Raw genomic sequence first — 60,948 nt, forward strand, 5'->3', positions numbered from 1 at the left:
TGCTCTACCTGTGAGTGCACCCTATTCTCTGGTTGGTTGGTAGCAGCGGGAGGTGACAGCCCCGTCTATCCTTTGTAGTCCACTTTGAATTGAGCAGGTTCTTAAATTGTAGGTCCGTAGTCACGTCAGTAGAGTTATCTATTATGGGTGCTCTACCATCTAAGTGGTGTCCCGAAGTACACAAGAGTAGAGTTAGTCTTAGCTATAGTCGGGTATATATATACTTTGATCCTGTAATAAGAATATCATCAGAATCTACCTCACCTGTTGTTCTCCCGAGTTGACTAGTTTACATTATCTTTATAGATCTATCCCCTGAGTGTCATTATGCTTAATTCCTATCTATATATTTACCCTCTATTTAAGCTATGCTGGTATGTTGATAGATATTCCTCTATTAGTCAATAAGTCTTACTCCATTATTTTCCTGTGGTAAAATATAAATAACGATACCTGAAATACTCCCAGTAAAATGCTACAATGGTATTCTGTGCGCTTGCGGAATCCTTCATATTTTTTTTGTGTTAATAAATACCAACAAGCATTTTTGGCAGCGTTGCTGTGGAAACAATTGGCGTAAAGATTTAGATCATTAGCATACAGCTAGCTTTAGTAGGATTACCCCTGTTCTGTTAAATTGTGGAATAAAACAAGACAGTAGACGCCGTTTCGACCTTCCAGCAAGCTTCCACAAGAAAAGAAGAAACATTGAAGAACCCCAGGGTGCCTGAACATTCAAGATCCATCAACATTGGAACTGTACCATCTCATAGGTTTGCATATATATATAACCATGTGTAGATTGGAGAAAAGGTCGACATCACAAGAATTCAAATCACATGTCAAGTGACGAATACAGACGCTGCACTAGTCACAAATTCCATCATGTGAGTCATGGTAAGTATGATAAAAAGATGAGATAGTCTTGCTCATGGACTTTAAACTTTATGAGTAGTTATCTTTTAATTTTTGCATACCACTGCATGTTTACTTTAAATAATTCATGCATCCACTCCATTTAGTTTGAATTCTCTCATATCAAATTCACAGCATATTTAGTTACCTGTATATATCCACTTGCATCCTTTGTCTTAAAAAAAGAAATCACTCACCATGATCATGCTCTTTCATCTCTATTTGAATAAATCTCTATAATGCTTTCATGTTATGTTTGTCTGCGATAGTATGCTTTAGTTTGGGAGTGCTGATCTCACTTGCAAAGTGTTTTTAAATTAAGCATGGTGCTTAGGTTAAAATGCCTTCCTTAATCAAAATTAGACATGGAGTCTAGTTTGGTTATTCAGCTAAAAGTTGCTTGTGTAGACACTGGATAGTTTGCTGGACTAACCCCTATAGATTACTCTCAAACTCAATTTGGGAAAGTCCTGAGATAAATTCACATCAAAGATGAATCAAGGCATGCGATGAACTCCAACAACTCTACGCAAAAGAAGACACAACTCATTCTTCATGGAAGGAAGAACTATGAGTATCAAGGTTTATTCACTTATCTTTTGGTGCAAGTTATCTTTGCCTTGAACCATGCTAGAATGCAGCAAACACATAAAATTTGCTAATAAACAAAATCTATGCTAAAGTAATCCTAAAACCATCCTTTCATTAGCATAGAGGAAAATTACAAAAGTTATGGACAACAACCCCATGTTTCAAATTCATTGTATTCCCTCTGGGTATGTGTCCATTCACATTTTGCAGGAAAGAAGCAATGCCTGTTCATGGTTTGGTATGAACCTACAAATCCAAAAATCACCACTACAGTTGTGGAAGTGGATAGACAAATCAACAGGTTGTGAGCAATGCTGAAGACATCTTAGCATTAAACCTTCCCAAGACTCAAGCTAAGATGCTGATGAGAAGTAGGATACAACCCACCTCGTATTAGTCAGAATATGCCTACTTTCATCACCTTCGAAAAGACCAACTCGCACATCGATAGCAAGGACTAGGATGACAAGAGCCACTACATCCTGGCGTACATTCTCGTGCCAACAGACGTTAGTAATCAATGGAGGTCTATCAATAGTGTCTCATGAAATCATGGGCACAAGATGACATCCCTAAGCCACTGGAGATGGAGTTTTCATGCAAATACCAATGAGATTCCTTCTTTGACCATCAAAGACGGCTGGCGTATCGTTAACAAACAAAGAAGACCAACTCTCCGCCATGCCATTAGATAATCAAGGAGGAACTTGAGTTGCATCTCCAATAAACCCCAATTCATCAACCAAGAATCAACAAAAATCAAGAAAGGTTAATGGAAGAAGAGCATGCAATTGTCCGTATCCTCATCTCCAGGATCGAGGCTTAATACAAGGAAAGGTCTTGCTTAACGGACTATGAGCTCTCGTCAACAGGTAAATTGGATAAGCCTCCTTCAGGTATGTTTGTCACTAACCATTTCAATAAAAAGAAGGAAAACACAATATCCAACCAAGCATTATGCAACATAAAATCACATTCACAGGAGAATTCTATCATCCAAACTTGATTCTGCATTTTGTAAAATTCAAGTATGGGGGATGGAATTCTTCAAAACATCTCATGTCATGTTGCTAGTTTTTCTTAGTCATCCCTACCTTTATGATGAGCTCAACTTGCTAAATCACTAACAAGTAAAAATTTAAATAATCATGCTCCTTTGGGTCACCATATATAATCTTGTTTCTACTTGAATGAATCTCTTTAGTCTTTTAAGCTTCCTTGTTCTGTTACAAGTATGCTTCGGAATATTATTTAGACATGATTATTGAATCAAAACATACTTGTATAGAATTTGGTTGTATATATGGACTAACCCTTGTAGGAAAGTATGCAAATTTTGGTGAGAATGGTAGGAGATCATTCGTAGAAATAGATCAAGGTTTGAGGTATTCTTCAAAACAATTTTACACATCTTTGCCTTAACCTTGTTGAAAATTTGAAGTAGTGGTGAAGAATCAAGGTACATTATTTAAAACATGGGATAAAGATTCTATGCTAATTAAAATATTAAAACTAACTCTGTTATAGCATAGAGGATGACCTTCAGCTCTATGACAACACTATCCTTGCTTTGAAACATTTGTATATTCCTTCGGGTATGTGTTGTCTACTAATCTTTTGCAGAGAAGAAATAATAAAAGGAGCAGAAGGTCCAAACAAAGTGCCGAGATCCACAAAAGAAAGGACAAAAGGATAGCATGACAAAAGAATGAGAAAGGAGTGTGACATAGGAGACAAGATGCTCATGAACAGCTCAAGCAAGGAAAGCTTCATGCATGAAGAAAAGACCACCACAGTCATCTACCTTCGTCACATGGTGTCATCACGCTCCAATGATGAGGTAACATCTTAATGTAAGTGGTCATTATTTAAAAAGCTTTCCTTCGACCTTGCTATTCATACAAATAAAGAAACAAACATGTTTGAGTTATAATTTTGCTTGATCTAACCTGATTAACTCAACATATTTTGTTCCTTAAGTTTGTTCATAGTACCACTTTCTTGATCTTATAGTCTTAACCAAATGAGCTAAAATTTTGCATATCTTATCTTTGGAAGATGATAGTCATAATCATGTAAAGTTTGATACATTTTGTAAAGATAGATAGTCCTTCCATAGGTTAAGTAACTCCACTCTTTTTGGCAAATGTATTCAAATGCCACATTAATACTCATCCTTCTGATCTTATCACCCATGTTATAAGAATGAATGCACATAAGATCAACCGTAACATGATTCGATGTGCCTAAGGTTAGAGAAGAATAAATAAGTTTTGGTTTTGTTGGTGTTTTTCCACCAACAGAGCCCATGCACTAATCTCTACCCTGTCTTTATGAGCAGAACACACTTTGAGCAAGTGTGGGGGAGTCGATCCCCCAAATTCTACAAGTGAAAGTTCTGAACCGACAATAACGATGCACACAAGATGTCACCAATTTCTACTACTGATGGTTGATTTTGAAATGTTGAATAAGGAGGAGGAACAAGTCAAGAAAGGATGAACCTATCAAGCCTAGATCAAACTCAAAACTAGAGCGGGTTTGGCCAAATAAGGAGGCACCACCAGTGGAAGCGCCACTACTGGAGGCACCACCTCAAGAATCCTCATCTTCAAGAACGAGCTGAGGGTATCATATGACTCTTAGGAGGCCTTCCACCGCTTTGACAATAGACTCGCAACCATTGAATAGACAAATGATGCCATACAAGATATGTTACACAATCATACACAATGGCATGTAAGCATGGGACATGAGATGGCCAGCCTCCAGCAACAGCAACAATAGCAAAATCAAAATTGGAAGGCTCTATTCCAGCACCTCCACATCTAGCCACCTCGTTGAGCAACCACGACAATAACCAGCTTGGGGGAGAAGGCATGCCCCGTGTATCTAGATAAGTATCTCTTTTCCTTTTATTATTCTTAGTTTGCTTTATATATATATTAGAAAAAATGATGAACTAAAAAAGAAATAAAAAGTTATCTTTGTAGAAATATATATAGTTATAATGTGTGATCTAAAAAATGAAAACAAAATAAAAAGAGTGTGTCTAGTTTGCTTTAATTTCTTTTAAGAGCTAAATAATTAATAAGGGACTCTAAAAATAATCTTTTAAATGGAAATAATGAATAGTTGCTCTATTGTAATTTGTTTCAAGTACCTTGTTTTCAGCCTTGAATTCTCCCAAGTTTTGGATAAAACTGTTTTGATATAAGGATTTACTCTGAACTTGAAACTCATGGGTAGCATATGCTTGATTTAAGTCTAGGTAATTGATGGATATGATATGAGAATGTTTGAGTTGTTGTTTCTCTTGTTACAAGTGATACTAAAGTTCTGGAGATTTATCTTTTGAAAAACATAAAAATGCTACATGATGAGTTCATGTATGATAAAGCTTGAATTTCTACCAGAGCCATACATGTTATTTAGGCTAGGAAAACTTCTACATATATGTTGCTTGCTTTTGCAGTGAGTTTTGTCAAGCTTTGTTGATCCTTATGAGAGGTTTGTCATGCTCTTAAAATCAAGATCACGTACACACCACCCAAATATGCACTACTCCTACTCAGGGGGTAGGCACAAAAACATGCCATCCATCTAGATCTACTTAAAAATGTTCTACTCCTACACTGGGGGTGAACACAAAAACATGCTTGTTAGGTTTTCCATCCACCAAATAAATGCTCCAAGTTCTTGTTGATATCTCTCTCAAAGTTTTGTTGCAGAAAAGAGGCATGAGGCTATGCAAAAGTTATCCATAAAAAAAGAGAAAAAATGGACAAGTGTTCGAGATATCTAAAACAATGGGTACTTAGATGCCCGCCTAAAAAAAGAGATGAATAAGATAGCCCCTGTTCTCTTGCAAAATTGTTTCCAAGTTTCAAAAGAGAGATAAGTTTTCAAGGTGCAAAGTAGAATTAGGTTAGCCACCATATACATCCACACACATGTATATCTTGATTTGATTGTATGACTCAACTCTCTTTGGATCCATTGTTTGACTTTACAATATATGCATTGCAAGTATGCTCTAGCTTTCTCCCTACCTATGAACTCCACATAAGCTTTAGTGGTAGGAAGATAAAAGACATAACATCTTTATTATCTTGGTGAGGATCCACAAATACCACATATATTGAGAGACTTGAGAGTGTCATACAATGGAATCTCTAAGTTTTATTTTAAAAATTAATAAAAACTCCAGAACAATGGTAGAACAAAAACTTGAGACATAGTGCTTGACACGATCATTCTATCTTTCAATTGCTCAAGACCCAAGTAAAGGCTAAGAATCCCCATGGTTGAAGGTAATATGGGTAAGTTTAAAAGTCAGATTAGTTTATTCTAATTAGGAGGAGAATTTTTGATTGAACACCTGTGTATTTTTGAGACGTGAAAACATTGTAGCAACTCCTAATCCATTACTGAGTTTGGCTTTACTCAGGGACTAGCACAGGTTAAGTGTGGGGGAGCTTGTTGACAGTCGTTAACACCAATTATAAACCATCAACATATCCTGCATATGTACTTAATTCCATCACCAAACATAGGTATTGGGGTTTAAACTAATGAAATACACGAGCTTTGGTAAATATTTGTATGCAGGAGGATTTATCTAGAAAATAGCTCCTGGGACCACTGTCATACACTCCAAACAAGCAAACCTACGACAACAAGTTATTCAACCCGTGAAAACTACAAAAGATTGCTCTAGAAGGTTCCAGAAGACACCACGCCGAAGCTTGGGCCAAACGGCCACGAAAGTGGGCCGGTCGGCCCTGCCCATAGGCCGGCCAGCCTACCACGAAGCTCTCATTCAGATCAAGACACACCAGGAGGATTAGATCTAGAGCTCTCTAATGTAGTAGATTAGTAGCTTGGGAGTGAGGGCCGAGTTGGGCTCATACTCAAGTTCTAGATCTAGTCTTGGAGGCTCGACAAAGCCTTGTATCTTTACTTCTACATCTTTTTAAGACTTATTATCAATTTATTATATTCTTATCTACATGGCTATGTTTACTTTGAATATATATCTTGCCTAGTTAAATGTTATCAATACTTTTGTGTGCGGGTTCATAGAGCGCTTAGCTTGCTAGTTTATCGGTAAGGCTAAGTAGCCGAGTCTCATGTAAGCATGGTGCTTATACGATGCTATGCCTATGAGTGCATCCTATTCTCTGGTTGGGTGGTAGCAGTGGAAGGTGACAACCCCGTCTATCCTTTGTAGTCCACTCTGAATTGAGCAGGTTCTTAAATTTTAGGACCGTAGTCACGTCAGTAGAGTTATCTATTATGGGTGCTCTACCGTCTAAGCGGCATCCTAAAGTGCACAAGAGTAGAGTTAGTCTTAGCTATAGTCGGGTATATATATACTTTGATCCTATAATAAGAATATCATCAGAATCTACCTCACCTATTGTTCTCTCGAGTTGACTAGTTTACATTATCTTTATAGATCTATCCCCTGAGTGTCATTATGCTTAATTCCTATCTATATATTTACCCTCTACTTAAGCTATGCTGGTATGTTTATAGATATTCCTCTATTACTCAATAAGTCTTACTCCATTGTTTCCCTATAGAAAATATAAATAATGATACCTGGAATACTCTTGGTAAAATGCTACAATGGTATTCTGTGCGCTTGTAGAATCCTTCATATTCTTTTTGCGTTAATAATACCAACAAGGAGGATGACGACGATGTTGATACCAACGACGAGGATGAGGATGAGGATAGTGATCTCGACGATGAGTAGAGGAGTAAATAAAGTTTGATTTGATTTATCTCACGTTGCATTTTATGTATCTTCCTTATGTTGGGAGTACGGATGGAGTACATGTTGTTACTCTTTTCTTATGTTGTTACTCTTCCTTATGTATGTTCCTAGCATTTTATGTCAAACGCGTTCAAATGTATAGAGGTTTTGATTTGTGAAGTCTGATTTGCATGTCTGTGTTTACTTTTGTTGAACTTTGTATTATGGTGGGTTAAACTCTGTTGAGCATGGTGTAGATCAGGTCCTTTGGTCAATTGGTAGCCAGTTTCTAGCCCCTGTTGGTTGGTTTTGCCTATAGGTTTCTTTCTAGTACTCTTTCTGATTTGTAGTATGGTAAACATGCATAATGGAATTCATCCAATCAAGTCTCGCGTCGATGTAATGCCTAACGGAGGAGCCACATAGCTATTCAAATTTTACAGCACATGCAAGAAAGTCCGAGCAACATAAATCTGACCGAGCCGAACACATCTCATGTTATATTGTACATGGAAACCTATTTCATATGAATACATTCGTTGAACCCTAAAGGAAACAAATAAAATTGAAACTAGTTACATGTCTGGCCCATTCAAATTTGCACAACTTGGACTATCGGGCGAGCAAATGGTTTATAAGAAACATGTAAACATCATTTCATCGAATATACTAGAGAGACATGGTCAGGGGAAAAGTTGTGATCGTTTGTTGTAGAGTACACATCCATGGTATGGTAACTAGTTGCCATCTGTAAGCATGATTTTGGTTAGTGTTAATCGATGGAAGGGCAAAGCCACTCATGACTACTACTACTACTGATACAAATGTTGTGACCGAGTGCACTCTGTATGCAATAGTTTTCCTCATAGCTCTGTACTGTATAGTGTCCGATGAGATCAAATGTGCTGCTTTCGGACTTTCTTGCAAGTACAGTAAAATATGAGAATGAAGCGAATGCGGCAAGAAAGCTGTACACAAGAAGTGAATCGAGAAAAAGAGCTTTTGACCATCATAACACGCTTGAGACTTGAATGTCTGGTACGGTTGTGATAGGTCTTTTCTATACTTATTTCACTCCAATCCAAGCAGTCACAACAGTCGAGGGTAGACTAATTGCTACGACACTCTACTATCCTACGAGATCAAATACGCAGTGGCTAGACTTTCTCGTGTTCGCAGTAAAAGTCAACAGCTTTGGCTCCTCCGTTCTATATTAGATCGATGTGAGACTTGTTCAGATGAACTCCTCACTGCATGGTTCTTTCAAGTTCAACAAATTTTATCAAAGATACGAGTTGGCTTTAACAAAGATCAAAGGCACTCATGAATGTTTAGCAAATTAAGTTTCAGATCATAGACAACCAGAAAGAAATCTACAGTGAAAAGAAACCAGCTACAAAATGGCCAAATGACCTAAGCTACACCATGCTCAACAGAGTTTAACCCACTTAATACAAAGTGCAGCAAAAGTTCACACAGACATGCATGCTAGGGCGTCCCACAGATCAAACCTAGTCATGACTACTAGTACTACTGGTACGTCCCATAGATCAAGGGTCGAGGCAGGCATGTAGGATGTCATCCATGTCCACCTTCACTATGACAGTGTTGGCGGTCGGCTTGAAACTCTCGACCAGATCAATGATGTCATCGTCCTTTGATTCTGACAGAAAACCCTGCTCCACGACCCAGACGTTAACCGCTGCGCCAATCTAAAGCTGAAAAGTAGCCAGCGCAGCGACAGCCCCCTGACGAATGGCTCTGGTCACCATGGCTTGAAGGTAGGCTAGCAGGGCTCAGAATGGCTCCTCTATGGCAAACATATTATCCACTGCTCGCATGGGGAAGCCCAAGTTAATGGCAGTTTGCACGCACAGGACGAGGGTCTCGACCCGCGTCCTCAGATCTACAAGAAGGTTCATCATGTTTTGGCCCTGCTCTATGTGGATCTCCTAGTCAACTCACACCTTGGAGACCTTAGTCATGGAAAAATGAAGTACGTCGTGCATGGCTTTCACCTCAGCGCGCAACATCTTAGCATTCAGCCTAGTCGATGACAAATCTGCTTGGGCCTCACAGTAATCCTTCAATAATTGATGGTACTCTATGTTGTCTAAGGATTCACGCTCTTCTGACGACTCTCCGGCACCACCAGGGGAAAGCCTCACGACTGGGGATGGTGCTGCCATGGAGGAAGCGTTGCACAATGCAAGCCAAGTTCAAGCCCATATAGGATAAGGGGGAGAGCGATCTGATTGAGAAGGCAATCGACTTTTACCGAACTGATCGGCGTAGCATGGCATGAAATCGTGGATGGCTGCCTCCATCGGGGGATGCCTCGCGGGGCCGCTTTCTGAGCGACACCGCGAACAAAGAACCAGGCTCTAGGGCCAACGAGGCTCAGGACGCCGTCACGCCCACGTGCTCCTGTTGAGATAGTAGGCAAATTCCAAATACTAGTTAAATTAAACAGCATGAATACAAATAGTAGTGTGAGCATTGCTCGCATATTGTTGGTATTTATTAACATGTCACTTGTTTTAAGTAGTCACCCTATATTGTTTACATTCCTTAGCATCTTTTACTAAGTTGTCATCCCTAGTGTTGGTGCCAGAAATCCCAAGTAGTTCTTTATTAATTCATGTGACTAGGAAGAATATATCTAAATGAAAGGAATATACAAGCACACAGATAATTATACCATTGTAGCACTTTACCCGAGAGTATTCTAGGTATCGTTATTTATATTTTTACCACAGGGAAGGTCTAGCACGGGCATGTATTGATAACTTATACTATTGATGGTGAAGTAAACCATAACCAATATTCTACTCACAACAGGGGTAAGTCATAAGATAAATTATGTATATGATAAGTATAGATTAATGATAAATCACTTAGAGTACTCCTTTCTATGGCATTAGCATGGTTAAGTAGAATATTAGAGGAATAATTCCTAAGTCATTCTTAATTACAAGTCAAAGCATACATTGATTAGTGCAATTACATCTAGTAGCCATGGCCAAGGTCATCTTTATATCTACACATAAGGGATATTACTAAGGAAGATTAAGAACAGAGCTTGTTTTTCCTTCATAACCGGACCCTACTTGCACCTATATTAGAGGAGTGGATTACAAAGGACTCAACGGGAGTGTCACATCCGCGATCTACCACATGACCCAGAATATAGGGTGTATCCGTAGGTAAACAACGTATAAGCACCACGCTTACACAATGTCGACCACTCACCCCATGTACATCAGAGCAAGTGCTATACAAACTTATTCATAAACATAATGATAAACTAGCTATACTAAGCATATAATCAAAGTAGACGATGAACATTATAACTAAGAACATGAATATTGTGAATACCAATGTTGTCATAACAATTGTAGCTAGCATATAAAAATAGAGTTACAAAAGTGAGGGGGTATAAAGATTATATCGAACCACGCTCTTGACAAGATCGGGAATCCAAGCGAAGCCTGCTTGCCTCCCTCTAGACCTAGCCTAACTAGCTATGCCCTAGAATATGATGGAGCTCTGAGGATGATTAGGGTTTCTGTCTTTTCAAATGACTTATGCAATCTGCCTAAGGAAGGGGGTAGGGGCTGGTATATATAGGCCAGAGCATCAATCCTGAGCCCTCGGATTAAACCGACTTGAATAAACGGCGTAGATGCAATCTAGGAGGTGATAGAGAACCAACATAGCAATGAGGGGCTGACAGGTGGGTCCCAGGGGCCGGCTGGCCTGCCCCACCTGGAGGCGTCTCACCCTCCGCTTCGGTGTGGAGTCCTCTCAAGTCTTCTGAAACCTTCTGGTGTCTGTTTCGCTGTGGATAAGCACGATTAAATCTGACATGTAGGTCCACCTTATCGGTTTTCTGGATAAACCCTGTAGAAAATATAGATTCACCAAAACTTATGGAATTTGTTAGTTTAAACCCCTAAACCTTCGTTGGTGATTATATTTATGCCCTTATGCATGTTATATTGAAGGTTTATAATGGTTGTTAACTACCATCAACAAACTCCCCCAAGCTTAACCTTTGCTAGTCCCTTAGCAAAGCTAAACTCAGTAAATGGATTAGGAGTTGCTTTGATGCTTTCACTCCTCAAAAGTACACTTGCGTTCAAACGAGGTCCCCATCGATAGATGACCTTGTTGGCTCCGCCATGGTTCTGGCAGGAGACATCGATGGTGCAGTAGGGTGGAAGGCAAAAGCTTTGGGGATGGAATCAGGAGCTTTAGAGAGAGAAGGCAGTAGGTGTATATCCTTCCCTCTCGGCCCTTGTCTCTACTGCTATAGTTTGGGGGCCATCGACCACCACACCCAAGATGTTTGCATGGGTGGGCAGTGGGGCTTCTCCCCGTCATGTCAATGCGATGTGCCAAAAGCGACATCCCCTGCTATAATAGGCTGCTGACGCCACCCATGCGCGCGCACCTACGTAGGAATGCAGGAGCATGTCGGCCGGGTAGTCAAGATTTCAGATGGCCGGACCTTGCATGATCCTGTGAAGTATAAAAATTTGAATAAAAATAATCTTTGATGCATGGTTCTTGCAAGTTCAACAAATCTTATCGAATACACGAAAATAAGATGAGTTGGGTTCAACACAAATCAAAGCCACTCATGACTACTACTACAACTGATACAAATTGACCGAGTGCACTCCGTAGGCAATAGTTTTACTCATAGATCTATACTGTATTGTGTCCGATGAGATGAAATGTGCCGCATCAGACTTTCTTATGAGCATAGTAAAATATTAGAGAGAAGCGAATGTGGTAGGAAACCTAGACACAAGAAGTGAATCGTGAAAAGAGCTTCTGACACGCTTAAGACTTGAATGCCTAGTGCAGTTGTGATAGGTCTTTTATGTACCTATTTGATTCCAATCCATGCAGTCATAGCAGTTGAGGGGTAGACTAAAGAGTGAAGAGTGAAATATGTTCAGCTCGGTCAGATTTGGTCTATTGGCTCGGTCAAATTTGGTCTATCGGCGGTAAAGTCACTGTGAGTTAATTCCCAACTACTTGCATCACCATTTCTTGTACTTCTCCATCTTCGGCTGGCCTATTTAACTTAGGTCTGGATGCACCTGTTGGGCTCAATCCACACACTCTTGAATCCACACACTCATGAGGCAATCATCTTTATTCATCGCCTAGAGGTGCTTTGCCTTCCTCCTTGCATCTCTCATGGCCTGGAGCCCATGAGAGGTTCAAGATGGAGATAAAGCACGCCACAAGGATGCTAGTGTTTGGATAAGGCCTTCAAGATTGGGTGCTTTAGATTCCATAATCTTGTTGCATTTGAGCATCGAGATGCAGATCTACATCCCTCAATCCTTAGAGGTAGCAAGATTATGGAATATAAAGCACCTCACTGAGATGTTGGTGCAAGTTTTGCGAGGTGCTCCTTCTCCATCCTTTGCGAGGTGCTACCGTTGAATAGGAGCTTGACCTTGATGATTGCAGATCTTCTTGCAGATCTTGTGTTAACAAAAGATCTGTTATCTTCTGGTTCTCTCCTATTCTAGGACTCCATACTCGATTGGGGGTGCTTCAAGTTTGCTAGGTGTTCGTTCTTCAAGATTGGGTGCATAGAGCATCTCCAAGAGTACCCAATATTTTTTCCCAAAAACATGAAGTTTTACAACTCCTAATAAAGTATTAGAAGGAATAAAGAAGGCAATCTCCAAGAGTTTCTAATAATTAGCCAATTAGTTGTGTTATTAGTCCATACCTATTTGTAAGGTAGACGTAGCATCCTACCAGAGTTCATCAATAGACCTTACTACCTTCCCTATGTTCCCTTGTTCTTGGAAAATTAGCAAAGGAGTAAACAAAGTCCATTTGATGTATGTCATGTTGCATGGTGCACTAAAGTCTGGCCCATGTTGTTTCTCCATGACCGAATAATCCTACGCAACCCAGATTTAAAAATTGGGTCCAAACTTAAAATTGTAAACGACACAGTAACATGCATCACAGGAAAACAAGGAAAAATGAGACTTGCTCGTATGAACTCTGCAGAAGCGAAAAGCAACCAACAGGGGCTAGACCATGCTCAACAGAGTTTGACCCACCTAATACTTAAGTGCAGCAAAAGTTCACACAGACATGCAAATAAGAGTTCACATATTTGCACAAGCATCCCACAGATCAAACCTAGTCATGACTACTAGTACTACTGATACATCTCACAGATCAACGGTCGAGGTAGGCATGTAGGAGCTGCTCAACATTCAGCTTCGCTATGATGCCGTTGGCGGCTGGCCAGAGGCTCTCGATGAGATCATCGATCTCATTGTCATCTGATCCTGGCGGAAAACCCTGCTCCACCACATAGACGTTCACCACCTCACCAAACTGAAGCTAGGCAGTGGTAAGCGCCATGGTAGCCACTTGACGAACGGCTTCGAACACCACAACTGCCTTGTCTTCTTGCGCCTGGGTGGCTTCCTGTAGGGCCACGACAAGTGCGGTGTGTGAGGCCACCAAGTCACTGTGCAGCATGTCGACATGCAGCCTGGACGCACACAATGCTGCTCAGACCTTGTGGTAATGCTTAAATAACTTATGATATTTTTCGTCGCCTAAAGATTCGCCCACTTTAGAACCAGAGGGCTATGCGGGGACAAATGAGCTCGGTGGCGGCGAACGTCGATGGGACGACTCTCCGACACCACCAGTGGGAAGCTCCACGATGGGGGGTGGTGCCACCATGAAGGAATCACTGCACAATGTAAGACAAGTTCAAGCCCAGATGATAAGGGGGAGAGCGATCAGATTTAGAAGGCAAACAATTAACCAATCTAATCAGCGATCCAGCCCTAGTTTGTCCTCAGCGCGCAATGCCAGGCAATCTTCTTGTTGACGATGTACGTCCCGTGTGGGTGGCGGTTGGCCAAAGCAAGGACATGCTCCCTAACAACGGACTATGTCCAACCACGGGGTGCACTCTTTGGGCAAAGGGGGCAGGCCGGCAAGCCCTGGCGGCTGGCGCATATCATCAACTTTTGGCTTTTGAGGATGGGAGTTGCATACCCATGCCGACGATAATCCTTTGAGTTTGTCATAATGCAGGTCGGATAGCGCTCGGACATGTCCTCGGCGGCATGGGCCAGCAAGAACAGAGGAGTCCATGCAGCCTGCGACGATGATGAAGTGGAGTGCACCAGGAGTGGTGGTGTGAGGGAACCACCGGTGTCACTAGTGCCAGCGTCGTCATTGAGGGCGACGGGGAGAGCAATGGTAGTCTAGGAGATGGCGGGCGGGAGCACGATGGGAACACCGGTCTCCCACGACTGGACATCGATGCCACCTCTGCCGACACCGAAGCAGGGTACACAATTGGCCTTGCCTCCTCTAAAGCGAGGAGAGCCAGTACACTAGAGGAAATGGGGACTAGAGCTGGGCGACCCTTCCTTGAGTAGCGCTTCATGGGCATAGCCTTAGTTGCAAGCGATGGGGAGGCAGAATTTGAGACTTTGCAAGGCGAGGCGAGGGTTTTTGGCGCAATGCAAGGTGGAATCAAACAATGGGAGCGAGGCTAGGCTTTATGTATACACAGGGTGGACCTATTGTATGCTATGAAGTATACATGCTGTGTATACACAGGGTGACACTTCATGGATCAATATTCCTGATTAAGCTCATTGTCAGGTTCGGTATAAAATGCTGTTCTATTTGCATGATTCGGCGAGATCTTTTGTGATGTTTTGGATTGTACTCATGTGATTGCATTCGCGTGAATTAGATAAGATTATGTTCAAATTGGTGTGATCTTTTATGTCATAGATGTTGTTACTATTTCCTATAAAGTTAGTCAAACTTAAAATAGTAAATGACATAGTAACAAGCACCACTGGAAAAAGAGAAAAAACTACGGAGGATACTATCCAACGCGTTCAAATGTACTGAGGCCTGACTTTCTTACGCGTGTAGGGGTGCATGCTCATATGGAAAAAAATACGATCAGCACCAGCAGACTTTGAACAATGAGATACACATATAGTTGATGTTGTTGCCAAATTAAAATAAAGTCACCAACCACAGATCTACAAGCATAGATGTTTAACATAACTTAACATGCACTAATTCAGAATTAATCTACCAATTGATGTGAATAACTTATCGCACTCCTATGAGATCCTACACTCCTCGCTGTAGAACCTAGACCACAACTCCCATACTACAAATCTAATGGGATCGCCGTAGCCACCGCCTATGCACTGATGATGCCCGTCCTAGCGACAAACAGGGCAAAGACCGAGCACTACATCATGTGGCACCATGTCCTGCAACCGCTAGTACAGTCTCGGTGGAACTGAGGAAAGGTCTGGTTCTTCCACGGCAGTGTAGCTAGCCCCGCTTCGTTAGCACCTTCGAGCTCCCTCAACAGGCGCTGGGCAATGTCATCATTGCCACCGCCAATATTTGACCTATAGAGCATGAGGGTGTAGATGTACATACCAAGTTTATAGCCTACCTTGGCGAAGTGCTAAAGCCATTCCATCAGTGGCGTCATCGACCTATGGGCTTCCATGAAGACAGGACGCAAGTCGGTGAGGAAGCAGGCCTCTAGGTTGCCCACGCTAGCTAGCCTAGTGGTGAGCAGAGTGCCATAGTCGTCGTTGTAGTAGTGGCGCTCCCAGAAACCTTGATGCTACAGCACCCGGTGTAGTGTTATGCGGCGGCCAACTTCGGTGGTGCCGCACACCCTGTGCATGAACGAGCGGTTTCCCACAGGCTGGCAAGGTTGTCCATGGGGGCATATGACCATTCAGTGATGCGGCCAGCGATGTCCGTAGCCAACTCCATCGGGAGCCAATCCATCACAATGTAGCCAAGGAGGAAGTAGAGTCAGAGTGTGTGCATGATGATCGATGACGGATGCGGCGTTGGAGCAGAGTATGAATGCGCAACTACGATGAGGCAGAGAGCGCTGTGGAAATAGGGCCGGCAGTTTATGTAGGTGGAGACTCCGTGTTCATGAAGGATCATGTATACCATGTAAACGTGTCTTAGGGAAGTGAATTGTCCAATGTGACAGTTCTTTCTCGAGGAACCAAACGGCGCCTTGCTCGAGTTCCAGGCGTCTGTGTAAACGTGTCTCAGGAAAGTGAATCGTAGCAAATCTTGTTCCTGTGTTCTCACCTATTTAGGTGCTCCATACTTGATTGGGGTGCTTCAAGTTTGCGAGGTGCCCGTTCAGGGTCTCCGTGTTCCCTTGTTCTTAGAAAATTAGCAGAGGAGTAAACAAAGTTCCATTCGATGTATGTCACATTGCAAGGTGCACTAAAGTCTAGCCTGTATTGTTTCTCAGCGGCCGGACAATCCTACGCGCCGACCTAGATTTAAAAATAGGGCCCAAACATAAAATTGTAAACGACATAGTAACAAGCATCACAGGAAAATGAGGAAAAATGAGACTTGCTCATATGAACTCGTCGCTACATGGTTCTTGCAAGTTCACCAAATTTTATCTAATACATGCAAATAAGAGGAGAGCAGCGCAATCCCACTACTCAATGTCATTCAACTACTACCGATACATACTAGTTCTAACTATAGATGATTAGCATGACTTCATACTTGAGAAAATGAGCTTTTTACCACCATGACACTCTTGAGACTTGAATCCCTGGTGTGGTTCTCTTTCTGATCTATAGAATGGTAAACATGCATAACGGAATTCATCCGATCAAGTCTCGTGTCGATGTAATGCCTAACGGAGGAGCCACATAGCTATTCAAATTATACAGCACATGCAAGAAAATCCAAGCATTGTAAATCTAACCGGGCCGAACACATCTCATGTTCTACTAGAATATTCCCAACACATCTAGTATTGGAAACTATTCGACCAACCCCTGGAATCTAGGACGATATTTACTGGAAGTCGTCTAAGGTCCTCTACATTCAAAGTGATTCACTTCAAATTCCATCTTGTAACTGTCCCCCTATTCATCTCGCAGCTATTTAACACTGGGTTCCCTTTAAATCATCCTTGCTCCAACTCCAAACCAATTCAAATCATAGCTACAAACTAAGCCACTAGACTTATAGAGTAGCCATCGCCATGAGCTCCGCTAGAGATCCTGCTACCCAGTTTTCCACTTTCAAACACCACGTCAAGTGTAGAACGATGTCGAAGAACATCTTCACCATCAAGGATCCATCTGGCGGGAGCATCCTTGAAGCATCATTCTCTGTGACCCTGGAATGCACGGTGACCAAGACCCTCAAAGCTAGCAGTCACTAGTAGCTAGTGTACCTCCTGTATGAAGGAGGCAGCGCCACTAGGATCTTGAAGGTGAATCAAGCCATGGACATCCCTTGTGACCAAGAAGGTGTTCGTGATGTCCTCCTTGGCTTGATGAGGACATTCACGTGGCTGCAACAACTCAATCTCAATGACGAGCAGTGGGAGGACATCCTTCCTAAGCCCGAGGTTCTTGAACTCATGGCCCTAGTGTGTGAGGCCTGTTGGGATGGCTACATCGCCCACACCATGCTTGAGCTTTGGGTCGATGAACAGTTGAAGTTCATCGCGTTTGAGGCGCTAGCGGGGTGTTAGGACTACAGCATCTGCCTAGAGGATGAAACATGTAATCCTACAGTTGGCCATGTTGTGGAAATGCCTGGCTCCGGCCATGCATTCCACCACAAGTGCATCACCAAGTGGTTCAGCCGGAGATCCACTTGCCCTATGTGCCGATGAGATTTGTGTATGTATCTTGACCCGGCAGTGCAGAGATGCCTCTCGCACTTCACTAAAGAGGATTATTGATTAAGCTCATTGTTTTATGTTGTATAAAATACTTATTATGCATCATACTCCTCTATATATATTTGGTCAAAATTTAGAATCTTTGAGTAAATCTCCGCTCCATCGCTCTAACCACCGCGATCTCATCCGTAACTCCGCTTGTTTTATTTCCTACCTTCCCGAAGCTCTCTCATTCCCTCTACAGATCTAAACCATGAGGAACATGCGGTTGCCTTCTCATACATGTACTCAGCACATAAAATACCTGACTTCATGACATCAGGCCAGACACCCAAGGCAACAAAAAAAATAAATAGAAACCAACTGAGGAAACTTCATCCATTATAGCATCTTCACTATCCGAGGCGTTCAAAAAAATGGCAGGCGGACTTTCTTGCTTGCTTAGTAACATTTTAACACCAATGGCTCTTCTTTTCTACATTAGATTAAGGCCAGACTTGCTCCTCAATTCAAGGTTCTAGCAAGTTTAACAAAGTTTGACACAGACATGCAAATAACACAACATATATTAGCAAGGGTTCCTACTACAAGAGCTCAACACATACACTACTTGACTTTGTGCTATCCCACAGATCAAAGCTAGTCATGGCTACTACTACTAGTACTACTGATACACAGGACAACGAACAATACCCAAAGAACACAAAATCTCAATGCCGTCAAATCGGTTTGGTCTTATTGAGATAGTTGAGGTCATAAGGACTTCTGATCAAGTTGAGACGGTGAACCGTCTTGAAAATGATGCAGTCTCCACTGACGTCAACACTATAGTTAGAGAGCCAACGAGCATCCACAATAGTGATGCAAAGCACAAACATTTCTCCAGAATCACGGTCTTCAACAACTCTGGTAATGCGTTGTTGCCCAACAACCACACAAACAACAGCTTCAATGATTAAGCATCGCACAGCTTGGTCATGTACATGATGCCTCCAAGTCACAAGCAACCTGTTCTATTCTCCTGGTTCTACACCAAACTACCAAAACACATCGTTTGTTGTAGAGTACACATCCATGGTATGGTAAGTAGTTGCCATCTGTAAACATGATTTTGGTTAGAACAAATGACAATCGAGGAAAGGGGGGGAAGCAATGAGGTTAGCAGACACAATAATAAGTTCATACAAATAGTATGGTTTGATATGAAGCACATTACCTTTAGCCAGATCCTAAAACCACCAGGGAACATGATTGGGAAAATGCAAACGGGTGAGGGAAGGGGGGAGCAAGTAGATTGATGCAATGCTATCGAATGAGGGAAGGGGGAATGCTCCTTTCATATAGACCTTGCACGGTTGACGAGAGTGAAGTGAATGCGGTAGAAAAGCTAGACACAAGAAGGAATTGAGAAAAGGAGCTTTTGACCACCATGACACGCTTGAGACTTGAATGCCTGGTGCGGTTGTGATGGGTCTTTTCTATAATTTTTTACTCCAATCCAAGCAGTCATAATAGTCGAGGGGCAGACTAGTTGCTATGACATTCAAAATTGATGACCCTTTATACTATGTCCTACGAGATCAAATATACAGCGGCCAGACTTTCTTACGTTCGCAGTAAAATTCAACAGCTATGTCTCATCCGTTATGCATTAGATCTAAGGCGATACTTGTTGAGATGAACTCCTCACGGCATGGTTCTTGCAAGTTCAACAAATTTTATCAAAGACTACTGATACGTGTTTGGTTCTTGCAAGATCAAAGCCACTCATGACTACTAGTACTACTGATACATGTTTGGTTCAACAAACCGAGGCACCAAGCAACCCTTGCACGGTTGCGATGAGTGAATTGAATGCATGAGAAAAGCCTATGTAGTTATTTCACTCCTAGCATTCACAGTAGTCGAGGGGCAGACTGAAGAGTGAAGACAAGTTGCTCTTGCTTCCATAAGCAATTTCTCTTGCTTGGTTTTGTAGAGCAGCAACTAGCTAGAGATGGCTACATAGTTTCATAGGTCCTGATCATCTGCACTCGCTCAGCTATGCCTAAAGATGCCGCTTCAAATCCAACTACCTTACTAGTACTTCATGCATGCAGCCACAGCCGGTGCAGCTATTCTTTGTAGCACAGCTGATCTAGCAAAAGTTCTAGTCATAGCTCAGTAGCAGAGTAAAATGTTCGGGCTGGTCAAATTTACACGACTCGGACTATGAGGCGTGCATACGATTTACAAGAAATAGGTAAACATCATTTCATTAATACTGTACTTGTCTATATATATTTGGTCAATAGAGTTTAACCCACCTAATACAAAGTTCAACAAAAGTCCATTTACATGGATATTATTACAACAAGATAAACTAAAGAACATCAGAATTGTCTCCAGTGAACATTGAAAACACAAATCAGAACATCAGTGTTATGAGATACTAAATGTTAACATCATCTGACCATGTTGCTACTGCTTAGTTGAGAGGAACTGCATGAACTCCACCAATCTCTGGATCATTCGAACGTATTGTAAGATAACAGATACGATGAGAAAATACTTCTACACCACAAAACTCATAGCGTTATGAAAGCAAAGTCTAGAGATCTATATTTGAATGAACCACAACAAACACATAGGGTCCTAGATGATCCTCAGCAAGATGGTAGTTTCGATGGCCAAGAACTTGATGAACAACTATAGAAGCAATGTACCACCTACTGTAAAAGTTAGAATGCACTGCAAGCACTACAACCCTTGTTTGTAGGCCATGGCGAACACGAAGCTCATGGAAGACATAGTGATACACAGACATGTCCCAAGAATGATCAAAGTTACCCATGATCTGTGTAAAAAAGAAAACAATATGTAGAAAAAATGAAGAACAAAGATGTCTAGTAGTAGGGTGGAGGGCAAGAGCTTTGGGATCGAACTGAAGCAGGAGCTCTGGAGAATCTTACTCTCGCCCCTTGTCTCTGCTGTTATATAGTTCATGGGTCATGGACCACCCCACGACCCACATGCACGCGGCTGTGCGCCCATGACCCCACATATACGGCGCAAGAGTTGACATGATCTGTATTTTGTTGTTTCATCAAAACTATGATCCGGCCTATCAAGATTTGTTTAGTATCGGACTGTCTTAGGCTCTATTTGGATGGACTATGACTAGTTAACCATGGCTAAAAAATAGCCAACTAAGAATCATCCAATTAGTTGTGTTATTAGTCCATACATGTTTGTATCCTCAACTAATTGTTGGGTTTTATAGATTAGAATTAGTTGTTAGCCCCTGGTAGTTGGGTTCTATGGACTACTTGGATAGCCCCTGTATTTCATAGTGATTTGGATCATCTATATTTTGTAGGGTCAGACTATCTTAGGGTCTAGAAAATTTCAACATCTATACACCCACGTCCTCCAATCAGAAAGGGCAAACACCGTTAGTATAACCAGTTACCAAATGACCAAAGGACCTAAGCTACACAACGCTCAATAGAGTTTAACCCACCTAATACAAAGTTCAACAAAAGTTAACACAGACATGCATGCAAATAAGACTTCACCTACGGTTGTCCCATAGACCAAGCCTAGTCATGACTTGTACTACTGATACGTCCAATAGATCAAGGGTCGAGGCGGTGTGCAGGATGTTGTCGTCCACATTCACCTTCGCTAAGACGGCATTGGCGATCGGCTCGAGGCTCAAGAACAATGGAGACATACTCGAGCAATGGAAAGTACAAGATCGACTGCGACTTCAGCGAGGAGGAGGACAATCCGGAGTACTGGCGAGTCGGCGAATCGCAAGAGCGCTAGCCAGGAGGAGGATGCTATAATTTTTCTCTTCTCTAGAAACTCAAAGCACCTTAGAATCCATGACTACTTTTTCCAGGGTGGGAAATCCATGGGGATATCAGTTGAATAGCCCATTTAGTTTTTTGGAGGGTTTTCCATCCCTGGGCGTGCCTTCCCCTTGCTTCCTAATTATAGGCCTTAGTTCAAACAGCCGCAGATGCAGTCACACACAAAAAATCGCTAGTTGCAGTGCAATAAGCTGCAACAAGTTGGTTTTTTTTTTCTTTTTTTGGTAATCTTTAGGTGTCAAATTTATGGATCTTTTCATTATTTATTACTATCAATCTCTTTTAGTTTTATGTTTATTTATATTATGAAAAAACCAAAAAGGCAACAACTAAGGCCACCCAAAATTTTGGTCTCTGCTAAGCAGACAGGGCGGTCTGCCCACCCGAAAATTTGATTTCGCACCGTGCCGAGCAATCCCGCCAACACGCACCGAAAATTAGATGTCTCTCTTTTGCCCTACGTGCGGAAAATAGGTTTACCATGCCATCGATTTTAGATAAGGGCATTTGTGGTAATGTGATGGCCACATAAAAGCGCAAAGAGTCGCTGTCTCTGCCTCCATCTCCATTCTCCAGCCGCACCGTCTCTCCTCTACCTCCAAATCCTAGTCCCATGGCCTCCCTTTCCACTGTCTAGCCACCCCCTCTGCCACCCCGCTCTGGACCCTAGGCGCCATCGGAATAGCAGCTCGACTCCCTCTCCACTCTCTAGCCACACCCTCTCTCATACATTTCCGAACCCTAGCTAGAGTCGAATCCCCTTCGATTCATCGACAGCAGGTCGATTAGCTAATGGCAGAAGGAATGCCTCTATGACGGTACAAGCCGAATTCGAATCCCCTACCTAGCTCAGCACCTATCATGATCGACCAGATCTGATCCCTAGCCAGATCTAGATCTGGTACCTCTTCATCAATGCCGGCCGCACCAGCTCTGTGACCATGATGACAGGATGACATTGCCGACGATAAAGCAAAGCTAGGGAACACAGAGGAAGAGGTACCCAAATTCCTTTTATGATGTGTGCTCTACTATAGTGGCTGAACTAAGGATATTTAGATAGCGATGGGGTTACATATTTCCTATAGTTGAGTGTAGCTAACATGTGCTTTATTGGATTAATGACTTTCGTATAAGCTGTAGTTACTAGTTAGGTGCTTATTTGCATACTCTTGCTCTATTGTGTTGACATTCTATAGAACCTTTAGTTAATAAATGCCTTTGTAATCTAGATGAACAACCACTGACTACTTATGAACGAGCACGGGATGCACAAATCACAAGGAATCATAGAAAGATGGAAGAACTTGGAATATGACATGTGGGCCCAAAACCTATGTCTCCAAAGGCAAAAACGTCAAGCACAAAGGGTAGACATGGTGAATATTTGGAATATATCCCTGAACCAGGGGAGATAGTTGAGGGATTTGATGATACAGATGAAACAGATTCAGATTTAGAAGATGAGCTAGTGCCCCTATCAGTTGATGAGGTGCTTGTTCTATCTTGTATTTAGTTCAAAGGGGAAGGGGGCGGGGGGGGGGGTTAGGTAGCCATGCAATGCTTTACTGTTTGGATATCAATGGAATTTGTGCATGCTTGCTGCTTAAATTTGTATCTCTAATTTTAGTGTCTGGATCGAAGAAGCCATAGAGGAGGCTCTGCCAGCAGGACAAAAGGCAGCGCTGCCATGAGTCCTGGGCGAAGGCTCTCCAAGCAAGTGAGGTCAACACCACTAAAAGAAGCTACTCATGGATTTTGTACTCAGAGGTATTTCGCTGGCAAAAGGGTGGATGTAGCAGCAGTAGGTGAACATAATTCTCCATCACGACCGACACCCGGACCTAGGAATCAATTCCAAGTTCATCAATTGACTGGAGACATTGGTCATGATGGCACCCTACCTATCCCTGAGAGAGACTCCTCATGGCCAGATGATGATAGCCCTACTGAAGAGGAGTCCTCTAAGCAAACTCCCATTTCCCCCACCCACAGAATGATGAAAGTTGCCTAGTTTGGTATTACCTTACAGATGTGTATCAATTAATTTGCACTAGCTATTTGATATCCATGTAACTTTTTTAACAATCTAAATGTGTGAACACTATGTAGTACCATTGCTGAGAAGAGTGAGAAAGTTGAGTCCTCGAACTCGTGGAATTATGCTTGACAAAATGAGCAAATCACTAGGAGGAGCGAGGATGCGCATCTCTATTGCTGAGGGGAATAGAAGGCCACATGATCCAGTGCAAGCTTCCAAGTTGGCCTCAGAGGTAGGTGTAGTAGTCAGGAAGGAAGTACAATTTTGACGCCTTGGAAAGAATACAAGGGGGAGAAGCCCAACGCCATCTATTGCATAAGATTTGTGAAAAGGCTAAATGTATGTATGAGTATCCCCTCTTGACATTCAACTCTGCTTTGAGCAACTTTAATGGATTTACTTTTCATTCACACTACTGTGTGTCAGGAAGGTTGCACATTAACAGTGCTCACTCACCAACAAAAAAGCTTGACATAATGTAATGCAGTCTGTGGTATGGCAGGAACGCTACAGGTTGAAGAGAACATACTTCAATGGCGTCCCTGCTAATCAGATCCATATGATCTCTCCTGTCTCGTCCATGAACAATGCACAGTGGTGTGAACTTATCAAGATTTGGTCTAGTGCTAAGAACAAGGTGTGTGAACCCATCGATTTCTTGTCTAGTCTTGCCATGGTCTACTTGGGCTACAGTCTAACACAAATGAAGCTATAGGAAACATCTAAGGAGAACAAGCAAAATCATGCAAGAGTGAAGTACCACCAGGCTACAGGATCTCGCTCCTTTATTGTCCAGATGCAAAAATTTGTCAGTGATGATTGTGTTTTATTGTTCCTCTTGACTTTCTATAATATAAACCAAAGCTCATGTGCAATGTGAACAAAAGGAGAACAAGAGGAATGCAACAGGACAACATCAAGGACTTGAAGAAGAAAATGGTCCACCTGATGAAGATGTTAATGCTGTGGAAGTCTTTAGGGACTTCCATACCAGTAGAAAAAATGGCCTGAGCGATGCTGCAAGAGCAGCAGTTGTAAGTATCTTTTTTTGCTTTACTTGAAATCTACTTAAGCCATTGCCATAAAAGAAGGAAACATAGCAGGAGCCTAGTGTTATGGAAATCTACTAAAATCTACTGAAGCTTATGTAATCTCTATCAACAGTAGGCTGAGGAAGACCTATGCATTACTTGTTATGAATCAATCTCTTGGGTTTTCAATTGAAGTCCTCTTACACTATCTGTAACCTAAGATTTTACTGATTGAATTTCGTAGGAAGCTATGGAAACTCTTCAAGCAGAACCTATTGTTGATGGGCAACAACCAATTACTAGTGTTGATGTTGTTTGCAAGGTCCTCTATGTCTACCAGGGCAAGGCCCCCTCCTAGGGAAGCGGCAACAACCTTTTTTTGAAAAATGCTGGTATCCAGATAGGCTCCACCAGAACAGAGACATAGGCGGAGAGAATGCTTCAGGAATAGTTTGCTACTAAATAGGAAAGTTTCGCTGCCCTCATCTATCAAGTGGATGAACTGAAGAGGAGGACAAAAAAGACTGAAAGGGAGCTTGAGGAATACAAGAAACGGCAACAGGAGGAGTACAACAATCTCCATGAGCTATGCACACGCTTCAGCTCTACTGGTAAGTCTCAGTCTTCAACTCCTGCGGCTTGATGCAGTGAACATTTGTGGTTTGATGTGTGGACTCATGTGCCGGTTTGATGTGTGGACTCGTATGCTGGTTTAATGTGGTGATACTCTATCAGTGGTTCACTGCTGACGTGTGAAATATAAATTGTTGTTATTTGATTGTCAGGCTAAATAGTTATGTAGTCAGTCTATACAGTAGTCAGGATCTCAAATAACTTTTATGATGAATTGATTATACTCCACACGGTAGAATCAGGATAGGCCATGTGATTAAATAAAAATGTGATATGTGGATGAACCAATGCACGACACGTGAATTGGCTAGGGCACGACACGTGGGCTATTAAAAATCTAACGCATGGATGGAAATCATCAAGCCATGTGGACGTATAAAAATATGACACGTGGACGGACAACATAGTGACCCATGGTCAAATAAGAAACGGACACGTGGACCAATAAAAAATACGACACGTGGTCCAATAAAGAAGTGACACGTGATCCAAGGACAACACGACTCGTGTGCTAGTAGAAAACTGACATGTGAAACAACATAGAAACGACATGTGGTCCAATAAAAACCTGAAACATGCAAGGACCAGAGATGTCCACGTTGTGCAATAAGGAGGTGACACATACCCGAACCATCTCCAATACAACCGGCTATAGCATGTACACGTGGAAAACATCTCCAATGAAAGCGCCCACCAGCGTGGTAGCCCTCTGCCACGCATGCCAAATTAGTTCTATGATGATCTATTTTCATCACAGATCGAGGCACTTCTATGATGATTTTGTCAGATTCGTCATGGATATGCAAGAGTGACGCAACTTCTATGACGAACCAGTTTTCGTCATAAATTTATCATAAAACTAAAATTATAACGAATTTGGCTCCTTCAGTGATGAAATCTATTCGTCATAGAAGTGAATATTTCTAGTAGTGAAACATGCGTGTATAGCCATAGCAAGATATGCAATACCAGATCTACTTTTACAACATCCACATGAAATATTTGCAACATATGTTTGAAATAGATGAAACACTTGAAGCATGCGTGTATAGCCATTGCAACATGTGCAACACCAAGATTTACTTTTAAAATTCAGATGAAACATTTCCAACATACGTCTAAAATACCTAAAACACTTGAAACATAGCCTTGCAACATGCATATTTTTTCATTGCAACATATGTAACATTCCAGATCTACTTTTTGTAATATCCAGATAAAACACTTAAAACAAATGTCTAAAACATTTGAAACACTTGAAACACAATGTTCATCGCGTGGCCACAGCCTACCTGGCAGTGAATTGTGGTAGATCAGCGAGGAAGACAGGGGCGGATGGATTCTGCCCTGGTGGGGCGCTGGAGTGGCAACAGCGAGTCTCAGTCGAACAGTAGCCTGAGGAGGTGTAGCACCCGGTTTTAAGAACAAAACTAGATACACACCATATATGAGTCCAGAAAGTCAATTCTCACATATAGCTACAAATAAGGGTAATATCAATAGACAATGTCCAATATATAACATACCTAGTATAAAGAATATTACCTTAGATAGCAAACAGCGGAAAGATATCTCTGATCTTTGGGTGAAGACTCCAATTCCACAGGGACAACTGACTAGTTGATCACAAGCCCAATTCCTCCAAACTCTAGCAATTTAGTACCCATCTAGGATTTTTTCCAAAGATTTAAAAAGTAAAGCAAGCATAAGTATATATCATACTCAACAAATATAACATGGGGTTCATGAGGCTCAAAAGGCTAACACTGGTTTAACTGTGATTAGCTTTTAATGAGTCATCTTTTAGCAATTAGGTGGCAACAAGATTATTCACAAGCCCACATAAACACATGATCAGGTAAACATGAATAATGAACAGCATAAACTGTAATCATTAGTGTGCATCTTCATCATCGGTATGATCCGTGTTCTTCATCTATTCCGTAAGGGTCCAAGGCTGCTCGTGACCATGAGCACGGCTGATATACCAGTTTTACACTCTATAGAGGTTGTACACTTTCATTGTGAGTCATGATTTACCCTTTCGCCTGAGGCGGCCAACCTCTTGACCCACTACCAAGGAAGGTCGGTCGGGTTCACTATGAAGCCTTTCAAAGGTTCGTCTAATAAGTTAGGGCCGCTAAGGTTTCCCCATCAATAAGCATGAACCCCCGTCCAAGGAGTGACTAACAAAAAACCAAAAAACCAAAGTGCACCCTCTTGGCAGACCGAGATCATACCTGTCGGAGCCCCTCTTTTGCCATAAAGGTAACCACTAACAAGCTAGAAAAGGTCCTCATACTGAGCTAAAGACAGAGCCATGTAGCCCTCACAGCTGTACTATAAGTCCCAGATGTTCGCTTATAGATAAGTCCTTAGGGAAAGAAATCTAGAGCACCATAAAAATAGCCCAATGCTCTAGCCCCCTAATTCCATGTTGCTAAAAAGCATCTTTTAATGTTTATTGCATATACCATTAGTTAAGTTACAAGAACATGGTCTTTAATTGAGCACTAGCATCATACTACCCAAAGCAATACCCCATAGGTAACAAGGCACAAGGTAACAAAGCACTAGGAAATCCTTAGGGACAGTCAAGGTAGACACATATAGTATGAATTAAATGATTAAAGGTGTATAGGACAACAAGGAAGATCCCATGCTATACTTGCCTTAAACTCAAATCCTTCTTCTATTGAATTGTAACCTACAAAGGACTTCTTCTGGATCACCAACTTCTTTTATATCACCAACACAAAGCTCATAAACTGGACATGATCATAAAACACCACGCAAGCATCCATGCAATCATACACGAAGCAAACAATAGATCTAAATTAGAACAGTACACCAAACATAAAATTAAGATGAAAAGTTTGTAAAATGAATCTGCGTCTCGCTAGGAACACACAGACGCGAAAAGCACTCTAATTGAAGCTATAACGAAGGAGTTATGAATTAAACAAGATTTCCTTTAATAAAATAATAGATTAAATCTAACCTTAAATTTTAAAAGTTAAAAATATATTTAATAGTAGGATGAACATGTAGATTACTCAATTACGAATCTAACGCAACTTGAATAGATCAAAACGAAGTTAAAATGAAGATTTTATGGCTAAAACAAGATTAGTGGCAAAACTGTCAATAGATGAAAGCGTATTTTGAATCTAACCGAAGAAACTACGTTTTCAAAAGAAGAAAATGTATTTTGAATCTAACAGAGTGATTTTACACTTTCTGAAAGAGAAAACGTATTCTGAATCTACTAGAAAGAAACTACGCTTTCGGAATAGAAAAATGTATTCTAGAAGTGCGCCATGGACTGTGGGTTATATTACGCGAAACTACAGGGGCTCTTTTGCAAATAAACTCAGCGAAGGGGTACGGGCAATCTTGGATCGTTGGATTGAATCTGGACGGCCCAGATTAGGAAGGAGGGGCAGAGAGAGCGTCACCGGCCGGAGAAGAAAACCGACGCGGCGGAGCTCCATTACCGGTGGTGAGAAGCTCCCCGGAGCGCTTGGTTTGGGTCCTAGAGGCCACGGTTTAACGAGCCGAGAGCACAGGGAACAAGAGAAGAAGACGACGAACTCACCTAGGGCCTTCTTGCGGTCGACGGCTAGTCTACGGTGTCGGGCAGCGCGACGGCGACGGCGACGGCGAGAGAAGTAGGAGAAAAATCTAATTTACTACACGAGGGATTTTCCAAACTAGGAGCTCCCCCTTATGGTAGTTTTGGTATGCTTTGCCCAAGGGGTTGGTATATATTTATAGGGAGAAAAACTCTCCACATCTACATCAATTAGCAATATGATACTAATTGATGTTGCACCTTCCACATTTACTAATGGGCCTAAATAATCATTAAAGCCCATTAGTAAATAAATGCATGGGCCTTTAGGATTTATTAGGATTATTGCACATGGGCTTTGAGAGTTGGTTGAAAAATGAGATATATTATTTATTTTCGGAATTAGATAATTTCACGAATAAAATAATTCTAGAAAAGTCTAGAATTGATATTTAAGCCACGAAAAAAACTCTAAGACCTCCAAAAATTTGGGAAAAATTCCCATAGACACTTTGGCACATGATGAACCTAAATAAAGTATTTGTAGCTCATGAAAAGATTATTGGGAACTTAGAACATAAAGATTAAGGTGAAGGAGGTAGAAATTAAATTCCAGAAAGAAGCTTGAAAATTTCTAGAGATAGATATTCGTCTCCTAAACGTATTTTAAAAAAAACATTTTGCACATAGAAACACAAGGTGCGACCGGCATGAATGCAACAAACACGTTTCTACCTTAAGATAAATTTTAATCTAATGAAAATTTATTATTTCCCCATGTTTTCACGAGCATAAAAATACAAACTTAAATCATTTTAGCTCTATTTCAAAAGAATCAAATTTTAGGGTGTTATGGGAGGGCCACCGCCCAGAGAGGCCCTACGAGGAGCGCCGTCTCCCAGGCCACCCCTGATGTCGTGGGTAGCACCCTCGCCACCGCCAATAGCACTACCCCATCGGAGCCGGCCAGCCGGACTACGACGGGGTGGGGGGATGGACGTGGTAGTGTGTGGGTGGGTGCGGGAGGAGATGAGGCGCGCGGCGTGGTGCAAGATAGAGCACGACCCGGGAATGGGGAGCCAAGCGTCGCAGGCGGGCACGCGTGTCGTGGGAGGGAGCGAGTGGCAGGGAAAGGCGGCAGCAGCGAGGCGGAGTGCGGGCGTGGCGGCGATTCAAGAATGGGTGCGGTAATGGCGACAACTCGAGTGGAAAGTGAGCAGAGATTTTTTTATATTTTTTAGCAACACGAGCGATCGTGCAATTGATAGTGTTGGACCGTTCTGGCGGACAAGGTCCACGTGGACGTCCGGACGATCAGACGTCTTACCCACAGTATTACCGTAATTTGGAACTCTTCTCCTGTTTTAACAAATATATGTCTCTACGAAAAGATACAAAAGGCATTGAGACCAACAAAGTTCAAAAAAATGCAATCAAAAGTCATCAAACTACGTCTGGATATAATTTGGAGATAAATCTATCTAATCCTGTAATACTTATTTTTTAAAAAATTGTTCTCTTAAAATTGATTTAAATTTAAAATTAAACTTAACAAAATATTAGTTTGATTTCCATATGTATTACTACAAATAATGTTTCAAAAAATATATCCTGTGTCTTTTCTACTGGACACCCATCTGCAGAGGAATCTTGCCACTGCATGTTTCTACTGGACACCCATCTGCAGAGGAATCTTGCCACTGCATGACGGTCACGACGTTTTTCCTCTCCGGACCACCTGGCTCTCATCGCATCATCGATCATCTTTCATATATGTTTCTTCCAGTTTTTGCATCTGTTGATCGGCATTCGCGAGCCTATCTCGTGTTGTATGTGATGCAGTAGTATATTGCAAAACGTTACATCATACATGACCACTGCTGTTTTGGCCTGGGACGTTGCCGTCCTAAATTGGATCGAGCGACCACAGAGACAACCACTCGTGTGTTTGTACACGCATAATTATTTAAAGTGGAAAACATATATGCACCCTCTAGTGTCAAATCAATGACGCTCTAAAGGCAAACACCAATACAGTCCAAAGATATACTACGTCAGTTCTGAATAAAATGTCACTTATTTGATCCCAGGGACTATATAATTTGTACTTAAAACTGATATATATACGAGAAGTGTCCTTTGCAAAAAGTCATACAATGTATTTACGCACTACCTCTATCCTAAAATAAGTTAATTCTTAGAATCACCCAAAGTCAAATTATCTTAAGTTTGACCAACTTTATAAGAAATAGCAACATCCTGTATGACACTAAATAAGTATATTATGAAATATATTTCATGAGTATCTTATGGTATTACTTTAATGTCATAAATATTAGTTCTAATTTCTATAAATTTAGTCAAACTTAAATTAATTTAACTTAGAACAAGTCTAAAATTCGATTTATTTTGGGATATGGAGAAGTATATATATGCCTAAGATGTGTATGATGATAAATAAATGAGTAGTAGGTTAACTAATAATGTGATGCTATATGAAAAACATGTCCCCGAGTAAATATATTATCTTTGGAATTAAACAAAGGGGTTGTATTTTTGGAAAATAAAAATCATGCTTGCTTGTCATGCATGCTTTGCCTTACATATATCCCCTTCCTCCTAAATAAAAAGAATAAAATTCTCATATATCGAGGAAAAATTAGCCCACAACAAAGAAGACACATGTACCTCTACTCTTTTTATTCTCCACGTATGTTGATAGAGCAAAAACAAATGATTGCATGTATAAATTCTATAGTTATTGTATCATACACCTATATATAGGGAATATTTTTCTACGATAATGCACCCACTCATAAAAGCTATAATTGCATTCTTTTTAGGAGAACACATGAGTCCTAGAAAACATTCTTGTTAGGACGGAGGGAGTATACATTAAAAACTAATAAGATGCTATCCCTGCCGTGCACAATGACATTTTAGCTTCGTCAAAGTATCTCTAGTTTGACCAAATTTATTTAAGAATAATGGTATTTAATCAAACAAGTATTATTTGACTCATCATTTAATATATATTTAAATTATACCTAGTAGATGTCATAAATGTTGATACTCTTTTTCTATAAAATTTGTCAAACTTAACGTAGTTTGACTTTAGTTTATGTTGTAAGCCGTTTGTAACGTCATCTTTTGGTGATGTGTTTGGTTTAAATCTATTTGTGTGAGTGACTATACTCATTCATTCATAGATGTTGGTGTCCGAAACATTTTTATATTCCTATTTTATCTAAAAAGAACATAGTTTGATTTGGGATAAAATTAAAATGTCACTTTTTTATGGACCTGAGGTAGTATATATATGAGCCTTGTTCGTTTTTGTTTATATTATTACAAGGACGACGATGCACAAGTACATAGATCGGCCACCATGGACGCACGCCACACTCACAAAACCGTGATTGAGCAAATATCTCTATCAAGAAATTAAAGCTCCTGGTATCATACACACTTTTTCCTAAAAAAAAAAACAGGTCTCTCGAATCTCTAAATAATGCCATGCTGGATCCCAAAAAGTCTCACTTAATTATGTAGCTCTGGTGTCCTATACAACTGAGCTCACTGTCCTGTGCAAAGAAACTAGAACTGTCCGTTTGTAACATGGTAGCTGGCTCATGCACGGAATCTGCGTACTTTGGATATGCATGTCCATATCCATATATGGATATATACGCGCAAGAGATCACGTACTAGTCCTTATCATCACTTGAATGGGAGTGCTCCAGATGTTGAATGTACCCTATAAATGAATTTTTTTTCCCATATAACTCCGTTTTAAAAAAAATCAATACATGATATTAAACTATCAATGTAGATATATTTTACAATTTTTAGTTACATTTGAAAAAAATCAAGTGGCCACATAGCTCTTGTGTCATGGAGTGTTAATACAATGCAATCTAAAATGGATTGACATTACTATAGGCATGTGACTGATGAAGGAAACATCTTTCATGATTGCTAAACCATGGAAATTGGTAATGATCATTGCTCGTGGTTTATACAGTATGGAAAGTCCCATACCGGTCGATACTATTTTCTAAATTATGCTACCAGTTTTAACTTTTTTTTTTCAAAAACACGAAAGTTGTCATTTTGTGAATCTAGCACAATTTTTTTACTGCTTTTTCATTAGTTATTTAGATAAAAACTGAAAACTCCTATACCGAACACTTTTGTTTCCATATTATAGTATCGTTTTTTACCGTTTTCATCCCTAGTGGCACACATCATGTTTGTTTGCTTTGAGTTAGTTTATTATGTATAAAAAATAACATAAAAGGGTATTTAGAAGCGTGAATACATACAGTTCTCTATTTCCCATAATGGCTGATGTGAGTAAGTTAGATACAAATTTAGGGGTTGTTACTTTAGGTTATCATTTATAATAACAGAGGTGGATACTTTATATGTATATTTAGAGGTTACTTCATGTTATTTCTCATAATGGCATATGTGGATATTATTAGAAGCAAATTAGGTCCCATGGCTATTACTATCAACTCCACAAAATCGATGGTTAGATGCATGTTATGATTTTTTTTACAATTTCTCATTAATACATTTTTTCTCTCTCTCATACATTGGCATCTCACTGCATCCTTGATCTTCGCGAATAACTCGATAAATGAAGGGGTTTCCTCTAGAAAATTCTTGGGTCATGCCGTTCCAAAGATTAGAAAGCTCTCCACCATACCGCGGCAATATGTTTAGTTTGGTCCTCATGAGGTAGATAAACATGTTGCAACAACTAAAGAAGGCCTGTGTTGTATTGCCACGTGAATGACGATTGTCATGCCATGAAAAAAGCAAGATAGATTAGGGCTTTAAATTCAGGTTCACATGCAAAGTTCATGTACAATCCGAATTAATGATCCTACGATTGTCTATATATGCAAATTAGTTAAGCTCCTCTTCCTCTTGAACAAAGAAAAAGTTGTGTAGGAGCACCACTACAATTTCCTATTTATGAGGGGGGGAAACCTTCGGTAAAATGGTTCAGGCATGTTTTGTTCTTTTGGAGAGAAAGGCTGGTGCTGCCATTATCAAGTCATGCGTATTTTCTCTCTACTACAGGAGTCATGCGACAACGCTACCCCTACTGGCTACTATGGATAGAGGATTCGTGTGACCCAACTAATCGATTGTGCATGAGGTTGGCAAGCATCTGAAGCCTCTGAACACGCGGCAAACGCTAATGGTCCTTCAAGATGGATGAAAAGCCTCGTGGTTTCTTCAGGTACCAAAGAAAAAAAAACGCTAATGGCAGACAGGCACAGGTCGAGATCGAGGAGAGAGCTATCAGCCATGGCAGCCGTGCTCCTCACGCTGCCTTTGCTACCTAGCTCGTCACTCGATAGCATCACTCGGTCCGTTACGGCGTGCCTTTCATAACAGAGACGCTGGGCGCTGTCAGCCCCAGCCAATGCATGCAATGCAAAGGCGAAATCATGGTGGGTGAAAAAGGCGAACCATTAGCAGAGCGATGACGTCGCCCGTTTCACCTCCCACACAATCGCACGTTGATGGGTCTGGATCAGCCGAAACTGGTCCTTGATCACTGCACCACCTCCCTGTTCCAACATATGGGCGCCATGAAAGTTGATGCCGAGCTGGGAGCAGAAACCCATTCCAGCCGCTCCTGCAGGCAAGGCTACAGGCGTCGGCGCATCGTGCAGTTTCAGTGCAGATGCAGCCAAGCTGCTCGGTGTAGCAAGCTGCTGGATTCAGAGCCCTAGCAAGCAAAAGCAGCACTGGTTGGTGGCTGCTGAGCATCTTGGCGCGACAGTATCATCCTGCAGACAGGCAGACAACACTTGCCCAGAATTCAAAGGATCCAGCCGCTCATCGTTCTTCCCAAGCACTACCCGTTTTCAGACCTGAGTCTTCTCTAAATTCTGTGGAGCAAGCAGAAATGGCAGTATCTGTAAGCTGTAGCAACCCTAAAATGGCACTATTCTTTTTTCCAGAGAACAAAATGGCAGTATTTGTAAGCAGAAAATGGCAGTATCTGTAGTCTTCTATGAACATGGACTAATTTTTGTTTGTAAAATGTCAAATGCCTGCCCAGGGCTAACACAAACAGAGTGCACAGATTGGTCTAATCATTATCCTCCAACTTGCCCGGGTCGATTTCAGTGTTCGTTAACCTTACCGGCTCCTGTAATTCATTACTGCAAATTCAGTTGTTAATAAAAACAAGGAACAGATAATAACACATATAAACAAAGTCGGTATCCAGTTCGATAGCCCTAATGCGATCTCGTCTCCTGAATTTGGCGCGAATACGCAAAAATTTACTGAATGAAAAATAGTTAAAATTCGTGCAGGCGAGAGAACCTTCCAGTCAGTGGCTGCACTAACAAGCCCGTGTCACACGACACCCACCGTTTGCCTACTTTCATATGGTCCTCTTGGAAGCGTCCGCGACTCGGCGCACCGAATCCCAACCACCGGGTAGTGGCGCCGAACGCCCGGCCGAGCATATACATCGCCCTGCCTGCCGCTCGGCCCGCCCTCAGCTGCTCAGCTCGGCAGGCTCGCGACAAGCAAGCTGATCACCTGAGCAGTGAGCAGGGTGAGGCCAAGTACAAGCAGAGCGGCGCTCCTGTTCCAGCCTTCCAGGCCGCGGGGATATGCACACGCCGCGAGGGCAGCAGCGGTGCCAAGAAGCCTAGGGGAGGGACGGCCATGTGGGCGCCGTCGCGGGGGTCGTCGTCAGGGAGCGGGCGGCGGACCTGGCGCCGGCGCATCGCGGACTACCTCGCCGACGACCAGACCGACGTGTCGGACAATGAGTCCTTCATCACGGCGCACAGCGACGAGTACGTCGCCGCCTCCACGTCCGCCGCGGACGGGGGAATGCTGCCGGCGTTCCTCGCGGACCAGAGCGACCTCGTGGAGGTGATGCTGGAGCTGGACGAGGAGTCCATGGTGGTGCGTAGCGTCACGCCCACCACTGCGGCGCTGTACGGGACGCCCACAACGTCGCTGCCCGGCCCGGCGCCGCACACGCCGGACGGCCCGCGGAGTCTGAGCCGGTGCTCGTCGACGTCGTCGCGGATCCGCAGGAAGTTCGCGTGGCTGCGGTCGCCGTCGCCGTCGCTGCGCCGTCCCCCTCCCCCGCCCGAGGCCGCGGCTGCCGCGGCGTCCTCGGACCAGCAGGTGGTGCGGGAGGCGGCGCTGGCGGCCCGCGAGCGGCGGCGCGTCCAGGCGCGCCTCCTGAACCGGTCGCGGTCCGGGGCCCGGCGCGCGCTCAAGGGCCTCCGGTTCATCAGCCGCACCACCACCGACGCCGACGGCAGCGCCGCGCTCTGGCGCGCCGTGGAGGAGCGCTTCAACGCGCTCGCCACCGACGGCCTCCTCGCCCGCGACGACTTCGGCGACTGCATCGGTACGCACGTTCGTTCGTTCGTTCGTTCGTCCGAACTAGCCATGAACGCGACGCGATCACGCGCGCGCGCCCACCACCACGACGGGCTGACGGCATTGGTGGTGTTGCAGGGATGGTGGACTCGAAGGAGTTCGCCGTGGGCATCTTCGACGCGCTGGCGCGGCGGCGGCGGCAGAACCTGGAGCGGATCAGCAAGGACGAGCTCTACGAGTTCTGGCTGCAAATCTCCGACCAGAGCTTCGACGCGCGCCTCCAAATATTCTTCGACATGTGCGCGACAGCCCCTCACAATCCTGCACCGATTTCCTCTGTTTTGCTTGTGTTCTTGGCCTGAAACAAATCCATTTCAATTCAGGGTGGACACCAACGTGGACGGTAGGATCACGAGGGAAGAAGTGCAAGAGGTAAATCAAATCAAGTTAGTAGTCCAGGAGTAATTGAAAGTAACATGTCTCAGTATTACTTGTATTGCTGTAACTATCACTTCAATCGGGTTAGTTATGCATGGAGTTTCACTGTGCGGGTAGGTAATTAGGCTTGACCTCCAGCGTGTGATCAGCCTAACTAAAAGTTTTCATTTTTCTTTCCCAGCTGATCGTTCTGAGCGCGTCGGCGAACAAGCTGTCGAAGCTTAAGGAGCAGGCTGAGGAGTACGCGTCCCTGATCATGGAGGAGCTCGATCCGGAGAATCTCAGCTACATAGAGGTACGGATACATGCGTACAAATACACCACAGCTACGTGTCAATACCTAGTGTACTTCTGTTGAGTGTTGACTGGCTGGCCTGGCCACGTCCGCACGCAGCTGTGGCAGCTGGAGGCGCTGCTCCTGCAGCGCGACGCGTACATGACCTACAGCCGGCCGATGAGCAGCGGCAGCGCGGCGCAGTGGAGCCAGGGCCTGAGCGCCGGCGCCGGCGTGGGCGCGGGCGCAGGCGGGCAGCCGCAGCCGTCGTCGCAGTGGCAGCTGCAGCGGCGGAGGTGGATCCCGCGGCGCGCGGCGGCGCGGGCTCGCGTGGCGGCGGCGGAGAGCTGGCGGCGCGCGTGGGTGGTGGCGCTGTGGCTCGCGGCCATGGCGTCGCTGTTCGCGTGGCGGTTCGTGCAGTACCGGCGGTCGGCGGCGTTCCGGGTGATGGGGTACTGCCTTCCGACGGCCAAGGGCGCCGCCGAGACGCTCAAGCTCAACATGGCGCTCGTGCTGCTCCCGGTCTGCCGCAACACGCTGACGTGGCTCCGCTCCACCTGGGCGCGATTCTTCGTCCCCTTCGACGACAGCATCGCCTTCCACAAGGTAATACAAAGATCTCCTGGCATGCGGGGACCACACCCCATAGTAATACAGTAAGTTCGAAGTCCTGTACTACTTACTGCGGCGACTGCCGGAGGGTGGTCGGTCGCCGTCGGTGGCGAGGCGCCGGTGTTTTGCGTCGCGCGGTCAATCATTGGGCCGCTGCCGCGTGGGGCCATGCGGGCTTGGATCCGCACGGCTTTTTGGCCTTTCGGGCCGTCGCTGTGGGCCCTTTCCCTCGCGGTCCAATCAGAAGTCAGATTAGCGGTTTGCCGGGAGGCCTGCGAACGGGACGGCGCAGAAGATCCGCGTGTCTCCGCGCCGGGTACGCGCGCGGCCCGGCAGCAGTCTTGTCCTGGACTCCTGGTCAAGATTTCTGGTCCGAATACTCCCATGACGTGGAAGTGGAAGTCACCGGACCGACAGGTTTTCCGCTGCCAGGTGGGGGCCATGCGCACCCCTCTCGAGTCTCGAGTCTTGTCTTGAGAGAAACGTGTTGAAATGTAATCTTTAAAGCGTTGATCCACGTTGTGTTCAGTCGTGCAAACAGTAAAAAAACTTTCATGACCTAGTCGGGCGAATGCTCCTCCAATCATGCCAAGATTAAGGCTGATTTTATTTCAATATTATAAATATTCAACACGTGCATTAATTCACCTTAGTTCAATCCAGTTTTCGCTAACGAAGTTTGAGACACATAACCTAATAATGCGATTATTAGACAGCTGAAAGCATAGAGAATCAGATACCCCGGGTCCCAATGATTTATTTCGCGTTTGACACTTGGTAACGCCTTTGATTGCTTGCTTGCTTGCTTTCTTGATGCAAGTACCTAGCCAGTGCAATGCCTTATCAAGTATTAATATTTAAGGTGTGCTATCACCACCACCTGGCCATAATTACTTCATGACGTTTTTTTTTTAAAAGTTGCATTACGATTTTTTTTTTGAATTCAAAAGTTGTATTAAGATGGTTTTAGTGCTTTTGATTAACTGTGATGATGAATTAATCAATCGATCAATATGAATTACCCATGCATAGCATATATATGATGGCATGCATGCAAAAATGCAATGCAATGGCATGGCGCAGATCATCGCTTTCGCTATCGCGGTGGGCATCTGCCTGCACGCGGGGAACCACCTGGCGTGCGACTTCCCGCGGCTGATCGCGTCGGGGCCAGACGAGTACCGGCTGGTGGCGCGCTTCTTCGGGCGGGACAAGCCCAGCTACCGGGGCCTCCTCGCCGGCGCCGAGGGCGTCACGGGGATCGTCATGGTCACGCTCATGGCCGTCTCCTTCACCCTCGCCACGCGCCCATTCCGGAAGCGGGAGGAGGCCAAGGCAGCCAGCAGGGGCGCCGGCGGCCGATGGTGGCGGCGGCTCCCTTTCTTCCCGCTCGCCCACCTCGCCGGCTTCAACGCCTTCTGGTACTCGCACCACCTGCTCATCGTCGTCTACCTCCTGCTGATCGTCCACGGCTGGTTCGTGTTCCTCGTCGACAAGTGGTACCAGAGGACGGTACGTAACTATATCACTCACTACTCAATCTATCCTAATACATGAGCAGCTAGCAGTGGTTATTCATCAGTGTGTTTAATATTCTAGCTTGCTGCACATATACCGTATATATATCGTAGCTCTCTCGATCGTTACAGGCTCACATTTTGGTCCTGATTCGGTCCTTTGCATCGAGGAAAGCTCTATGATAGATGTGCACACTTTTCTGTCGATCGCTGCGATTCTTTGGCTTTGATCCGTTTCCATCCGTCGCCTTCGCGGCTGTTATTATGTTGATGACTTGATGGGCACTGGCCACCACGGACAAGGAAATATAAAATGTTTTTTTTAGATAAGAAGGAAATATAAAATGTAGCTGAATCTAAGGACTGGCCGGTCGAGCTAAGCCAGAGTTCAGAAAGATCGTATGCGGCGTACTGTCACAAGGCATGCATGCAGCATACCCATTTTGCACAGTAATGGAGTACGTAGGGTCTGGGACATTAATTGGAGATGGAGAAATTAAGGTAGGCCACCACCTTGCGTTGCGCTGTTTGAGACTGTGTTTTCCCTAGACCTAGAGAGGAGGGTGACATGTGCGTCGATGTGCTCCAACCTCACATATACGGGAGGGACAGTTTGATAAGCTTTGCAGAGCTGGCCAAAACTTTAGTAAGTCATAGGCGTCCTGGATTATTGCAGCCACGCATGCATGTACGCATGCTAGTAGCCAAACACTCTTACCGAAATGAGGAGGCAACATGTTTGGATCGCTAGTAGCCATGCTCGATCAATCGCTGATCATGCATGTTGGGAGGGGTCAGGTCAGGTCACAGGCATCATCAGGCAGTGCCGGTTGGTGGCCCGTTGAGGTCAAGACAAGACGGAACCCCAAGCGTATCTGCGTAGCATTAACAAAGCGTACCTGTCAATCAAGCACGTTCGCATCAGTGGACACGGGCAGCTTAAAGGCTTTAGCCGTAAGCTATCTCGTGCTCGTAGTCATGACCGCCTGCACCCGTACCGTACGAACTCTCTCCCATGAATAATACCATGACAGGAAAAGATCCATGTCGCCAGCAGCCAGCTCTGGATCAGTCCCAGTCCCAGTCCCAGCCCAGAGCAGCGAGAGCGTTGCCATGTCGTTTCATGCGTACACGTCTCAGCAACTGCCCGGATGGGGATCGAATATCCACATCACCACAGGGACAGGCTCACAAGACACACGACACCCCCTTGGCCCCTTGGGAGTTATAGCGCCAAGCCTAATCCGTTTGTGATAAATAAACCTCCTTTTGATGACCACTGTTGGAGAGCAGCAGCCTCTATTTTGTAAACACCTGTTTCAGGTCCTTTGCAAATTTCTGATGAATTCTTATTTGTTTTCGTATTGCCACATGTTGCGGTGGCGGGCTTCGTTGTAAAGGTGTCACGGATGTGGCATCTGCTAGCAATTAATTCAAAAAACTGTTCCTTGGACCCGAAATGCGCAAGAATACAAACTTTTGCACTCACCGCTATACAACTGCCATTTTTTAGCACATTGCAAGACACTTGAATGGGCATTCCTATGCTGTGCACAAGGGAATCTGACAGCTGCCAAACTCAGTGGTTGGATATGTGTTGGTTGGTGCAGTTCAGATTAATTTGTATTTAACTTGGAGCCTGAAACAATGTTGTACTAGAATATATAACGTTAGTACTGTAAGTGTAAGCACTGCTACCTGCTGCAGCCTTTTTTTGCAGCCATGTTTCTATCTGCATGTGGCTCTGTTCGGCTTACCCCATATTCGGTTTGTTCGGCTTCTTTTTCAACCGGAACAGTGTTTTTTTCTCACAATAATTCAGCCAGAACAGTGTTTTTCAGTCAGTTTCAGCCAAGTTTCAGACCAGCGAACGGGGCAAGTTTCAGTCAGTTTAAGTAAGATGATCTTCACTTGGCCTGTCGACGAGAATCAGAAAACCTGATGCTATGTTGATACATTCTCCAAGTGTTTTGAGTTGTCTGCATCTAACCTCTTCATTCTCTTTTTAATAACGGAGCAGACAAAAACTTGATGCTGACAGTGTGATCTCTTCGGTGATGCAGACATGGATGTACATTTCTGTACCCCTGGTGCTTTACGTCGGGGAACGGACACTACGGGCCTTCCGATCCAAGGCTTACGCAGTCAAGATTCTCAAGGTAACTTAACATCCTAGACCACATCTAAACATCTCATTATCTGAAGTTTTGAGAGCAGTACGTTATCACCCAGGCGTAGCGTATCATAATCTAGCTGAAAGAAGAGATGGCTCGGGAAAACTCAGTAGATTGATTATGGATGTATCAAATGAATACAATATATAGGCAAGGATTGTTAAGGGTTTATAGAAACACTTAATCAACGGTGATGCTTGCCTAAACCAAGATCATCTACTATTAAACCCCAAGGGGCGCCTACAGGCGCACTCAGCCCAAGCCCAGGGCATAACAACCCATACAACAATGCTAATGGTCCAAGCTACAATCCATAATATGACAGTCTAACACGCCCCCGTAGTCTGATCGTCGCCACCGCGCACGTTTAGGCTGGACCTGAACTCTGTGAAGACCGAAGATGGAAGACCTTTGGTGAAGATGTCCGCATATTGGGATGAGGTTGGCACATGCAGGACATGAACATTACCAGCAGCAACCTTCTCCCGAACGAAATGGAGGTCAATCTCGATGTGCTTGGTGCGCTGATACTGAACCGGGTTGGAAGACATGTAGACGGCGCTAATGTTGTCACAATAGACCAAAGTAGCACGCCGAAGAGGGGCATGGAGCTCGAGCAAGAGCTGACGCAGCCAAGAGGCCTCAGCAACACCGTTGGCCACTGCGCGGTACTCAGCTTCAACACTGGATCTGGAGACTGTATTCTGACGCTTGGAGGACCAGGAGACGAGATTATCACCGAGGAACACAGCGTAGCCCGAGGTGGACTTGCGCGTGTCTGGGCAACCAGCCCAATCAGCGTCAGTGTAGACCACAAGATCAGTGGCAGAAGATGGCCGCAACAGTAGGCCCAAGTGGAGAGTGCCCCGAACATAGCGAAGGATGCGCTTGAGTGCTGCCAAGTGTGGTTCCCGTGGGTCATGCATGTGAAGGCAGACTTGCTGGACAGCATAGGCGATGTCAGGTCGTGTGAAGGTCAGATACTGTAATGCGCCAGCAAGACTTCGATAATCTGTTGCATCAGCCACAGGAGGACCATCAGCAGCTGCAACCTTAGGGTTTGTGTCGACTGGAGTAGAACACGACTTACGCTCAGCCATCCTAGCACGGTCCAAGATATCCAGCATGTACTACCGCTGCGAAAGGAAGAGACTGTCACCACACTGCTGAACATGCATACCGAGAAAGTGATGTAGTTTGCCAAGATCCTTCATTGAGAACTCCTGTTGGAGGGCCAAAATGATCCGCCAAAGGAGACCCGGGGAGGAGGCTGTGAGGACGATGTCATCCACATACAGGAGGAGATATCTATATCTAAGCCGCGCCTATAGATGAAGAGCGAGGTGTCTGACTTGGCTTCGACAAACTCGAGAGACAACAGAAAAGTGGCGAACCAACTGTACCAAGCGCGAGGAGCCTGCTTCAACCCATACAAGGACTTGTTGAGCTGACACACGAAGTCTGGGTGAGTGGGATCCTCAAAACCAGACGGTTGTACACAATACACTGTCTCTGACAAGGTTCCATGTAGGAAGGCATTCTTCACATCGAGCTGGTGCACGGGCCACCGGTGAGACAGGGCCAGAGAAAGCACGGTGCGAAGTGTGGCAGGCTTCACAACTAGACTGAAAGTCTCTGAAAAATCCAAGCCAGGCCGCTGAGTGAAGCCGCGAAGGACCCAGCGTGCCTTGTACCGCTCAAGTGACCCGTCGGCGTTGAACTTGTGCTTGAAAATCCACTTCCCGGTGACCACATTAGCCCGAGGGGGGCGGGGAACAAGATCCCATGTGTGGTTTTGGAGAACAGCAGCATGTTCTTCCTCCATAGCAGCACGCCAATTCGTATCGGCGAGTGCGCTGTGGAAGGTGTTGGGCACTGAAGATAGTGGCGTAGCATGATAAAGAGCAGGAATTCGGAAACCAGTCTTCACGCGCATGGCCATGGGGTGCTAGTTGATCACTGGGGGGACAACAACAACACCCTTAGGCAGTGGCGTAGGTGCAGCAGCTGGCTGCACAGTAGCTGGGCGCTCAGCAGCTGGCTGGACATCAGCTGGGCTCTCCCGGCACGGCATAGGGGTAGCAGCTGGCTGAACAGCAGCTGGGTGCTCCCGGTGCGTGTAGACGTGACGAACTGCGGGCACCAGGAAAACGGGCAGTGGTGGGAAACCGGGCGGAGGTCCGCGCAGCTCGGCCAAAGCTGCAGGTGACGGCGAGGTCGAAGAAGTCGGTGCCGCACGTGGCCGTGCAGGCGATGGTGACATCGTAGCCGCACGTGGCTGTGCAGGCGAGGGGTAGGCGCAACTGGTGGACTGGCTGGGAGCGCATCAAGCGCTGCTGAACCAGCCGGGTCATCATCGGTGTCAGCCACAGCCGCACATGGTTGTGCGAGTGTCGAAGGACCAGTGCCTGCAGAGAGAAACTTATGTGCTGGTGCGATGGGAGCCGGCACATAGTCAATAATGTCCAAAAAATCAAAGTCTGTCGGGGATGGAGTGGAGGCACGCTCAGCATAGGGGAATGCTGACTCATCATAGACCACGTGACGAGAGATGATAACTCTATTGGAAGAGAAATCAAGGCAGCGGTATCCTTTATGATGAGCTGAATATCCCAGGAAGACACACAGGGTGGATCGAGGGGAAAGTTTGTGGGGAGCTGTGGCGGACAAGTTGGGATAACAAGTGCAGCCAAAAACGCGTAGGTGATCATAGGAGGGCGCTGTGCCGAAGAGGGCGAAGTGCGGGGTGGATGAGCTCAGCGTTTTGGTGGGCAAGATGTTAATGAGATATGTGGTTGTCTGCATAGCTTCGACCCAGAATGAGGGTGGTAGGGAAGCCTGGAACAGTAGGGAGCGAATCACATTGTTAATGGAACGAATGATACGCTCGGCCTTACCGTTTTGGGCGGAAGTGTATGGGCACGACATGCGGAGGCGAACACCATGGGTAAGGAAGAACGTGTGGGAGCTGGAGTTGTCAAACTCACGACCGTTGTCGCACTGAACTGCCTTGATGGTGGTGCTGAACTGAGTGGACACAAGGGCAAAAAAGTGAGCGATTATCGGAAAAGCGTCAGATTTCAACTTCAGAGGAAACATCCATAAATAATGTGAATAATCATCAAGAATAGCCAAGTAATATTTATAGCCTGAGTGAAAGGTCCTAATATGGCTAGAGGGAGGGTGAATAGCCTATTTAAAATCTACAAATCAACTAGAGCAATTTGATTAGTATGACAAATAGCAAAACGTAAACTTGCTCTAGCTCTACAAGGGTTGCAAGCCATCTATCCAACAATTCTAGTTACAATGATTACTAGGCACACAACTTGCAATGTTACTACTCACTAAGAGCTCTCAATCTTGCTACTCTAAAGAGCTCCACTAGATGAACTTAAAATAACAAAGCAAGCTCTCAATTCTAATTACACTAAAGAGCTTGCCACAACTAGTTTGCAAGAATATAAATGAGTGAGTAGGGTGATTATACCGCCGCGTAGAGGAGTGAACCAATCACAAGATGAATACTAAATCAAACACCGGGAGAATACCAAAGGGCAAGAGACAACCAATTTTTCTCTCGAGGTTCACGTGCTTGCCGGCACGCTAGTCCCCGTTGTGTCGACCAACACTTAGTGGTTCGGCGGCTAAGAGGTGTTGCACGAACCTCGTCCACACAATTGGACACCGCAAGAACCTACCCACTAGTGAGGTAACTCAATGACACGAGCAATCCACTAGAGTTACCTTTCGGCTCTCCGCCGGGGAAGGCACAAGACCCCTCACAATCACCACGATCGGAGCCAGAGACAATCACCAACCTTCGCTCAACGATCCTCGCTGCTCCAAGCCGTCTAGGTGCGCGGCAACCACCAAGAGTAACAAGTGAATCCTGCAGCGAAACACGAATGCCAAGTGCCACTAGATGCAATCACTCAAGCAATGCACTTGGATTCTCTCCCAATCTCATAATGATGATGAAACAATGATGGAGATGAGTGGGAGGGCTTTGGCTAATCTCACAAGGTTGCTATGTCAATGCAAATGTCCAAGAGAGTGAGCTTGAGCCGGCCATGGGGCTTAAATAGAAGCCCCCACGAAATAGAGCCGTTGTACCCCTTCACTGGGCACAACACGGGGTGACCGGACGCTCCGGTTATATCGACCGGACGCTGGACCTCAGCGTCCGGTCACGTGATACACGCCACGTGTCCCCTCTCTTTGAATACTGTTCGCCCGATCTCAACGGTCAATAGTCGACCGGACGCGCTGCTGCGAAGTGATCGGACGCTGGACCTCAGCGTCCAGTCGTTTCCAGTAAGGTTCCATTCACGCAAAATCATGACCGGACGCTAGTCATGCTCGACCGGACTCACCCAGCGTCCGGTCACTCAATGTCTCCACTGTGCACCACACGTCAGCGTATGTCAGCATTGACCGGACGCATCCTGCCAGCGTCCGATCACTCTTCGCGCCAGCGTCCGGTCACAAGACCGAGACGCGTGCACACTATTGCTACTGACCGGACGTAGGACCCCAGCGTCCGGTCACTGCGCCACCAGCGTCCGGTCACTCTGTGAACCCCTGTCTTTTCTATATAGGGTGCCGGTGGTACCGTCGGACTGTCCGCACTCTACGGGTGGACACTTTGCCGGTGAAGTTTCTAACCCTTGCTCACATGTGCCAACCACCAAGTGTATCACCTTGTGCACATGTGTTAGCATATTTTCACAAGCATTTTCAAGGGTGTTAGCACTCCACTAGATCCTAAATGCATATGCAATGAGTTAGAGCATCTAGTGGCACTTTGATAACCGCATTTCAATACGAGTTTCACCCCTCTTAATAGTACGGCTATTTAACCTAAATGTGATCACACTCGCTAAGTGTCTTGATCACCGAAACAAAATGGCTCATACTATTTATACCTTTGCCTTGAGCCTTTTGTTTTTCTCTGTCTTCTTTTCAAGTTCAAGCATTTGATCATCACCATGCCATCATCATCGTCATGATCTTCGCCATTGCTTCATCACTTGGAGTAGTGCTACCTATCTCATAATCACTTTGATAAACTAGGTTAGCACTTAGGGTTTCATCAATTAACCAAAAACCAAACTAGAGCTTTCACCGAGACACTAAGAACAGGTGATGTCCACATATCACAATGTATCAGATCAAATTTATTGGACCCTCAAGAAGTTGACAAATGAAATGGAAGACGCACATGATGACCTATTTGACACGCATGACAAACAGTAGTAGTACCATGACGACAAGTAGGAAGACTCGACGCAAGCTTGGAGAGGGCCTCGTGTCCAGGATGACCGAGGCGGCGATGCCAAAGTGAAGACTCGGTGGCGGCGACCAAGGAGTGAGCAGCTGGCAGCCGGAGAGGGTACAATGGTCCGGAGCTATTGCACCTGACGATCACGTTCCGAGACAGAAGATCCTTCACAGAACACCCAGTCGGGTCAAACTCAACAGAACCATTGTTATCGATAGTGAACTGGCGAACATAAATTAGGTTCTTAATAAGTTGTGGGGAAACCAGCACATTATTAAGACGTAAAGACGGTGAAATAACTGTAGAGCCAGTGGATATAACGGGGAGTAAGGATCCGTTATCGACAACAATGGACGATGGAGTAGGATACTGCGAAGAAGTAGTATGTGAAAGCGAATCGGAATGTGAGGACATGTGAGAGGTTGCACCTGAATCAAAGTACCAGTCATTGTTGTGTTTGTGGCTGCTGTAGCGTCATGGTGCTGAATGTCGAGGCCAGAGATGGCTGATCCCATGTAGGAAGCCTAGCGAGCGGTTGGTAGTAGGCGGGGGGTGGTGCAGTCCAAGACCTGGCATTCTCTATGACTGGGGCAGGCACAACATGCTGTTGAAGAGTCTGCTGGGCCAGCAGAGCATGCTGAGGGGTGCTAGGCAGTGGCGTAAGTGGAGGCCGCTACCCAGGCTGTGGTCCAGGCCACATTTGGATGGCCCCGGCCCACGGGCGGTAGAAGGAGGGCCATGGTGTGCCCCCGGAGCCGGAGCTGCCAGGCTTAAACTGTCCACTAGAGGGTGTGCTGGACTAGGCACCTGGCTGCGTACCAGTGGGCACCGGGTTGCCACCAGCGCCGTCGCGTCGACCGCCGCGTTTTCCACGGCGGTTCTTGGAGGGAGCAGAGCCACCCTCGGAGCCTGCGCTGGAGGCTGCAGGCTGCTGAACAGCAGGAGGACGCGACGGGGCTGACGTAGTGGTGGAAGCGGCGAGCGCTGTCGATTGAGACGACGACGTGTTCTCCATCGTCAGCTCCTCCAGGAGGAGGTCAGCCTTCGCGTCCAGGAACGTGGGGAAGGGGCGCCCTCGCTGGAGATGCATGCCGACGGTCTTGAAGCGCTTATTCAGACCGCGAATGAGGTTGAGGATGAGGGTGCGGTCGGTGACGACTTCACCTAAGTCACCAAGCGTGTCCGCCATGCGCTTGAGCTCCTTTGCAGTAATCGGTGATGGACAGATCACCTTGAATGAAGTTGCGGAGCTTGGCGTCGAGGAGGAGGGCGCGTGTCTCACGGTTGTTGAAGAACTGGGACTCCACGGCGCGCCAAGTGTCGCGGGCAGTGGAGTTGCGCGCTGAGATCGTCATGGCGAGGTCGTCGGAGATGGTGCAGAGGATCCATGACTTGACAACGCAATCCATGCGCTGCTAGTCAGGGAAACCAGGCGCCGGTAAGTCTTGCAGGACATGGTGTTGAAGGGAATACTTCCCAACGATGAGGAGGAACTGATCACGTCACCGATTGAAATTGCCGGCGTTGAGGTCGAGAACAACCGTGACAAGATTGCGGATGTTCTAGACCACAACTGCCTAGGAGTGGAGGTTGGCGATTGCAGCAGCCTCGTGCAGAAGGAGGGCTTGATGCAGATCGGTGTTGTCGTTGTGGTCGGAGGCGTGATCGGAGAGGGCGTCCTCATAGTCCCCGTCCACGGGAGCGCCAGCAGCGGCGCGTTCCTGCTTGGCGCATGCCAGGGCGTCGCGAGCGCGGGCGGTGGCGGCGTCGAGCTCCAAAGCGGCGGCCTGGGCTTCCTTCTCAGCAGCGGCAGCGCGCGCGAGGGTGGCATCACGCTCAGCCTTCCGATTGGCTACGCGCAGGCGCGCAGCGGCATCCGCATCGCCAACAGCTTTGGCGGCGGCAGCAGCCTTGGCCTGGGCATCGGAGTCCAGGCTGGATACCGTGGGGACGGCAGCCTTGGAGGCGGCGGCGGCGGCTGCCGATTTGGGAGAGGGGGGAGGAGTCCCAGGCATCGCAGCACAGGGAAGCCGGCGCAGATGGGTGGGAGGAGCGCAGCCGAGGGGGAAGGCGCGCTAGGGAGGAGCGCAGCTAAGGGGAAAAGGCGCGCTAGGGCAACGGAGGTAGAATCGGGGGGAATACCCAGACTCGTGATACCATGAAAGAAGAGATTGCTCGGGAAAACTGAGTAGATTGATTATGGAGGTACCAAATGAGTACAATATATAGGCAAGGATTGTCAAGGGTTTATAGAAACACCTGATCAGCGGTGATCCTTGTCTAAACCAAGATCATCTACCATAAAACCCTAAGGGGCGCTTACAGACGGACTCAGCCCAAGCCCAGGGCATAACAACCCATACAGCAATACTAATGGCCCAAGCTACAGCCCATAATATGGCAGTCTAACACTAGCCTCTGTCCCCTGCATATATATGTCTCATAATCTGGATGGCTAGCATCAGTTGGCACCTGGCACCCTCGCTGACAAATGACAACAAACTATCACATTATATCATCATCGTCAGTTGGTCGAAAAGACAAACGGGCGTATGGCTTGGTCTGGGTCAATTGTGTCTTTGCTCTTGCAAACTGTCGAAAGCATCGTTGCCGTTGGGAGAATGGATGGTTTCAGAGTCATATAAAAGGATTCTGGCATGTGGCCAGTATGATGAGGATATGGTGCTGGGTCATGTTGGCACTAGGATATGTAATAGGGTCATGTAGGCTTAATTGAACACTTGTCTCATTTACAACAACTGCCCATCACTAGCTAGTCGGTCACTTCATGTCAGTAGTCCCACAATTTCAAGACCAAACTAGATGCTCACAAAAAGAATGATCTAAACAAAGAAAATGGCTTGGGGTTTTCTGCTGCTCCTTTTCTTCCTTAAGAAAAGAGAGAAAATATATGATGTTTAGGATAAGCTAATTAGTTTGGAAAAAAAATGAATTAGCTTGTCATAAGCAAGATACAAATACCTGATGGTTGGAAGTAGGAAGAGATGAAAAGTATATGCATGCTCTTACTGCAATCTGGTTCACTCAGGTGTGCCTTCTACCGGGGAACGTCTTGACCATAACCATGTCGAAACCCTATGGATTCCGCTACAGAAGTGGGCAGTACATATTCCTCCAGTGTCCAACGATCTCCCCATTTGAGTGGTATGCGTGACTCTTCATTTGTCCACTTGTTCGATCGATCACCCTTGCTTCTTTTTGTTACACTCATCTCTGATACTGCTTCTTCGCATGGCAGGCATCCGTTCTCCATCACTTCAGCTCCTGGAGACGACTACATCAGCGTCCACATCCAGACCAGGGGTGACTGGACACAGGAACTCAAGCGAATCTTCGTCGAGAACTATTTCACGCCATGCGTGCCCCGAAGGGCTGCCTTCTCGGAGCTAGGCGCGGTGGAGCACAAGAGGTTCTTCCATGCATGCATTCTCCACGCCATGTCTGCTCCCCTGTTTGAGAGCTGCCTGATCAATATGAAAACTGAGCAATGCCTTGCCTCCTCTGGGCTCTGATGCAGTCCGCCAAGGTTGCTGGTCGATGGCCCCTACGGCGCCCCAGCGCAGGATTTCAGGAACTATGACGTGCTGCTCCTTGTCGGCCTTGGGATCGGCGCAACGCCTTTCATCAGCATCCTGAGAGATCTTCTGAACAACATCAAGCTGGCTGACGAGCTGATGGTATCGACTCATTGTAGCATCCATTCTTCAGCTTTCTGTGACTCAGTTCTTGCTTGCCTGACACTGACGGTCACTTTGTCTGAACCTTTCAGGACCTGGCAATGGAGACCAGCCGGTCCGAGGACAGCGCCAACAGCTTGAGCGCGGCAACGGCGAGCAGCAGCAACAAGAGGCGGGCATACCGAACAAGCTGCGCACACTTCTACTGGGTCACAAGGGAGCCTGGATCATTCGAGTGGTTCAAGGGGGTGATGAATGAGGTCGCTGAAATGGACAAGAAGGTGATGTCTCTGCCTTTCTGTGTGCTGTTTTCCTTGCAGATGTTGTTAATGTACTCATGACGATGGGGTTCCTGTCTTCCTGATGGTTTAACCAGGGTGTCATTGAGCTGCACAACTATCTGACGAGCGTGTATGAGGAGCGAGATGCAAGGACGACCCTGCTGTCGATGGTGCAGGCCCTGAACCACGCCAAGCATGGCGTAGACATAGTGTCAGGCACAAGGGTAAACACACTTTGGTTCAGTAAACAGAGTATCATGAATTCGCTGAATGATAATCTCGGGAATGTTGATGATCATGATTGCTTTTGAACATATTAATTGTGTTCATGTTTCAGGCCAGGACACATTTTGCAAGACCTAACTGGAAAGAAGTATTTACAAGAATAGCGTCCAAGCACCCAAATTCTACAGTCGGTAATATTTTGCCCCCAATGTATTCATTTTTTTTTCTCAGCACACTGAAAGGCATGAAAAAACTATTGAGCATCGATCAAGTGTTCGTCATTCTGATCATGAGAGTTTATTATGCATGCAGGGGTATTTTACTGTGGGAGACCTACACTTGCCAAAGAACTGAAGAAACTGTCACTTGACATGAGCCACAAAACGGGAACCCGCTTTGATTTCCACAAGGAGTACTTCTGATGGAAAAAAGAATTAGTCCTGATTTCTTTAGTACTAGAAGATACAGAAAAAAAAAATCACAAATTTTGCATAGAAGCAAACTGATCCTCTTCACAATATGCAAATGTACATAGTATAAAGCAGAGGGTAGTTAGAAACAATTTTTGTTAACCAAATGGGTGGGTAAAAATATGTCCTGTGCTTTCAGACAGCCATTGGTTACTGCAGATATACACGTATAGATCATAGCTATTCATTGTATGCTAAGCATACAAGAGACTGAGGCATTGTGCAGAAATCATATATGATCAATTGATTCTTCATTTATGCCTCAGCTGTTGAAGCAACTAGCATGCTGGGACTGATTTGAATTAGGTTAGACAGTTTGGAGGCAGATATGAAACACTGTGTCATATGAAAATATACCAAGAATCAGTACTTGTTATTATTAACTAATAATCACATACAGTTTGCCATGAGTTAATGTACAATACATCTACTATATATATTATATTTAAAGCTAGAACAGACAAAGTTAAACTGCTTGCTAGTCCTAATCCAATGTCAGCAGGAGAAACAAGACTTCAGTCTTCAGGTAGTACTTACACCAATGAGATCCCCATACCCATTCTGACAAGGTAAACAAAACTTAGTCGCAGAGAACAGCGAATCTATACTTCTTTCCCCCCATATGAGTTTAGTTGATGAAGTATGCCGCACCAAGAGCATCTTGTGCAGAAATCCTCTGCAAACAAAGACACACCGATTATTAGACCATTTCCAGCATTTTTCAAATAGTTGAGATGCGTATAGCAGGTCCATTGACCGACCTAAAAAAACACTAGTAGTCATGAATATGCTGATATGGAGTTTGCATTAGTCAGCATGCCTGATATTGAATCTCAGATAACAAAGCAAATGTTGAAAGATAGATGTGTGAAACATAAGAGCAACATACCTGTGAAGGATTAAGGATCAACATTCGTTCAATTAATTCAACAGCATGACAGTCAAAGCTGAAAATAATTTTTTGATATATTAAATTCAAACATAAAAAAAAAATAGTGACCACACTAAATACCTACACGTAAGAAATACAGTCAGTGGATTACTTCTGCAACATCTCTCTCAGGCTTCGTTTGGTAGGAGTCGCAGGACGGATAGTCATAGTCTTATACAATGGTAGCTTGGAAACACCTGGCCAGTTTTCCTCGTTTGGAGATCCACACAGTTCAAATATTTTCGATAACTGCTCTTGCTAAAACAAAACACAAGCTTCTGTCAAGGTTTCAAGCATAAACATAACAAAATAAGAAAAGTTGAATGATGTCAATAACCTGAAACTACTCATCCATATTCAAGGAAATATTGTAAAGAAAGGTGTTGCCATGCTCATGAGTAAAGAGTTATAGGAGCTGACTATAAGTGAAAACATGAAAATAGCAATTAGTGTGTTTTATTACTAGGATATCCAACACAAACAGAAATCAATGGACAAACCGGGAAAAGTAAGAAAAATACAACTGATCAATTCAATAATTTCAAGATCCTAACTGACAGTAAAATATAACACATGAAACCATAATACTAAGTTACTAACATCCACATTTGCCTAAAGGTGGTCTTAAAAAAAGTACTGAACTCTGATGGTCTAAAGAAATAAAATCCCTCTTTCAAAGATGTGCTATTTGATGGAAATAATCTTGTCATAAGAGATGAATAGATGCATCTATGGACTTGATTAATCAAGAGAAAATTGACTTGTTCAAGAAAAAGCGAATGGTGAAAACTGTCTGGTTTCCTGGAATCGAGTCAAAATGCCACTACAATATGGAGGGCTTGGTATTCATGATCTGGAGTATTTAGGATGGCCTCTCCGCATTAGGTGGCTTTGGCTTGACAAGACAGACAGTTCTCACCTTGGGCAGGATTACCTATTCAAATCCCTCAAAAATGCTCAGGCTCTTTTCAAGGTTGCGGATAGTTGGTAATGGGGAAAGCATCCTGTTCTGGTCCAATAGGTGGCTGCGAGGAAATACAGTTTCTGAGCTGGGCAGCTGGCACCTAATCTTTTCAAAACAATCCCTAAGAGAGTCATAAAACAGCACACGGTTGCGCAGGCTTTGGAGATCTGCCATAGGGTCTCAGATATTAAAGGTACACTCTCTGACTCTTTGTCCTGGTCCTGAGAGAGTACCTCTTGCTATGGGATTTGGTTCATAATATGTTGCTGCGAGAGGGGGTTGAAGATCAGCACCAATGGAAGCTCACCAGGTCTGGTATTTATTCTAGCAAATCAGCCTATAATGCTTACTTTCTTGGCTCCATTCGCTTTGCTCCATGGAAAAGATTTGGAAGAGCTGGGCTCCTCTACATTGCAAGTTCTTCATTTGGCCTGCAACCAACAATAGATGCTGGACTGGTGATCGTCTAGCAAAAAAAGGACTCCCTCATCCAGCAGCCTTCTTTGTGATCAGGCAGGAGAGTCCACCCAGCATTTGTTGATCTCTTGCGTCTTTGCTAGATAGGTCTGGTTTATTATTCTTCAGAGATTGGGTTGAGCTCCATCAGTCCGGTTTCTACTAGCAAATTTTCAAGTTGGTGGTACCAGGCAATCAAGGATGTGCCTAAGGAGATGAAAAAAGGGCTTAATTCACTCATTACCCTGGTGGCCTGGGAGATTTGGAAGCACAGGAATGAGTGTGTCTTTAATGGTGCAAGTATGAGCATCACAATTTGTTGCCATGTTCGGAAATGCAAACTCACATTGTATTGCAGTCCCCAAAGGGGCAGACAAGGTTCTGTACAATATGCACTAAACCCCTTACAATAGTGGGAAAATATACAGCATAGATATGTACATCTAACAAAATATCAGCGTAACAGAAAATGCATAATAGAACAAAGTAGGAAAGACAGGGATCATATAACAGTAATAAAATAGATAAATACGCACAAATTGCTGTATTTGTGCGTCATGCCTGTTAGACAGGCTGTTAGTGGGCTGGTTAGGTCTATGCCATGGTTGGCCTAAGGCCCATGCACCTAGGGTTACTGCAGCCTCTAGCTCTGGCACACCCTGTGGTTGATACACATGTATCCTGTACTTGGCAATCAATCAATCTAATCCCACGTGATATTCCTCGTTTACAACACAAAAACTCATCATGTTCAATGTTCACAAAACCAAATTTCATGTAAATAATAATTCACTTATTATAGGAAAAATAGCACCAGGAGCAAGAGCACAAAGGAGAGAAGTGTATGCATCATACCTCAGATCTGCCAGGAAATAATGGTTTCTTGAGTAAAAATTCTGCAAATATGCAACCAACAGACCAAATATCCACAGGTTCAGCATAACTTGTGGCACCAAGAAGCAACTCAGGGGGTCTATGAACAGTTGTAATGATGTCCACATCAGCACATATTCATGGAAAAAGTTGTGTTAGTATAAGGGGGTAAAAAGGTTTTGGCCCAAACAAATGTGTTATGATGTTCTTTTCCCCATTCCACTTACCGGTACCATAAAGTGATGACATGATTTGTTAAAGTTCCATCTCTAGTGAACAGCCTTGCAAGGCCAAAATCTGCGAGTTTTAACAACTTACCACCAGTTATTAGAAGATTAGCCCCTACAAACAATTCAATAAACAGGCAAATATGAGATCCAAACATAGTCAGAGAAAATGGGGTCGAAGGCACAAATGACCAGAGATGCAAAATTTCAAGTTAAATCTAAAAAAGTGAAAACCTTTGATATCCCGATGAAGTACATTGTTGACATGGCAGTACTGCAATCCTTTTAGCAGCTGCCCCATATAAACCTGAAGAAATGAAAATTTGCATCAATAATTGGTTATTTGAAGAAACACACTAATGATTAATGACATATCTCACTGATAATCCATAATTTTTTCAGTAATTCTTGGGTATGTTTCTCTTCAGCGCCTAAATCAAGGATTCACTCAAAATGACTTATTTCCCCAAGTCCTTGAGTAAAATGCATTATTTCATGGCATGCCACCGCCTAATCAATTTATGGGCACTTGCATGCATGTTTAGTGCACAGACACATAACAATACGTCAAGGCATCTAAAAGGGATCTGGTAACTCAAGCTAGGCTATGCCCTGCCCCAAAAGTTTTTTTTTTCTGAAAATTTGAAGCCAACTGGCACATAATGAAAATTTGAATGGAAAATTAGAGGCCACACAATGCCGTTTTGGATGAGAAATTAGATTCCTGCCACTTATGCATGGATGAGAACAAAATAACAAATATAGAGGTCACTGGTACTGGTGCATCAGCATAAGCCCATGAGCTCTGCAGCCTTCACCACTGTCCATGCAATCAGGGACGACCTCGCCATTGCTCATGAGGGCTTCATCTTAGTCATCTCAGATTCCATGGAGTCTGGGACGACATCTCACCAAAGCCAATGGCTGCTTCTTGTTTTTCACCCTTGTCCATGGATACTAGGGATGACATCTAAGTCGCCAATAGGTACATCAATCTTTGTTTCCAATGATGTTATTACTGTTTTCTTGATATTTGTGGCGCATCCATGGAGGATTGAGAATAAGCCCAACCAAGCCAGGCAGAACTATTTGTGCTGTTCCACACCACTTTGTTTGACTGCGACACTTCTACTTCCTCTCCTTTCTTCGACTCACCCCTGCGGCCCCGCTCACGTGCCTACGCCCCACTCGCCAGGGCAGCGTGTGTTGCAGTGTGCAGTGGAATGCAGCACTAGGGCTGTGAATTCATGTAGGAGTACTCGTATGCTTCACACTCCCTTCATATGAATTTAGTTTCCAATTGCAACATGCTTTATAATTAGATTAATAGTCGGGTGGGGCTAGGGCTAACTCAATTATATATATCCCTTTTTTCTCTTTAATTTAGAATTATTTTTATTGTCTTTAGTTGATCACTTGATTCATTGTTTAGCCAAGATGAACAGGAGGTTGAAGACCATTTGTAGCTTTATAAGCCAGTTGTTTCAAGCCCCCATTCTGCTGAAAATCATAAGGTGACAAATGATCAAGCTACTGAATTAACTGTTTCAAGCTCCCATGCTGCTGAACATCCTAATGTGACATGTTATCTTGTTATGTTCTGCTATGTTTTGAGCTATTTAGGACAGATAACTTTCTTTGTATTGCAAAAGTGAAAAACATGCACTCATTTGCTTGTTATTATCTATGTTCTAGCCAAAATCAGTATAAGCATATGTGATATGATATGACCCCTGTGATGCCCAAATACTGGCTCCACCCCTAGAAAATGGACCATGAAGCAGCATCATACATTCATATGTGATTACTAGTGGCTAACACAGCAACCAACATTGCTAATAACATGCAGCAAACTTAGAGTTAACAGAGGCACTACTGACAAAAAACAACAAAAAACATGAATAGGGAAGCAAACCATGCCTTACATTGCTAGAAAAAATGTGAAGAGAAATGTGCGCAAGATTTATGGATGGAAGGAGTACACTTGAGTACCTTGACTTGGGATGGGGTACTATGGTGCAATACTTTCTTCAAATCATGGTCCATGTATTCAAACACCATGTAGATATCTCCCCTATAGATGTGATCATCTGCACAGTCCACAGGATAAAATTATATGCAGGTAAAAATCAATTAACAGGGAAAATATTAAATCCATCAGCATGAGCTACATTAATAAAGAATATAAGCAATAAAACAAAAGAGAACTGAGTGATACTATACCTGATCCGCCTGTTCCATGTGCAGAACCTGAGAATTTTTTTAAATAAATGGTTAAGCAATGTCATTATACTAATGCACTCTATTATATATCTAGAAATGACTAGATGAACATTTGTTACCAGGAGATACTACAATCTCTTTCAATCTGATGATGTTCTCATGATCCAGCTTTTTTAATAGTTTAATCTCACGCAAGATTTGGCGTGGAAACTACAGAGGTACTGAATAGTTCAGAGGGGTCTATAACACGCACAAAACAATGTGCTTGAGTCTTATTAACTTTGTTGAGATCATAAAGCTTACCCCTTCTTTGCCATCATCCAGTTTTATTTTCTTAAGTGCTGCTCTTTCCCCAGTAATAATATCCACAGCTTCAAATACCTCGCTGAGATTTGTAGGAAAAGACATGACAGAGACAAATTAGGCGGTTAGATAGACCATAGATATTCGTGTAGTAGTAAAATGCCCTGGCAGATCAATGTAGATGGCAAGGAAATAAAACTAATGAAAATATGGCAGGAGATCTCCTTTATTCCATTTTCTTATCATGAAATAATCCTAAGGACAAGAAAGAACATCAAGACTGAAAATTTAACCGTTGTTATTTCAAAGAGCCTTGTTTAGCAGGTTATTTCAAAGATCTTAAGACATAATGGAAGACCATTATAGTCCACCTGATTCAGTAAAAGTAGGGGTTCAGAAAGGACTATGAATTATTGTCAGTGCGGAAGACTACTAATGGCTCTATTGATTCTACAAGAATGCAAAAAAAAATTCTCAAGAGATTTGATCTTTTGCATCTTCATACACCTTGCGTGTTGCACAGTGCATAATCAAATTTGCAATGGAAGTACTTGCCCCTATTAACCATTTTAGATACAGAATAAAAGGTAGGCACTATTTTATTTACGTTCCACTGAATACAATCAGAGTATCAGACCCTCTCAGAGGGAGTATTTTACAATAGTCAAAACAGAAAGAAAAGAAAAACGCAAGATTCAAATACTAAGTTACCAACTGAAAGCAAAATAATATCTTGCAAAACCTTACATTTTCAGTGCATATGCTTAAAATATATTTCAAGGATAAAGAGGTTCAAGGCTATAAATTATAGGATATAAACAATGATATATACTTTTAAAAGTGAAAATTTCTTTCTTTTGGACAAAGGGAGCAAGCTCTGGATTCGACTCTAGTTCCAGTAAAAAGCAAACGAATGGCCAAGTGAAGGGGGAGAATCGAAAACGTAAGAACATACTAGTGCCTGATACTTAACCTGAACTACTGCTGAAACACATAAAACATCAATTTTCTAATATACACACAAAATTCTATACTGAGCTATCCGCGTGGAGTTGCATGGAGGCTAGATCTCATAAGATAGGGCTCTAGTGTCTCCAACTCATCATCATAAGCTGTTTTCTAGAAAAGAATTGGCTGAACAGGGGAATGTGACAACATATCTTGATTATCAGATTATCTACTTGGTGAAAATCTTTCTGCTGACCTAATGTGCCCCAACATATCGAGATATGAATTCCAGAAATATGATTTCTACAGATAAAAGCTTATCATGGGAAAATCGTACTAGAGAAAACGGCACTATTAGGACTCAGGATGTCCAAAAAGATAAAAGCTGACGCAACAGAGCAAAGTTGTAAGCATAAATAAGTGAAATTCCTGGTAAAATGCATATAATCAGGTTAATACAAGATGTTATGGGATATTCTCCCTTTCATCAGATTAAAATAAAAGGACATTAACTAGCTGCAGTATATACATAGGTAAAGTTTTCATGATTGCTATACATCAGAACTTAATGCATATGCAGGCCTAACACTTCAAGCATTCTGACAGACATACCTACCTATATTGTCCAACACTAACGAAGGAACCCTAAGCAACTAACTAAATGATTATAGCTTTCAGGATGCCCAATAAATGACGGCATCTAGGACGAACAGCACTGTTAGGACTCACGATGTCCAAAAAGATGAAAGCTGACGCAACAGAGCAAAGTTGTAAGCATAAATAAGTGAAATTCCTGGTAAAATGCATATAATCAGGTTAGTACCAGATGTTATGGGATTTTCCCCCTTTCATCAGATTAAAATAAAAGGGCATCGCCTAGCTGCATTATATACATGGATAAAGTTTCCATGGTTGATATACATCAGAACTTAATGTATATGCATGCCTAACAATTCCGGCATTCTGACAGACATTACCTATATTGTCCAACACTACCGAAGGAACCCTAAGCAACTAACTAAATGATTATAGCTTTAATGATGCCCAATAACTGACGGCATCTAGGACGAATGGCACTGTTAGGACTCAAGATGTCCAAAAAGATGAAAGCTGACGCAACAGAGCAAAGTTGTATATAAGCATAAATAAGTGAAATTCCTGGTAAAATGCATATAATCAGGTTAGTACCAGATGTTATGGGATTGCCCCCCTTTCATCAGATTAAAATAAAAGGACATTACCTAGCTGCATTATATACATAAATAAAGTTTCCATGGTTGCTATACATCAGAACTGTGTACGCCTGCCTAACAATTCAGGCATTCTGACAGAAATACCTACCTATATTATCCAACACTACCGAAGGAACCCTAAGCAACAAACTAATTGAGTAAAGCTTTAATGATGCCCAACAACTGATGGCATCTAGGACGAAACAACAAAAGCACAGTTGCTCCACCAACAAGCGATGGCCTACACAAAGTCTCCGCCGACAATTGCCTCCAAGTACGCCATGAATCGTGCAACCACGGACCAAACGGATCATCATCACTCCGCCGGCAGCCGTACGATCCCATCCCACGGCCACTCAACATCTACTGCAATTGCAGCGCGCGGCGAACGATTCAGGCGGAACAGACCAAAATGCAAGGGAAATTCTAGCCCGGCCAGAGTGCGTGCCGCCGAGGGGGGTTCGGTTCAGCTTGCTTACCCGTAGGTGCCCTCGCCGATCTTGCGGATGCGCCTGTAGCAGTCGACGGTGCGGGCGCCGGCGGGGGCGTACTCGGTCAGGTTGAGCGCGCCCAGGGGCGCCTCCTCGCCGTCCATAAACGGCTGGAGGCCGCGGCGGTGTCGCGAGAGTGAGCCGGCTCCGCTAGTAGAACTAGAACCTCCGGAGGCTTGGGCAGCAGGGCAGCGACGCGGCGGTTGCGGAAGCCCCAGGAGGCAGGAGTCGGGAGTGTCCTACGCAAGTCAAAGCGATCCAGTGGACCTGGGCTTGTTCTAGTGGGCCGGCCCATTTCACTCCACTTTTTTTTTCAAAAACAAAAGTTGTGTACAAAATCTCGATTGACTGGCTTTAGGCCTTTTTAACACCATCAGTAGGGTATACACAGTAAGTTTCATGCGATCAAAATCCATCGACGATTTATTATCTGTAGCCTGTATACGTATGCTGGAAGTTCTGAATGAACACCTACAACACATCATAGTATAACTCATTTTTCAGAGTCTGAAAGAGGGGTCCTATATTCCAAATGAACCATAACTCAGCTCTGGTCCAGATAGATTTTCAGCCGAGTTTTATCAAGTCTTTTGGAATGTGCTTAAAAGGGATTTAATGGCCTTATTTTATGACTTCCACAAGGGTTGTCTCCCACGATCAAGATCTGATGGGCATTGGGTTGGGTTCCCTTGGAGATAATAGTCCTTTTTTACATTATGGCTAGTGTTGTGTTGAGTCTTTGGAAGATTAGATACGATTGGGTGTTTAACAATGTTCTGATAAAC

At 44.1% G+C, this 60,948-nt stretch overlaps 2 protein-coding genes across 3 annotated transcripts; one reads left to right on the forward strand and one right to left on the reverse strand.

Moving 5' to 3' along the window:
- The first annotated feature begins 35,625 nt into the window (after positions 1–35,625).
- On the forward strand, positions 35,626–51,821 carry LOC136477109 (respiratory burst oxidase homolog protein E-like). The gene is made up of 14 exons (XM_066475135.1): positions 35,626–36,570; positions 36,681–36,840; positions 36,926–36,974; positions 37,162–37,275; positions 37,375–37,860; positions 38,950–39,378; positions 41,447–41,542; positions 49,891–50,006; positions 50,101–50,271; positions 50,380–50,539; positions 50,632–50,820; positions 50,916–51,044; positions 51,158–51,236; positions 51,358–51,821. The coding sequence occupies exons 1-14, from the start codon at positions 35,868–35,870 to the stop codon at positions 51,465–51,467; spliced, it is 2,991 nt and encodes a 996-aa protein (XP_066331232.1). The 5' UTR covers positions 35,626–35,867; the 3' UTR covers positions 51,468–51,821.
- A 67-nt stretch (positions 51,822–51,888) lies between these two features.
- LOC136477110 (cyclin-dependent kinase C-3-like) lies at positions 51,889–60,363 on the reverse strand. Of its 2 annotated transcripts, none has more exons than XM_066475138.1 (11): positions 60,152–60,363; positions 57,493–57,574; positions 57,309–57,399; positions 57,190–57,216; positions 56,959–57,056; positions 55,201–55,273; positions 54,967–55,081; positions 54,722–54,839; positions 52,559–52,695; positions 52,405–52,462; positions 51,889–52,191 (listed from the first exon to the last, which is right to left on the reverse strand). In XM_066475138.1, exons 1-11 carry the CDS (start codon positions 60,265–60,267, stop codon positions 52,144–52,146), a joined length of 963 nt encoding a protein of 320 aa, XP_066331235.1. In that variant the 5' UTR covers positions 60,268–60,363; the 3' UTR covers positions 51,889–52,143. The 2 variants fall into 2 exon arrangements, with proteins under 2 accessions (XP_066331235.1, XP_066331233.1); XM_066475136.1 differs by having other exon boundaries at positions 51,893–52,191; positions 52,559–52,704.
- Between the last annotated feature and the right edge of the window lie 585 nt (positions 60,364–60,948).

Source organism: Miscanthus floridulus, chromosome 8, assembly GCF_019320115.1.
Source record: "Miscanthus floridulus cultivar M001 chromosome 8, ASM1932011v1, whole genome shotgun sequence".
NCBI lineage: Eukaryota > Viridiplantae > Streptophyta > Magnoliopsida > Poales > Poaceae > Miscanthus > Miscanthus floridulus.

Bases quoted from the DNA above. Each gene is read 5' to 3' on its own strand.
- LOC136477109 (XM_066475135.1), top strand. From the start codon at position 35,868: ATGTGGGCGCCGTCGCGGGGGTCGTCGTCAGGGAGCGGGCGGCGGACC. The intron at 50,540-50,631 runs GTATCGACTCAT...TGAACCTTTCAG, and splicing joins AGCTGGCTGACGAGCTGATG to GACCTGGCAATGGAGACCAG. The intron at 50,821-50,915 runs GTGATGTCTCTG...TGGTTTAACCAG, and splicing joins TCGCTGAAATGGACAAGAAG to GGTGTCATTGAGCTGCACAA.
- LOC136477110 (XM_066475136.1), bottom strand. From the start codon at position 60,267: ATGGACGGCGAGGAGGCGCCCCTGGGCGCGCTCAACCTGACCGAGTAC. The intron at 57,575-60,151 runs GTAAGCAAGCTG...TACAAATCTCAG, and splicing joins ATCGGCGAGGGCACCTACGG to CGAGGTATTTGAAGCTGTGG. The intron at 55,082-55,200 runs GTTTTCACTTTT...AATTGTTTGTAG, and splicing joins ACTTCATCGGGATATCAAAG to GGGCTAATCTTCTAATAACT.